The following is a 72,089-nucleotide window of genomic DNA, read 5'->3' as shown; positions in this document are numbered from 1 at the left end:
GGTCTTACGGGTTTGGAACAACATGAAGGTGAGTAATTAATCACAGAATTTTCATTTTTGGGTGAACTATCCCTTTAATAGATCAGGCTGCAGATGCAGATATGACAATACTGCAATTCTAAAGCAGTGTCGCAAAGCTTTTAGCACTCTTACAAATTCAAACATCTTTCCAAACACAGTTTAAAGACCTTCAAGGTAAAATGACTCAATTAATGTCAAAATAATCCTAGTTGTTAGTATTCAGCTGGTGCATTATTAAAGTTTCCGGATGGACTGTGCATGTGGGTGTAGCTCTAATATTAACATCCTGCCTCATGGGCAAGGGCAATATTTCTGTAATTACAGTAGAGTTGCAGCAAATGTCTTATCCGAAGTTAGTGGCTGTTCTAGAGCATATTGTTCAGTGCTCGAGGTTACAGAGGGAGGGGGGGGGGGATGCAAAGATGTGACCTTGGAATGGAACTCTATGAGATCTATATTTACCCATGCATTGCACAGCTAATGCAACTAAATTAGCTCATCTCATAGCAAATACATAAAAGGGTGTTAATTACTGCTGAAATTAGATTGGTTTGGAATGGGGTGGGGGGTTGTGGTTTCTTATTGGAAATGAAGGATGTTGGGTTTCCTTATTAGTGATCATGGTGGCAGTGGAAGTCATGCGTTACCCTCCGAAGGATTTTAATTTTCACATTCATCCTGTCTGGATAAGTGACAGAGCTGTTGGGAGTCTGTGTGTGTGTGTGTGTGTGTGTGTGTGTGTGTGTGTGTGTGTGTGTGTGTGTGTGTGTGTGTGTGTGTGTGTGTGCATTGAAAGGGGGATAGGTGTGCTTTGAGCAGTGTGATATAAAAAAACAATCACTTCATTATTCTGTTATTATCTTACGCCATGGAAATGTATGCATGTGTATGTGTGAGTGAAGAGATACTGTAATGGTGTCTGCTTCCAAAGCCTAGTCTGACATTTCGATATCCGAAGCAGAGAGGGAAGCTGATAACTAGGCATTATGATGCGTGTGTTAGGCTTGAGCTGAAATCCTCCTGTAACACCAACGTATGAGAGACACAGGCGCTATGACAACAAGCCTGATAGAGCAGTCGCTAAACCTTTTTGTCTTTTTATAGTGAATTTTATTGCATTGAATACAAATCACAGTAGGCCCTGAGTACAGCTGAGACAAGAATAAAAATCTAACATGAGCAAAAGGTAACTCTGCAATGTGTGTAATCAAAATGAAAGTCATTTTAAAGATTTATATATTAACACACACTACTTTACTTTTAATCTAAAGCTAAATGTCACCTACAGCAGCATCAAGAGTGTTTTTGAACATGTGGTAAAGGTGTAGCTATAACCTTCAAAATTTATCTGACCTAAACTTTAGCATGGATTTAAAGAGTAAGGTTAAACACTAAAGACATTCACAATTCGGAAGCATAAATCTGCAAAATAGCCAAGAACATTTTGTACAGAGAGAACCTACTCGACAAACCAGTGTAGTACACTGGGGGGAAATGGGAAAAAAAGACTTAAAAAAATGGCACCATCTAAATTAACTGGATTTATTTAAGTCAAAAATACCATTTAATATTACTAAAACAACCCAAAATACATTTTATACCACCAAAGCTACTGCTTTGGCTGTGTGTTTTGGGTTGTTGTCGTGCTGAAAAGTCCACTGGTGCCCAAGGCCAAGTTTCTCTGCCGACTGCCTGATGTTGTTGTTGAGAATTCTGATGTATTGCTCCTTTTTCATGGTGCCGTTTACTGTGATTAGGTTCCCTGGTCCACTGGCTGAAAAACACCCCCAAAACATTAGGTTCCCACCACCATGTTTGACAGTGGGGATGGTGTTCTTAGGGTTGAAAACATTTTGATATGGTCTTATAGCCCTTTCCTGACTTGTGAGCAGCCACAATGCGCAGCTGCAGATCCTCACTGAGCTCCTTTGTTTTAGCCATGACTGTTCACAAACCAACAGCAGAGCTTCTGTTTTTCACCTGTTAAGTTAATTAAAACAGCTGTTCCCAATGAATCAGGGTAATTAGGATGCTTTAGAACAGTTTGGACTATTTGGAATGGTATAGAACTTTGGATTTTCCCATAAACTGACAGTTTGCAAAGGGTATGAATAATTTTGGACATGCTACTTTTTGTTCAAATGTAAATAAGAGCTGAGAAATATTTTTTTTCCATAATTATGCCTCTTGTAACATCGTCTTATTATCTTTTGGGAGAAGCCTGTGTCATTTCTGGTCAAAAAAAAAAAAAAACTTGCTGGTTGAAAAAAAAGTAACTTTGAGTCAGAATTTGCCAGGGGTATGAATAATTTCAAGCGTGACTGTACATTTATATATACTGAGGTGTAGTGTAAGTTCCGGTGAGAATATGCTAGTCTTGACAAGAAGCAGAATTTGCCAGGGGTATGAATAATTTCAAGCGTGACTGTACATTTATATATACTGAGGTGTAGTGTAAGTTCCGGTGAGAATATGCTAGTCTCGACAAGAAGCAGGTTTTGTTTACAGCAAAGGAAAACCAGTTTCCTTTTGGCTAATATCAAAGTCCACCAAAGTGCACTTCCATCTTTGTCACTTCTCACCGGAGCTTATGTTACGCATATGTCCGATGCTGGAACTCATATGACAAATAGCAGATTATATTTTAAATATGGTTCTTTGATGTGTATGGTTACCCAGATTGATAGATGCACTAAATTCTGCATTATAAAATTATACAAATTATAAACTATTATAAAGCTCAGAAGGGCCAGGATTTTTTTTATATATAACTCATCTGAAAGAAGAAAGCTATATACACCTAGGATGGCTGGAGGGTGAGTAAATCATGGTTTAATTTTCATTTTTGGGTGAACTGTCCCTTTAAAACTTGTTAATGACATCAAGCAGGTGGTGGAGTGATAACTTTTGCAAATTAGTTAGTATGAGATTAAAATAATGTAAGATTGTTGCTGTAAGTAACTAGCATAGCATCTGAGTACTGCTCAACTGTCTCTATTTTCAGTTATTTTTGCAGCTATCCTTGCATCACCCCGGGATTCACCTGTGGGATCAAAAAGGTGAATTTCACCTTTTTTAGTACTGTGAGATCAAACCACCATGTTTCATAATGAAACCCTGAGACTATTACAAAATATTCTAAAATAAACAAGCCACAGTCTCTTGTGTGTTTAGCGTCCCCTTTTAACATTCTGTGAGTCAAAGGGGGCAAGATGGTGTTTGGATTAAGGTTGCTCTTACAACAGTGAAGAAAAAAACACACTGCTTTGAGAGAGAGAAAGTGCTGACATGTAGGGGATGAAGTATTTATATTCAGTGATTTGGCAGTCTTTTTAACACATGTGGCAGTTACAACAATCAGTTTCAAAAGGCAGAAACAGTTTGTTTTCTTTCTTTCTTGACTCTGTTGCTACATATTCACATTACCCTGTCCATAAAACAGTTTAAAATAGTAAAATAGTCAAAATAGTGACAGTAATGAAACTGAAAATCAGAAATGAAAACATCCATACCACTGAAAAACATCATGAGTTTAACGTGAAAGATGCCCTTGTACTGTAAAATAGCATGACATTCTCTCTTTGTATCTGTATTAGAAGTTTCTTCATATCAGTGTGTTTAAGAGGTTTCAGTCTTGTTATATTTTCTGTAACTGGTTAAGGATGTCTTGAAATCATTATCCATCCATTGTGTGTGTGTGTGTGTGTGTGTGTGTGTGTGTGTGTGTGTGTGTGTGTGTGTGTGTGTGTGTGTGTGTGTGTGTGTGTGTGTGTGTGTGTGTGTGTGTGTGTGTGTGTGTGTGTGTGTAAAGAGGTTTAATGGATCTGGGAAATCATTTTGTTCTCACAGAAGAAAATCTAAAGAAAAGAAAAAATGCCTTTGTCCTGTCTTCCTTTCCATTACCACAGTTATGACATCATTTTTTTTCTTTCAGACTCAATTGATGACAGGTCAAAATGAGCAAGAAGACTAGTGTTTTCAGACTAAAGGAATTATTCACTCAAAAAGACGATTGTCACCATTTGCTCTCCCTCATGTTTCAAACCAGTAAACGTGGATGAACATTTTGACAAATAGTTACTATACAACGACATCAATGAGAAGACTAAAAGCACCATATATAATCAAACAAGTGGTCCATAACAACATGATCTCATGAGTACCCTGCTGAAAAAAACAGCTAAAACCAGCCTAGGCTGGTTGGCTGGTTTCAGCTGGTCAGCCAGGCTGGTTTTAGCTGGTCATAGCAGGTCAGCAAGCTGGTTTTAGAGGGGTTTTTGCCACTTTTCCAGCCTGGCCAGGCTGGTCTTCGCTGGTCAGGCTGGGAGACCACCAGCTAAAACCAGCCTGGCCAGGCTAGGAGACCAGCTAAAACCAGCTACTTCCAGCTTAAACAAGCTAAGACCAGCCAACCAGCCTAGGCTGGTTTTAGCTGGGGTTTTTTTTAGCAGGGTATTTGTATGTATTATAACATAAAGTGTGGTTCTACCACATGGACTGTACATTTACCTACCTGATCTCATGACGAAAACGGTAAACAGCGTGGTAAAACAGCAAGCCCTTGTTATCGTTTTTTTGTGATCAGTTATGATTACAGCTCCATGTTTTCTTTCAGGATGTAACAAGCTTGCTCTGTAGCTCAGCTGGCATGGAATTGGATTTAGGATGTGGAATCCTTGTGTCCTTGTGGAATCCCGTGAAAAACATGACTCAAGATGAAAGAGCTGAAAGATGAGAGATTGAAAAACAAGCTAAAATGGCATTCTTGCGATTGTGTTTTTACATCACATTCACATTTGTTCTTACTATCAGGTAGGTTTTTTATTTGTAGTGCAGATGGTACGTTATTTTAAAACATCACAGGACATTAGAGTTTTAGCACCACTCAAAGGGCATTAAAAAGTCAGAACTGCGGTGACACATACAAAATTAACGTCACCGTATGTACGTTCAAAACCGAACACTCTTTTAGCCCCACTCAGTAGACATTTCACATTGAGTATGTTACGAAACATACATGGCCAAAGTGCGTATTTAGCATCTTGCGAAAAAGTTTACTCAGGTATGTTTTCGTCATGATATCAGGTTGACATTTACTTATACTTGCATAGACATGGAAACATGCAATATTTACATATTTAAATAATCTAATACAGTAATGAACAATGTTTCAGCTTCTTTCAAAATGTGCAAAAAATGTCTTTTTTGTACTGTTTTGTCTGTAATTTTATTATCTGCATGGTAACTGTACATTACCCATTTCATATTGCTTTGTTAAAGCGGAGTCACAAGTTTATGACCCTGATAGTTTGAAGGTCTTTGAGTCACTCCATCCAAAGCTGTAGGAAAATATATCATTTTCTCTTATATAGTTCCTTGCCCTGTTCCAAATGTAGCATTTGATCAATGGGTTCTGTCAATAAGTGTTCTGTTACACCATGCAGTATTACAGCATTACTGTTCAGGTCAAACTATGAAGGTAGTCTCTCCAGCACAGGAATTTTTAGCCGTCCACAAGGATGTTAATCTCTTATTCTCAGGTTCCCTTTATGATATGTTCTTGTCACTGAAATGGATCAAGGCACTACAGGAAATTCTGAAAATAATGTTTTCATCAAATAAAACTTTTCTTCTCAGTATCGTTTAGTTTAATCTTCCTCTATCATCAAAGAGAAAGCAGAGGAAAAAGTCACTGATATTTTGATATAATTCTGTGGTGCCAAATCTGAAGATGTGAGGTGTTTAATTTTGCTTTATGTAGTTAAAGCCTACATAGGCCATTCATCAGAAGGGCAGGGCATTGACCCCCTTTCTTTGAAGCAACATCACTTCCTGCTTCCTTTTTTTTTTAAGTGATGTGGCTCTTATCAATCATTTAGAGATGAAGAGAGCAGCAGGTATGCCGCAGGCCAAAGACACTCCAAGGATTTGACCTTCTCTTCCTTGGGATGTTCCTGGCCTTTCCGCAGTGTTCTTAATGGAATGCTGCAGGGTTCTTTTCAATAGTATGGAGAGGAAGACAGCTATGATGCTGCGTTTGTGTGTCAGAGAGAGAGAGAAAGTGTGAGAGAATCACAGTTAGAGAGAGGAAATAAGAAAGAACTGGAGGTGTGGGACCACTGCTGTGACAGAACCTGTAGAACATCTGTGCTAATTTCACCTTTGGTGTGAAGAAGTGTAGCTTCCGGCTTCCTGAGAAAAGAATATTCTGTATGCAGATCACAGAGGCAATATTCCAGTGCTAGGTTTCCCAAAGCACTAGGTAGGACATTAGTCATAAGTAGCACTTAATCTCTACAGCACGTTTCCTAAAAGCACAGTATTCTAAGTAGCATGTAAAATGACTGTAATTAACTAGAGCCTTGGGTCACTTGTAACGCCATTAAATGTAACTTAAATTGATATTTCTTGGAGCTTTCACATTTACTGTCATTATTTACTCCCCCTCACATTGTTTAAAACCTGTACAACTTAATTTCTTCTGTGAAGAATATAACAATTTATTTTGATGGTCCCTTTTGAACATTTTGTTGACAATAAGTAATGTTGCACCTATGTTAGAGTGTTAGTAGACTGTTTGCTTAATATCTGCTAACTCTTTATTATGATGGTCCACCAACAGACATTCTACTGACTATAAGTAACTTTGCAAGTACGTCAACATAATTTAACCCTACCAGTCTACTAATACTCTACTAGTGAGTGTTAGTAGATAGATATGCAGATGCAATGTTACTTATAGTCAACAGAATGTGTTAACCATCAAAATAAAGTGAAACCGAATATCCTAGTTACTTTTTTCTGTATAAATTAAGTGAAAACTGAGGCTGTCAAGCTGTGAAATGAAAAAGTACCATTAAAAAGTATTATAAAATCAGTCCATACAACTATATTCTAAGTTGTCTGAAGTCATATGATAGTTTTATGTAAGGGACAGACTGAAATTTAAATATTTAAGTTTAATTGAATTGCATCAGTTAATGTAGTTCAGAAAACCCATTCTAAACCATACTAACTCATCTATTCGAAACAGTTAACAGCCCACTGGAGTGAAAATTTCAGTCTGTTCACCACACAAAGCTAACATATGGATTTGGAGATTAAATGTGAAGTTTGTCAAGACTTAATCTCTATTGTGGTTTCAATTCTGAAACCTCTGCTGCATGTGTATAAACAGCACTATACTAAAATTAAGACTCAAACCCGTCTCATTATAATATGACCCTAAGTTGAACTTTGAGTGATCATTATTGAAACTGGATGGATGGGTGATCAAGCAACCATTTTTACCACTTGGACCAGTTGAGATAGATCGACCATATTCAAGTTGTTACTTTTACATTCCATAGAGGAAATGTTATATTGATTTGGAATGATATAGGAGTGAGTAAATAAATACTGAATTATCAACTTGAGCCAATGAGCATGACTTCACATGAGAGAATACAAAATAAAACATGCTTGATGTTTTAGCAAAACTTTGATCACTTTGATCGCTACTCCAAGACTCATCAATTTCAACATTTTAGGTGAATGACTATCATGCCATGCAGACAAAATTAAAGCAACACTACACATACATTTGAGAGCTGTGTGTGTGTCTTTTCTTGCTGAAGGGCATTTCCAATGCATCACTGAACCACTGAATTACATCATTTGTAAGTCAAAAGAACACTGACAGCAAACAATGCTGGCAGTGGTGAAGAATGATTAAGATCAAAATACTTGGCTTGGTTAAAATTTAATAGGATGTAACTGCACCCAACATTCTCCACAAGAATATTAAATGCTGAAATTAACATTCCCCTTCCATTTAGTTTCAGAATACATGTCCTTTTGAAAGACTGCTTTAGAATTTCTTAATGATTTGTCTCAGTATATGTTTATATGTGTATGTGTGTGTATTTAAATATTTGTAGAGAACCAAAAATAATCAAGATCACTGGATTAGCTTCACCCATATTAATCTAAAACAATTAATTTTCATGAGTACAAAAGTGAACACTATGAATAAATTAAAATTCAAAATTTATAGTTCTAATTTGAAAGCAAGCTAATGTATATCCAGTGAGCTAATAATAGTAAGAATCCAATTCAGTTCTCATCAATAAAGGGAGGGTGCATAATGTCTGGGTTACGACTGTAACCTTGGTTCCCTGAGAAAGGAACGAGACATTGCGTCATATTTATGACGCTGTGGCAAGCTGCTGTGTGATTGCATCTGAAGCATGTGTTGAATCACTCGAATCTCATTAGTGCAACATCTCAAAAGGCATGACAAAAGGTGTGCATAACTACATAACATGCTAACTTATTAGGAATTTTAGGCACGTAATATTTTTTTGGGTGAAGAATTGCTTTGACTCCACTGGAGCAAAGTCATGGCGGATAGAGGCAACAGACAGAAAGGTAATAGAGAGAAGAAAAGGCCGTCTTGATAATGAGGAACTTCACTGATACTAATTCCATAGGCACAAAAAGTGACAAAGACCAGTTATCTCATAACATTGTAATTCAGTTACATCTGATCAAATGCACATTAATATTCTTCAGCTTGGGCTAAACACATCATTTTTGTTTGGTTGGAAGTTGGAACAGCAGCTACGCTAATTATTTCTCTATTTGTTTCTCTGTCTCTGCCACGGGATTTCCATCCCGTGGTAACTAGGATTTACACAAGATTCAGTCTGGATTCAGAAGAAGAGATGATGCCAACCCCTCAGAGGACCGCAGATGATGCCAGCCTTGAAACAACATACAGCACTACATAATTTTCCTACAAGTTTGATCACAGCACATAATCATTGCAATTAGTGTTCATCATCTGTTTGATTACACAGTTACTGATTTTAACATTTATATCATATGTACATCGACTTGACATACAGTATTCACCACTAATAAGCTACTAAATATATTGTAGTAGCCTAAACTTTTGTACAGCTGCTTTGCAACGATTCGTATTGTGAAAAGCGCTATCTAAATAAACTTGAATTGAATTGAAACTTGAATTATCTAGCACAACGGCCAAATCCCAACTCACATGAATAGCAGGCCTTAGCCTTAATGCACCATGAAGGAAGCTAGGTACCAAATGATGTCTCCCTGAAGATCCATCATCCAAAGATGCATGGTAAGCAGCAATGGTGGCCACCTAAACCTTTGATCCTACAGCAACTCCAGCACTGAAACAACCAAGCAGCTGACTGGGTCCAGCTGCACCAAAGAGTGAAGACTCTCTACTTTAATGCATACAGGTTCCTCAAGCAGGAAGCTCTAGAGTTTGTTGAGAGACTAGAATTCATGAGTTAGTGTGCTGGCGATTGGGGGAAGTGTATACAGGCATAGCCTTAGGGACGTCTGCATGGAGCTGGATGTAGAAGGGAGAACCAGAGTTGACAGTGGGTCATCTCTTGAGATGTGAAGTCCACTTCTGCCTTGCCCCCCTGGTGATTTATATATGAGACTACCGACATGTTGTCTAATAGGACAAAAACATGATGGCCTCTGAGGTCTGCACGGAAGTGCCTCAGCTCTAGAAATACAGCCATCATCATGTACCAAGAAAGTCGATGACCTCTCCACAGACTCCAAGTTGAGTGGACGTTTAGGACTGTACCCCAACCTGTGAGGGAAGTGTCTATTTTTAGCATCTTGCAACAACAAGAGGCCCCCGTACAGGTCAGTAGGACAAGAACCAAGACTTCTTCCACATTATTGATGATGCAAAATGGGCTGCCACTTAGGTAAGACTCTTTGGTTTTGAGCTACCACTGTTAAGGTCTCATGTGCAACAGCCTAAAGAAATCACACTGGACGCAGATGCCATGAGCCCAACAAATTCTAGAATTCAGTGATGGTTTGGCCTAGCCTGATTTTGCCTATGGCTGACAGAATTGACTGTATATGTGCAGAAGTCTTATATCGCCCGTAGAAAATTTGTTCTCTATAGTGAAGAAAGCACACTCTGCTTTCAGTTCAGCCTCAACCCCAAGCACTGAACACACGGATGTCCTGGAGTGGCAAATGAGCTTTTGTGAACATGTAAGGTAACAAGACAAGGCCGAAAGGAAAAACCTCATATTGGTGAGCTTTACCCCTGTAGCCAGCTTTAGGAACTTCCTGTGCTGCGAATGGATAGATGTGTGGACATACACATCCTTTAGATCTATTGTGACAAACCTGTCCTCAGACCTGATTTGAGTCACATTAAGCTTTAGCATTAACCTGTACATCCTCAGAGTACAGTTCAGATGGCACACATCTAAAATTTTATGTAACCCCCCCCCCCCCCATCATTTTTTGGAACAACTGTAAAAACTGAAGTCTCTTTTAAGAAGGGAAACACGCTTTAAGGCCTCTTTGGTCAAGAGAGAATGAACTCCCTGGAGGACAAGAACTAAATTCGGATTTGTGTCTGCTTTTTACAATCTTCAGGACCAATGTTGACAAATTTGGCAGAAGTTTCTACACTGCCAAAAAGTCTACCAAGGGAAAGGTCACATCCTCAGTATTATGCCTAATGCTCTGAAGCAGATGATGACCAATGAACAACTGCAGGTGATTATCCCAGTGCTTAAAAAAAAGAACCTGGGAAGACTGATTTTCTTAGGGCACGACAAAGCTAGCACACTTTGAGCTAGTGTTGACCACTCTGGCTTCAGGACCTCTTCCCAAAGCCTTCATAGAAAGAATGACAGTCCTCAGATCTGTCTTCTCCTAAGAAGCCTTTGGGTGAGAGTGCACTCTCAACCTACAGTCTTGTTAAGAGGGAGGCTTAAGAAGCAGCACTGTTCTTTTGGTTTTGGCAGTGCAAGGAGCTTGTGAAAGGCTTGGGCTGATCCCTGGCAGCAGCTCCTGGAACCTGGACCCAGCGAGGGATGAACCTCTGGAATGCTGACACTTGCCTGCTAGCCTTCTGAAACCTTTCAATGACTGAATTGACTGTGTCACTGAAGAGGCCAGGCAGGAGAAAGTAGGGTGTCCATAAGGAAGGCCTTGTCCCTATCCTTAGGTTCAGCCAAAGGTATCTCTCCGTGGTGACCAATCCTGGAGTAGCTGATGGTGCAGGTTGTCTCTTTGGTGGCCTGAAGAGACAAATCTGTGGCCTGATACAAAACTCTACAAATTGTAAGAAGTAATAGGGATTAATACATAATAATTTAGCTCAAAGGGAATCGAATATGATTCAGGGAATTTGAACAGAATCGCTGTTTTACGGCTGTTTCAGAGTCGACCCGCGATTCTTTCACAAGCCGTTTAACAGGAACTCTGCAATGGATATTACTATCCAGAATATAGTGAAAACATTATATATTAGCACAGTAGCAAAATCAGCAGTTTAAGGCAATAACTTGTAAGCACGAAACACAAGATACTTATCTTTTCTAATAAAAAATATGATTTTAATGGATAAACCTAACACATACAAACTAATCTAACACAAACACGCATTCACACAGGTTGCAGAAAGAGAAAGTGAGGAAAGAATGAGTTTAAAGGAATGAAAATATGAAGTCCCAAGTTAGCAATATGTGCAATTGCTTAGACCTGAACAACCATCAATCACTTAATTAACCCTCGTATTGAGTCTCTCAAAGAGGTTATTAAACTTTATATCAAAATGCACCAGTTCAGTAAGATTCTGGAGGTTACTTGCGCGTTGCCTTTGGGAATTCCTTTGGTTGCGTCGCTTCAGAAAGGGGCTTTCCCGAGGTTGCTGATTGGTTGGTTCTGTGGTCCTTTGTGTATGCTTGGGCGTTGGCTGGATATGAGAGCGTAGCGCTGTTAAAGTTCAGGTCCGCGAAGACGTTTGGGTCAGTCGCGGCTTGCACAAACTTAACTAGAAACGAAACTCTCAACGGAAAGAAATAAAAGTATTAAAGTAAAAGACAGCAGTGGAATGATCTCCTCATGTTTCCTTTAGAGGAGCGTCTGGCACACAGGCCAGGCAGCGTCAAGACGCGGCGGCGCGAAGCACGTGAAGAGCGTTGTAAGGAGTAAGAAGAGTTGCAAGAGAGAGAGAGATTTTATGGTGTCCTGGGTATTTAAACTCAGCTTTTGGACACATCCCCAAATGGTGTCTTGACCAATTAGAACAATGTCCGAAGTCCGGTGGACTGCTGGTTCCTCCTACCAACCATAAATCACAATGTTATCTTATCAGTCCCTTGGGTCCCAACTTTCCAGCTCTTGGCAAAGTTAAATTTGGACATGATTTCGATAACATTACTAAAATACATTTTACAAAGAATTGACTTATAGAAACATTTCAAGAATCTTATTTCAAACTCGGGCATATCAAACACCAATATAAACCATTAAACTATTCAATAGTTATCAAAAGGGACATACACAATGAGTGATTAAAACATAATAGACAAATGTGTGGGTTACATATATGATAGGAAGTTATACATAGAAATGAGGAGTTGCTCCTTAGTTCTTTAGCACATTTTAGGCGCATATGTACATCAATAGACAGTTTTCTGTGCCCTTCGGTGGACGTAAGGGTGTGTTCTGTGAGGGTCTGTTCTCTGGCTGGGAGTCAAAAGGTTAGGGAAGGAATTTCCGTTGTGTCCTGTGTGTGGGGGAAAACCAACCATATCGCTAATGACTTTAATCATGTGATGTTCAAGATGTGCATCTCTTTGACAATTAATCTTGGTTACTTGCTCCAAATTTGACAATCTCCTTCCTTGGAAAGTGTCCTTTTGTGTTAATGTTGCAAGTTCTTGGTTAGTTAGGTCTGCTTCAGGCTGGCGTTCTGGCGCCAGGCTATCAAACGTCAGATTTATGACGGGCCTCTTGTGGAATGTACGTCTGTAGAAGTGTTCTAACTTCTAATCGACTCTCTTAAATTGTCTGATTCGCGCTGAAATCCTACAAAATGCACTGGGCCCCACACCCTCCCCTTCATCCAGGTTCCTAAGCAGGTCAGCCTGGCATGCCTGCAGAATACCCATCGTGCCAGCCTGACCTGGGGACAATGTTATTCTCCAAGACTTGGTGGGCAATTTTGGAGCCTTAAAGGTGCCATATAATGCATTAATACAATATTTTAAATTGTTCTCTGATATCTACATTGAAGGTATATGGCTTAGGTAAGGGCAAAACATTTTCAGAAACTGTTTTACAAGTCCATTTTCAACCCTAGGATGTGTCCCTAGAATTAAATGTTATTACCTTATTTGGAAGGTTTATGAATAATAATGATAAGCTCTGCTTTGATTTCTTTCACAGAGCGGCTCATTTCAGTATAGCTCACACTAACACAGGGAGGAAAATATACATTTAATCACGGAGCCAAGCTGCTATTAATATGCGGGGCATTGAAACTGCCACTTTGAATACACTATCACTTTTTACTTTCACTTTTGAGATTTGCGATTGCACATGCTCTGTATATACTTCAGCAGCAGTACTTACCACACATTTTACAAGTTTATATTTACAGTAGGATCTGCAAATCTGCATAACATTTATTTCCGTGATCTGCCATTTTCGCTATTGTCCTCTCTTTTTACAATAGCCTACCTGCAGAACTTCTGATAATTCGGCTATGCAAATGTTGGGGGCTATAATTAACTATAATTGATCCCGACTGTAATGTCATAGTCCGTGTTATGTAAGGATTGGCCTCTTTTTAAGTGGTCTTTTGCAAAAACTAGATTTATATAAGAAGGAGGAAACAATGGTTTTTTGAGACTCATGGTATGTCATGTCCATGTACAGAACTGTTATTATTCAACTATGCCAAGGTAAATACAGTTTTCTATTCTATGGCACCTTTAAGGGACAATACCGACTTAACGGAGAGATGGCTGGCTAGCATCTCTTCAACTCTGGGCATTGCCCCATACCTGTGCTCATTCAGTCCCATGATCAAACAGTAGACACACTCCTATTTTATTTGCTTTTCTTTTAGAACATTTGATGATCATTAGCTTTATATATGCAACGCTGGCTTATGAATGCATAAGATCAAAAAGCTGGATATAAACTACTGTAAATAGATAGTAACAATTATATAATTTCTATCAATGGGTTGGACTTGCAAATATTTTTGTCACATTGTTTTAACTGCTTGAGGTACTAATAATGTTAGCATCCTCTTAGTGTGACTGCAAACATACTCCTGTTCTTTCACTACTAATAAAGCATCTAGTCAACAAATTAATTATTTTATAATGATGTGAAAATAATGTAGAGCAGTATACCGTTTACGTAACATTGTGTTGTGTATGTCATAGATTTGTATAGATGTGTCCTACTCCATGTATTGATGTGTATTTGTGAAACCAATTTACACTCCTAAAAAGGTATTTACAGAATTTTTCAAAACACTTGAACTGAGGCTGATGCTGTAAGCACTTCAGTGAAGAATGCCAAGGCAAAACTGAAGAGGAGCTTTGCAGTGATCCATACCACGCAACAATGACATTTTGTAAATTAGCAACTATATATATTTTTTATCAAAGACAGTGTGCCGTACATATTTGCAGACTTTTCCCTAAGACCACACGGAGAGACAAAAAGCCCACAGCTCAAGTGTAGTGCTCAAATTATCTGGAATGCAGGAGTATTGTCAAGTCTGACACTAGTGATAAGACCACAACCATCAAAGCATTGCAAGTGAATGACTGGGCAAGGTTACGGGACATATATTTGTTTACTGTTTATCTGAACAGAGAGGTGTGTGAAATTGCCCAAGTGAACTGTACAGCTTGTGTGTGAGTAAGTGGTGAGTGTCTTCTTCAGTACTTGTAGAACAAAGTGGGAACGACTAATCAGCTCATAACTGAGCCTTTAGCCACATGAGGCCCTCAACAATAAATGATTGAAAGGGACATAGAGCAGGAGAAAGATTTAAGTCCTTCAAACTGAAAGAAAATGACCAGACATTTGGCTCCAGAATTGAGTTTCATTCTTAAAGTAGAGGGTTCATTTTTCATTATGACCAGGTTTTTAAACAAAAGGATGATAATCCCCCAGCTCATCTAGGACATCAAAGTAAGTATTCTTGAACACCTGAACAGAAAATATGCTGACAAATCTACACAGGAGCTGCTTGATATGGGTTCTCTTTCTGATCCTCACTTTAAAAATACATAGTTAAAGCAGAGAGAGTGGATTACGTGAAGAGATGGAGAGTCTAATGGCATCACATCAACACCAAACTGTCCCTCGATCAGACAGAGTCTTCAGAAATGGAGCTTTCTATCTACAGACTGTTGAAATGGAGAAGACCAACCCTCTGCGATGCTGGATGTATTTTCTTTTCAGAACAAACGTGAACATGCTGCAGATCAGCAATAAAACCATAGAGATTTCACCAGCTTCAATTTCTTGCTTGTAATTTGTAGTTGTTTTGACTGAAATGTATTTAAATACATTTTACATTCATTTTCTTTGAGAAATGTTGATTCAAACATGAGTATTAAAAAACATGACTGATAAAAGCAGACAGGAAATGGAATGAATTGCCAAACAAACTGACAATTTTACCAAGGTTTAAGCACTGTACCCACAAACAGGCATTCCTTCGTGCACACACATACACACACATATCTTGCAAAAAGTGCTTCTAAACCCACCACAGAAATAGGACTGGATCATGTTTGTAAGGTTCTTTATTTTTGTACAAACAGCTGCAGGGGGAATGAGAAGAGAAGCTCCATCCCACAAAGTTCAATGGACTACCTGCACAACTTTAACATTCTACTTATTACAGCTCAGGGATTTTGGGTAACAACATTCAGCACACTGTGCAGATTATTCCTGATTCTACGTTTATATATAATGCAACATGTTGTGATTATAATATAAATGTATTTTAATAATATTAATATTTTAATATCTTATTCTTGGTCCTATGAAGTGATTAAAAATTTCCATCTAACATGTTATGTATCGTAAAATACCTTAATTTGATCATTTTTTTACATTAAAGTTGAGCTAAAACATAAAAATGACCTCTGAAAGTTGCAGTTGGTGGTCAGTTTGTGTGTAAATGTAGGTGCTAGACCAACTTTTTCCACTTTTGATATAATTCCTAGCTGGAAATTAGTTTTATAGTTATGGACTATTTACTTAGTTATCCCCAAAGCTTTCTCTTTGTTGCATCAAACCATTATGCTGCCTCAGAAGTCGGTCTGAAATTACTTTCAGGGGGTACCTTCTTGCACAAACGCTGCCTGTAGAGTCATTCCCTGATAAGGCAGTGAGGCATCAAGACAGCTGCCTAAGGTTTTGGAGCCTTTATCACTGGTTCATTGAATCATTGGCTCACTCTATTCATTCAAAAACGTGAACACATTCAGTAATTAAACACTGTGCATTGCTCTGCTGTGGCTTTGCGGAACTGAGCAAAAAGAGACAATATTTTGTCTAAAACGTAACACAATATAAATTCTTATTTACTGAACGCTAGTGTAAATCCAATATTACATTTGCAACCATGCAGAAATTTGAGAATGAAACAGCACTCTTGCTTTTGTTGTAGTCTTAGACTGTATTATATGGTATACAGAGCTTTGTGAAAGTATTCATACCACTTTATTTTTTTTTTTAAGTTTTGTTATGTTGCTGCCTTGTGTAAACTGTTTTGAATAACTTTTTCCCCCCACATCAATCTACACTCCATGCACCATAATGGCAAAGTAAAAACAGAATTGTCACAACTTCATAATTTTTTTAAAAATAAAAGAAAAAACTGAAATAAGTACATTGCATAAGTATTCATACCCTTAACTCAGTACTTAGCTGAAGCACCTTTACAGCCTCAAGTCTTTTTAGGTATAATGCAACAAGATTTGCACATCAACATTTGGCAGTTACCTGCCATTCTTCACCTCTTCACCTCTCAAGCTCTGTCAGTTTGGATAGGGTCTGGCATTTTTAGGTTTCTCCAGAAATGTTTGATTGGGTTCAAGCCCAGGCTCTGGTTGGGCCACTCAAGGACATTCACAGTCTGAGGTTCTTAATGCTCTGGACTGGGTTTTCATTAAGGCTATCTCAATATTTTGGTGCATTGAGCTTTTCTTCTACTTTGACAAGTCCCTCAGTCCCTGCCACTGAAAAACAGACCCACAGAATGAGGCTGCTACCAGCACACTTTACTTTTGGGACGGTACTCTGCAGGTGATGAGCAGTGCCTGGTTTCCTTTAAACATGACGCTTGGAACAGGTTCATTAGCAATGGAATCGTTTAAGTTTTTGATTTTTAATAAATTTGCAAAGATGTTAGAAACCATTTTTTTTTTTTTTTTTTTTTTTGCTTTGCCATTATGGTGTATGGAGTGTAGATTGATGTGGGCAGATTTAAAACAGTTTAACATACGGCAGCAATATAACAAAATGTGAAAAAAATATGGGGTGTGAATATATTCACAAGGCACTGTAAGACAAAAAACATTTTTGCTCTTCTTGAATTTTAGGGGCAGAATTTTCTGAGTCAGATTACTATTTAAAAGTGGCATTGTATTGTACTATTTCTCGTCCCTACAGCAATATTACAGAATATTTCTTCTGCCATTTTAAATGATGTTTTAGGAACTAATGTTGTAAATATGCATACAGACATAGCAAACCCTGTTATGTCACATCAAAATACGTCATAAAGCCAATGAACAATTAACAGTTGAGATAATTTCAAACCTTTGGTTGATTCTAGTGTCTCACATGCCTCACAAGCTAAAGACAATAATTGACCAGCTCAGGTACAACAGCCTAAGGTCTTTTTAAGTCTTTCTGCTGAGGTCGATGCGTAGGCTAAGTAAACCTGTGCAGTGACCTGTGTAGCAGCCTCTGTGATTCCTTGTCCTCTGAAAACAGGGACATTTAGCTCCTCAATACACTTCAAGTCAAGTCTTATATGGCTAAGGCCAGTTGCCCTCCTAAAGCTATTAACCTGTTTGAAGTGGGTCTTGTCCAAGCCAGGCTGCCAAAATAACATCTCTTTCTTTCATTCTCTCACCCTCCTTCTCCATGTAGGCTGTTCAGTTTGCTGTCAATTAAGTGCTTAACTCCAATTGACCAGTGAGCATTCAACTCTGTCCCATGAGGACAGGCTAGGTTCCCCAGTGTGAAACATTAGCATGGCATGCAATCCCTAAAGACGAGTCAATGCTAGGTGGATCTTCTCCGATACCACAGGGAAGAAGAAAGTTAATTTTCTACTGTCAGCACAGGAGAGTTTTACAGCCTAAAATAGAGCTAGGCCAGACTTAAACAGCTATTGGAAAGAGTCCAATGCCGTGTGGAGGACGTGAGGCTCAGACTGACGGAGGGATTAGAGGGGAAAAAAAGTGCACAAGAAAGTGGAAAAGAAGCAGGTTATCCGTGAGTTTTATATATAGTTTGCCAGAATAAACAGATCCAGAGTCTCACAGAAACTGATATAAATAGCACTATTGATACCATGTGTGCGCCAACTGTCAATTACAGCTCAAAGTAAATATTGTTAAAAGGGTCAATGGCAATCAAGCATGATAAAAAAAAGAAAGAACTTAAATGTGTATAGTACATGTGCCATGTTTGCTGAAATGTAGTGTTTCTATTTATGACATATTACAATGTGAACTAACTCTGTTTTACCATAAAAATATCAAATTACATGATTTCCCGGGTTAAGTTACTTTTTTTCGTCTGTTAATTGCACCAAATGACGAAAATAAGTTATTCAAATTGTAAGAAGTAGTGAAGCAGTTTTGTTAACAGATTTCCTTTCTACCTTTCTTCTTTTCTTTCTTTCTTTTTCAGCAGAACACTAGAGATCTACTGAAAAAAAATCAAAATAGGTGAGCACGGACTTGCACTTTGTCACCGACATGCTGTAAAAGAAGGAAGAAGGAAATGAAGGGAGAGGAAAGAGAAGGAAATAGAAATAGATTAATGCATACTCCTGATTGCACCATATTTGGCACTAGTGAGCACACTAATTTGTTTTCGGTGGTTCGTGAGCATTGGCCCAACATCAGGGTGATGAAGTGGAGCCAAGCAATTAATCTCTGTTATGCCGGACGGGCTCTGATAAGGACTGATGGGTTCACCGTTTACGAACATCAAACTTTATGGAGTGGAGACGAAATCAAGAATCGGAGTTCACTGGAGCAAAAAGAGAGATATTAGGCACAATTTCACTCTAGATCTCTATAAGGCTACCATCATCAAGAAAAACTAGCTGCATAAATCTTTTTGTCTGATATATACTCTCATTGGGTCAGTTTTACTAACCTTGCAAGTTTTTGCAAGGTTAGTAAACACATTTGTGAGTAAATCGTGTGCAAATGGTTTCACAGAAAAATAAGTGATTCATCAGTAAGTCAAACTTATGTAATGCTTGTAATACAAACACAAATATGCAAAAATTTGTCTCTTGGTGGCCTTGGAAACAATTAAACAGTTTTGCTTAAGTAAAATACTTTCCGAAGTTGAGACAGGTGGATTTTATGAGCCTGCTACTAATAAGCTGTGACGTATTAAAGACGATGCATGGAATTGTGAAGCACTCGGAGAAGGACAGTGAAGTAAACAAACCCAGATGAGACACAAGCTATTTCTTCTTCAGCACTGTGTTTTTAGCTCAGGTAAGCATTGTTAGACAATGCTAATAGTCTGCTCTAACCTCTTAAGCTCAACTGTATAGCTAGTCATTTTTATTTTTCTCTGTTGAAGGTTATGAAGTTTGGAAGTGTTCCATCATTCTGATTATGATTCAATTATAATACCTCTGATCACCAACATAATTGATAAACAGATTTTGCAGGGCCAAATGCAGACTATGAGAATTATAAACATTTCTATACATGAATGGACAGACCTATTCAATTCAAACATCTCAATTCTGCATAAAGGAGAACCATTCTCCACTCTGTCATTATTTATACACAGGTCCTGTCGCACTTGTTCTGAGATGTTTACTTATTCTTAACCCCTAGTAGGTTTGATAACACACTAAAGTGATGCTGAAAGCTTATGATAATGATTGATATATGCGGAAAGATGCCAATTAAATTTATGGTAACACTTGGATGGAAGATAATGACATTTGGATATTTATCTTCAACATTTGCGCAGTAACACATCTATACGGAGCCCATAATGCTGGGCACACACTGCACAATTTTCAGAATCTGTCTGGGGTACCATCCAGTTGCTGTTGTGTGCACACTACACGATGGAACGGCAACAGGGGATCCCATATTACAATATACAATATATCTCATATATATGTGGCCGGCTGGACGTCCTTTTAATATGTTAAATAAAAAGACACAGTCAAACCATCTAACAAAAAGAGGATTCTTTTATTCCTGACTGGGCCTCAAAGGAGACTCAGCATTAATGTTTTGTTCAGGAAAAGGTTTGTCGGACTACAAATAAAATAGCAAGTAATAATAAATAAAAATGTTCTTCAGAAAATGAATGTCCAATCAAAAACGAAACCACAAGCCCCACATGACTTGAACTGGTGCAAACAATGTCATCAACCCTTTTAAGGCTGTACAAAACAACGGCAGTGGCCTGTATGTGGCTGGTAAAACAAACAAAAACAAAAAGAAAACACAGTATGATTATACATGAAAAATGTGTATATCATGCCACCTAAACACACCACCCATGTTACACACAGTCCACACTGTTTGCCACAGTCCACGGCAAACAGACTAAAGATAACAGTATACACTTTACACAGTATATACGTGAACGCACTTTGGGAGAATAAACAAAACTCACTGTGATTTGAGACTTTGGATTCACAAATGTGTTGATCTTGGCATGTGCGATATCACGTATCCTCAATCTCCCCTCTTAACAGCATAAAACACAACAATTACTGCATGTTCTTTCTATACATATAATAAAGTGCATTAGTTTACATTATAACAGGCTTCAAAACATGTTTCGAAATAACTTACGCTCAATCTCCGTTCGATAAGGCTCAAATCCCCTCCCCCACCAGAGATCTCTCGCATGCAGCAGCAAAACACTTAGATACAAAACGAATTAATTCGTCCACTCTGTTCATTCATGCACTAGACACCACCACAGGTCCACGAGTCGATAAACAGCTCATTTTCTCCTCCCTTGTACCTGCTGCTTCTACTAGCGCTCTCTCTGTTTTCCTGTTTTCCTGTTGCATATACTTAAACTCTTAAAGGGGACAGCACAAGTAACTGCATCACAGAGAAATCTTAAAGGGGAAAATCACCAGGATAATTAAATATTGGGCTACTCCTGCCCCGGTTACACTCTCCCCTGCCTACAGTCAGCGTCCTCGATGACTGCACACACCCTTTAATCATCTACTACTCCTTGTAGATTACGAGATGTGTGCAAGACTATATCCGCTAACACCTGGCCAAGAACATCAGGACTGAAGGACACAGCATTACAAGTGGATGTAGGCAGTCTATTAGGGTTACTATGAACTCCAGCTGTTACCCTTTGGGTCCGGCGGGGCATAGGCGGGGGTGCAGCACTCTTTGCCCTAGGCTTCCGGGGAACAGGAATCGGCCTAGCCTCAACCACACCCAAAGGTGAATCGGTTCCTTCCGTATCAGGCAGAGAGAGCTCTCCAACCACACTTGCCTCTGTATCCACTTGATGATCATTGTTTCTCTCCTGTGCTTCTTCCACTCCAGTCCCCACACAATTGTCTGTCCCCACATCTGGCTGCTGTGTTTCGCCAAGCACTGGGTTCTCCACAGGCCATCTTGTTTCCTCCACAAGCACACATTCTACATCTAACGAAGGCAACTCATCCACCAATACAGAGGTTGGTAGATCTTCTACAAGTTTCACTTTTCTTTGTGGCATTGGGACTGGTCTCGGGCAGGGCCTAATTTCAGATCTATGTACTCTCCTTGCAGGGCCGCCTCTCACTGGCTCCGCAGTGTAGGTCGTACCGTGCACCTCCACCACCTCATAGGCTGTGGGTGCCCAGGCGTCCTGTATCTTGTTCCGTCCTGGGGGACGATACCACAAGTACACCTGCTGGCCAACTGCCACCTCTGGATAGTATATCCCACTCTCGCACTTGGCAACTCGGTCTGCTGCCTTCCTTTCAGCATACTCACGTGCCCTAGTGTGAGCGTCCAGAAGCCGGTCCTTATAGACAGACAACCAGGCCGGCACCTTCTCTAGCACTGGCTCCTGGCCCAACAAGGCATCCACGGGTAAGTGTGGCTGCATACCAAACAGCATGTAGTAAGGGGAGTAACCAGTGGAGGAATGAGGTGTCACATTATAGGCATACACCAGCTCAGGCAAGTACTCTGGCCATTTCCATTTCTTGTCAGGTGGTAAGGAACGCATGAGGTCATGCAGAGTTCTGTTGAATCTCTCGCACTGTGCATTTCCCTGGGGGTGATGTGGCGTAGTGCGGGACTTTCTTACCCCATGCAGTTTACAGAGCTCTGCAATAACGGCACTCTCAAAGTTCCTCCCCTGGTCTGAATGAAGATGCTGAGGCACACCATACTTAAGGAACCACTCCTTCAGAAGGATCTGTGCAGTAGTGTCTGCCTTCTGATTACGGGTGGGGAATGCTTGGCTGAACTTTGTGAATACATCGGTCACAACCAGGACATTCTCCCACCCAACTGACGCAGGTTCCAGTGTAGTGAAATCCATCGCGACCACTTCAAGTGGATGAGAGGCCAAGAATGGGGTCCAAGGTGCCTGAAATTTAGGTTGTGGCATTTTGGCTAGTACACACCGCTGGCACTTCTTCACCCACTTATCCACAGCATCATATATCCTGACCCAATAACAACGCTGCTTGAGCAAGCCCAGCTTCCTCTCTACGCCCTGATGCCCCATCTGGTCATGGACACTTCGCAACACCATTTCGACCAGACATGCAGGGAGCAACAACTGTCGGCATTCCCCGTTGAACACATCATCGACCGTTCTGTACATCAGTCCTTCTTTCTCTTGGATCCTGTCCCACTGCTTAAGCAACAACAACACCGGTCTGGACAAGTACTTCCTCTCACGATTTGTGGGTTTCCCCTTTTTGTCCCAGAAACTCTTCAGCACACTGATGGTCGGGTCTGCCTCTTGAAATTGATGAAGCTCCTCCTTTGTGTATCCAGGTAATGTTGGGGTATTCTCCAGATGTTCCTCTCCAGCCTCTCTGTTCTCTATGGCTGCCTGTAACTGTCTTATTTCACCCTCTTCAGGATTCGCCACTAGCCTTGCCGGGTCAACTTCCACTGCAGTCCCTGTACGAAGCCCACTGCAAATAGCCACACAGCCATTATATTCTAAATCCTCAGTTTCCACCTCATCCCCTCCAGTCCTGGTCTTCTAGAGAGAGTGTCAGCTGCGGTGTTACACCTCCCAGGACGATACTGTACTTCAAACTCGAATACTGCCAGCTGTGCAGCCCACCTCTGTTCAATAGCACCCACCTTGGCCGTGTTAAGGTGGCAGAGGGGATTGTTATCTGTTAGAACAGTAAACTTGGATCCCAGCAGGTAACTTCTGAACTTCTCCACCACAGCCTATTTGAGTGCCAGCAGCTCCAGCTTCATACTGCTGTAGTTTCTGTCATTCCGCTCTGCGCCTCTCAACTTCCGGCTTGCGTATGCTATTACAGTGTTACTCTCCCCTTGCTGCTGGTATAGCACAGCACCTAATCTCAGGTTACTGGCATCAGTCTCCAGCACAAAAGGTATGGTGAAGTCTGCATAGCCCAGTGTCGGAGCACAGGTAAACTTCTCCTTGAGGTGCTCAAAGGCTTGCTGGCACTCCGTTGTCCAGGAGTCCTTGAACAACTTGTTGGCTTGAGCTACACTCCCTTGGTGGACACAAGTGTTTACAACATCATGAAGTGGACCAGCCACCTTAGAGAAGCCCTCAATGTATCTCAGATAGTAGCTACAACATCCTAAAAAGGATCGCAGCTCCTTTAAAGTGTTAGGCACTGGCCACTGTTTCACTGCACTCACTTTATCGAGGTCTGTGGACACCCCTTGAGCAGATACCACATGCCCTAAGAACCTCACCTCGGACTGCAGGAAGTGACATTTTTCCACCTTAACCTTAAGTCCGGCCTCCCTCAACCTCTGTAACACAGTCTCAAGCCTCACTAAGTGTTCCTCGAATGTACTTGAGTGTACAAGCAAATCGTCCAAATAGACAAGCACCATTTGAAAGACCAGGTTACTCATTATGGCCTGCATGAGACGTTGAAACATCGCCAGCGCATTACATAAGCCAAACGGCATGCGCCGGTACTCATACAGGCCAAATGGTGTAATAAAAGCTGTTTTGTGGGGGTCCTTCTCATGAACTGCCACCTGGTGGTAGCCACTCGTGAGATCAATAAACTAGAACATCTTGGCCCTACTCAAAGCATCTAGACTATCATCTATCCGTGGCAATGGGAATGCATCACGCCTAGTTTTACAGTTCAGCTTCTGGTAGTCCACACATAGACGAAGAGTCCCGTCAGTCTCCCAGACTAACACCACCGGAGATGCATAAGAGCTGGAGCTTTCTTGGATGACATGCTTTTTGAGCAGTTCAGAGATATGATCCCTCACTTCCCGGAATTGGTTTGGGGGTATACGTCGGTATGACTGTGAGACAGGAAGGTCATCATTTATGGGAATCTTGTGCTTTACTAGTTCAGTATAACCAAGGTCTTCATCAGTGATGGCAAACACGTCCAAATATCCCCTCAGAAGTGCCTTTAGCTCTGTCTGCTGTGCAGGGGTACCACCAATCTGCACCTTCTCCAAAGGACACTGCAAGTCACTGTTAACCCCTGTCATTGACCTCTGATTAACTGTAACCTCCTCATGATCTGCAGAGATTTGATGGAATAGAACTTCACAGGGGCTACTCTCAACACGACGACCCTGGGCAAGTACCCCCAGTTTCACCTTGGGTGGCAACCACACACCTTCTGGAGACAAGTTTACTACCTGCACAGGGAATACCCGCCTACTGGGTGACACTAAGGTAGGAACCAAGACCACGCCCCCTGGCAGTGAGGTTTTAACAGCTAGTTCCTTACATGTTCTGGCCTGAATTGTAGCCATGGAGGCTGCTGGTACGTATGACTTACGTGTACCTGCTACCCGGACCACAGAGGTCATCCCTATTGAGTCAGCTTCTTCAACTCTGTTAAAGGCGGCTCTCCAGTCAGCATCCAACGTCCCCTCCAAGGCATTGTCAAACTCAGCTAGAATTAATTGCTTACAACGCTGGGCTATGTTCATCCCAAGTATGCCTGGGGGCACTGTGTCAGTCTCCCCATCATCAGGGTCACGTATTACCAAGAACCCACACCCAGGTATAGTCAACCTCATTACCTGGATATCAAGTTCAACATACTCAAGGTAGGGAAGGGGCAACCTGTTGGCAGCAGTAATCTTTAACCACTTGCTCGTACAATGCATGTATTTGTCTTCCCCATGAAGATATTCTTTAAAGAAGCTCTCTGTCAAAGTACTGACATTACTGCCAGTGTCTAATTTTAAAATAAAAAGTACAAAAGCTGTCATTGGGGTGTTAGCCTTTCAATAGTACTAAATTGTACCATTTAACTAAAATGTTAAATGCTACAATTGATTTAGTTACTAATGTGTACCTTTAAGCTACTAATATGCACCCTTTAGGGATAAATAATATGTACAATCGTTTACCTTTCAAAAAGGTACCACCTTACAGATTTTGTACCTTTTTTTCTGAAACTGTGTTCAATTCATCTATGGACACCTCTCTATACCAGTCGCTCATTTTAAACTCTGTCACCAGAGACAAAAGTATCTAGTATATACTGAAAAAACAGTTCCATCACCTGAGGAATTGTTATCCCTGCCGTGTTCTTCTTTGCAAAATTCTTCCAAACTGTTCGTGGTTCAACTGATGGTTCACCAAAATCCATATCCAGCGCTTCACATACTGATGTTGCAAACCACTGGTGGTTCCTCTAAGCCTCACTTTAGCACCTGATGTGACAATGTTTTTTTCTGGCAAAATTTATCATTACAAGTTTGTCCTCCTAAACCACTGGTGGTTTAATTGTCTGTTCCTCCAAGCCCTACTCCATCACATAATAAATTATTTTTCTGGTGACATTCCTCTTCTCAAGTTCATTCTCCCAAACTACTGGTGGTTCCAGCATCTGCTCTAAAAGAGCACCATTTTGTCAAAATATTTTAACTCATAGCAACACTCATCGACTAGCTTTATAGCACGGTAGGCTACACAATGCTTATACCCTTATCTCAAGGAAATGAGGTTACTTTAGTAACATATATTCCACAGTCTCTCTCGCTGCATTTGCACCGCTTGTGGGGAATGCATCCAATAGTGCTGTGAAGCCACCTGGGTATAGGGTCTATATAACAAGACCTTCTCCACTTACACAGGGGATTAGGTCAATTAGGTGGACAAAATCCATGCCTGAAGGGCAGAGATGTCCAACTTATAAAACCTTGTGAGGGAAGACGATAAAAACCAGCCAGCAGCTGCACAGATAACAACAATAGAAACTCTGTTGGATCAAGTCCAAAAGGAAGACATTCCTCTGGTGGAGTGTGCCCTAACTCTAATAGGACACTATAAATCCACTAAGGCATAAGCCAGGCCTATAATGTCAAGTATCCAGTGGGATAGTCTCTGCTTCATAACTGGCCTCCCTTTAGAGCGGCCTCCAAATCATAAAAAAAGGCTGTTCTGAATGGCAGAAGTGGCTAGAGTACATATACACTAAGAGCCTGAGCCAGGCATAGTAAATTAGGACTCATCCTCTGGGTTAAGAAGAGTTCACACGAATGAAGCAGTTCAAAGGAATGGCTTCATAGGGCCCTTAGGCCTGTGGATAAGTCCCATGTCAGCACAGTGTGAGGACGAAGTGGATTCAGTCTCCAAGCTTCCCCTCAGAAACAAACAGCAAGATCATTTTTGCCTCATTTTGAACTCAATGGCCAGCAACAAAATCATGATTTACCATGATGCCTGCCTTATATACTTGGAAGGGGTACACCCTTTATCCAATAGCTCTTGCAGAAAGGTTAGCATGGATGGCATGTCACAAGAGAACGGGTACTTGTTCCATGCTGCACACCAGTCAGAAAAGGCCGACCACTTAAGGGTGTAGAGGCATCATGTAGACAGGGCTCTGGCCTCCAAAATATTTACCCTAGCGGAGAGCTGCAAAGACTTCCATTGAGTGGCCAAACATAAAGGCTCTACAGCTCAGGCTGAGGATGCCAGATCATGCTTCTCGCTTGAGAGAGGAGGTCCTTCATCAATGGAATTGTCAAAGGGGCTGCTGGTAGTAGTTGGATTAACTTGGGAACCATGACTGGCTTTCCAAGGGGCCACAGCTCTGATGTAGTGGTGGGATACCTTGAGGTGAAGACGTCCCAGGCACCAAGTGTGTGACAGTACATGGGCAGAATTGGAGGGGCCGCATGTGAAGCAGGCCCAGAGGAATCACAGAGGAGGCAGTCAACATAAGGCTGAGCATTGTCTGAAATTTTTGAGGGGGCAAGAAGACCCCAATTCGAAATACTAAATTCACTGAATAGTCAGTGAGCGTTCCAGTGCGGAATCCATAATTGTCCCCAAGTAGACAGCCTGCTGGCTGGGAGACAAAAAGCTTTTGGCTAAATTGATTTTAGTGCAAGATGCTCCAGGTAGCTGAGCAGCAGCAACCTGTGTGTGAGACGTTCCTACCTGCCATCTTTCTTAAAGTGAGAGGGTCTGTGAGTGAATTGGAGTGAGTAGCCTCATTCTGTGGTCTGCAGAAGCCAGCTTGATATGACCAGCATGGCTTCCCAAGCCTGGAGCCAAGCATGAAAAAGTGGTTTTCGAGGCAGGGAGCTGACATTCATGGTATTGTGAAGAGGATAAATGCTTTTTTGAGTATGTGGGTCTGCTGTCACAGCAGTTATTTGCTCGGGCAGATGCTCAGTGGAAAGGACAAACCCAGCATGAACAAAGCTTCTGTCGTCCGGAACTAAACGGTGAACTGGAGAGTGAGCATAAGACTTCTTTGAGGACAGTCCAACCCTCTGGGGACCTGGCCCTCTACTCTTTCTCTCTTCATTGAGATCAGGACGGCTTCTGCTAGCCAGCTCTGATTTTGGTGGAGGCTGAGCTGGAGACAGTGCAAACTTCGAAGACTGCTGGGAAGACTGAGCCTTCTGGTGACCTGAACCAACCATTAAGTTGGAGTGATTAGGCAGGAATTGGGGCACTTCTGTGCTGCACTGAAGAGCTCTATAAAATCATCTGCGGCAGGGCCAAATAACCCCTTGGGAATAACTAGAAAGGAAACTTTGTCTGCATCCTTTATCTCCATCAAGTCTGGCAAAGGTGACGTCTCTGGTGGAAAGTTTATTGTCGGCCCGGTAATTACCATTTGTCCAAGCAGCTGTAAGTGGGCTTTTCTGGAGCCATGCATTCCAAGCCAAGATCCTCCACAGCCTGAGGATGCAAATCAGTTTGCTATCTAAGCCGGTTCACATTGACTCAATGAGGGGAAGGGTGCCAGGATCCTCTGCATTTGAAGCTGTCAGTGATATAGAGTCATCAGTGATAGCTTCCTTTGATGATCCGCTAAAAGAGATTAAACTGCTCACTGCAGTTGAGGGGCGTTGATGCTCATGTGTAAAGCACACCAGCAGAGTAAAGCACACAGGACCTGTGCTGGCGGGAGATCACTCAAGCCTGGTTGCTCACCCCCATGACTCCACTGTTTCTTTCTCTCAACCACCTTCAGTGAAAAAGGCGATCCACGAGCGAAGCAATGTGAGACCTATGCTTCCACAGTGAGAGCAGTCTGTTTAGAGAGTGCAGCCCCAGCATAGGTGCGGCGCAGGCAAGTGATGCACTTACTGTGCCCGTCTAAAACATGCAAGAGTGCCCTGCATGGGCCAGACTTGCAGCACGCCGTTTTCAACAACACCGTAGAAATTTGCTCTTTGTGATTGCCAGAGAGCCTTCCATGCAAGTAGTAGGCTTGGAGCTTCTTGCTTTTCCAAGAAGTTCAGCATGGACTGAAGGAGAAAATTCTGACAAAATGGCATTTAGATTTGACTTATATAACAGTCAGCTCTGTCCGTTTTGGCAGGCTTAAGCACCACTTGTTCATGCAGCTACACAAATGTAAACAAATCAGGCTTCAACAGTAGTTTAAGCATTTCAAATGCAATGGGACAGACCGTTCAATAGGAAACTAGTGGTTCTAAGTGTTGTCTTAGGTCAAGCAGAGCTCACAGGAAGCTGTTGCCTGTGAGATGTCCTTCTTGATCCAATACATCTCTTGTCACACTCTTGTTTTTCGTATTTTGTACCCTACAGGTGCCTGTTATTGTAGAGCTTTCTCCTATTGTATTAAATCCTGTTAATTAGTCGTATGAACAGCATAACAAATTAGAACTCTTTGCTATTTTTAAAGCTTTTATTTCTCCATGTTTCTTCAAGAGACATTTTAACACTTTAACACATTTTTAATTGCATGCACTGTTCAAGATCTTTAGCCTACCCAGTAAAAAAAAAAAAAAAAAAAAAAAACTGATAAGGTATGATGGGCCACCCATAGTCTCAGCCTCAGACGTCACGCCCACGGAACGTTGGCTAAACGTCTGATGCATATGGTACACTTAACTGGAAACACTTCAGGAATGTCGAAGTCGTGATCTGATTAGTTGAATTTGATCGGATTTCCGGAACACGCGAGTGTCGCGTTTATTTTCGGTCCGCCGGGAAACAAAGCGCAGACTGATTTACTCGAGTTTTGCTAAAAGGTGCTTATGCAGACGCCGTTGTTGTTATGCACATTTGCGACGTTCGCGTACAAATTACTGACTTACTGCTTGTTCTCCCTCTTCTTCGTCACCTGATGTGACAATGTTTTTTTCTGGCAAAATTTATCATTACAAGTTTGTCCTCCTAAACCACTGGTGGTTTAATTGTCTGTTCCTCCAAGCCCTACTCCATCACATAATAAATTATTTTTCTGGTGACATTCCTCTTCTCAAGTTCATTCTCCCAAACTACTGGTGGTTCCAGCATCTGCTCTAAAAGAGCACCATTTTGTCAAAATATTTTAACTCATAGCAACACTCATCGACTAGCTTTATAGCACGGTAGGCTACACAATGCTTATACCCTTATCTCAAGGAAATGAGGTTACTTTAGTAACATATATTCCACAGTCTCTCTCGCTGCATTTGCACCGCTTGTGGGGAATGCATCCAATAGTGCTGTGAAGCCACCTGGGTATAGGGTCTATATAACAAGACCTTCTCCACTTACACAGGGGATTAGGTCAATTAGGTGGACAAAATCCATGCCTGAAGGGCAGAGATGTCCAACTTATAAAACCTTGTGAGGGAAGACGATAAAAACCAGCCAGCAGCTGCACAGATAACAACAATAGAAACTCTGTTGGATCAAGTCCAAAAGGAAGACATTCCTCTGGTGGAGTGTGCCCTAACTCTAATAGGACACTATAAATCCACTAAGGCATAAGCCAGGCCTATAATGTCAAGTATCCAGTGGGATAGTCTCTGCTTCATAACTGGCCTCCCTTTAGAGCGGCCTCCAAATCATAAAAAAGGCTGTTCTGAATGGCAGAAGTGGCTAGAGTACATATACACTAAGAGCCTGAGCCAGGCATAGTAAATTAGGACTCATCCTCTGGGTTAAGAAGAGTTCACACGAATGAAGCAGTTCAAAGGAATGGCTTCATAGGGCCCTAAGGCCTGTGGATAAGTCCCATGTCAGCACAGTGTGAGGACGAAGTGGATTCAGTCTCCAAGCTTCCCCTCAGAAACAAACAGCAAGATCATTTTTGCCTCATTTTGAACTCAATGGCCAGCAACAAAATCATGATTTACCATGATGCCTGCCTTATATACTTGGAAGGGGTACACCCTTTATCCAATAGCTCTTGCAGAAAGGTTAGCATGGATGGCATGTCACAAGAGAACGGGTACTTGTTCCATGCTGCACACCAGTCAGAAAAGGCCGACCACTTAAGGGTGTAGAGGCATCATGTAGACAGGGCTCTGGCCTCCAAAATATTTACCCTAGCGGAGAGCTGCAAAGACTTCCATTGAGTGGCCAAACATAAAGGCTCTACAGCTCAGGCTGAGGATGCCAGATCATGCTTCTCGCTTGAGAGAGGAGGTCCTTCATCAATGGAATTGTCAAAGGGGCTGCTGGTAGTAGTTGGATTAACTTGGGAACCATGACTGGCTTTCCAAGGGGCCACAGCTCTGATGTAGTGGTGGGATACCTTGAGGTGAAGACGTCCCAGGCACCAAGTGTGTGACAGTACATGGGCAGAATTGGAGGGGCCGCATGTGAAGCAGGCCCAGAGGAATCACAGAGGAGGCAGTCAACATAAGGCTGAGCATTGTCTGAAATTTTTGAGGGGGCAAGAAGACCCCAATTCGAAATACTAAATTCACTGAATAGTCAGTGAGCGTTCCAGTGCGGAATCCATAATTGTCCCCAAGTAGACAGCCTGCTGGCTGGGAGACAAAAAGCTTTTGGCTAAATTGATTTTAGTGCAAGATGCTCCAGGTAGCTGAGCAGCAGCAACCTGTGTGTGAGACGTTCCTACCTGCCATCTTTCTTAAAGTGAGAGGGTCTGTGAGTGAATTGGAGTGAGTAGCCTCATTCTGTGGTCTGCAGAAGCCAGCTTGATATGACCAGCATGGCTTCCCAAGCCTGGAGCCAAGCATGAAAAAGTGGTTTTCGAGGCAGGGAGCTGACATTCATGGTATTGTGAAGAGGATAAATGCTTTTTTGAGTATGTGGGTCTGCTGTCACAGCAGTTATTTGCTCAGGCAGATGCTCAGTGGAAAGGACAAACCCAGCATGAACAAAGCTTCTGTCGTCCGGAACTAAACGGTGAACTGGAGAGTGAGCATAAGACTTCTTTGAGGACAGTCCAACCCTCTGGGGACCTGGCCCTCTACTCTTTCTCTCTTCATTGAGATCAGGACGGCTTCTGCTAGCCAGCTCTGATTTTGGTGGAGGCTGAGCTGGAGACAGTGCAAACTTCGAAGACTGCTGGGAAGACTGAGCCTTCTGGTGACCTGAACCAACCATTAAGTTGGAGTGATTAGGCAGGAATTGGGGCACTTCTGTGCTGCACTGAAGAGCTCTATAAAATCATCTGCGGCAGGGCCAAATAACCCCTTGGGAATAACTAGAAAGGAAACTTTGTCTGCATCCTTTATCTCCATCAAGTCTGGCAAAGGTGACGTCTCTGGTGGAAAGTTTATTGTCGGCCCGGTAATTACCATTTGTCCAAGCAGCTGTAAGTGGGCTTTTCTGGAGCCATGCATTCCAAGCCAAGATCCTCCACAGCCTGAGGATGCAAATCAGTTTGCTATCTAAGCCGGTTCACATTGACTCAATGAGGGGAAGGGTGCCAGGATCCTCTGCATTTGAAGCTGTCAGTGATATAGAGTCATCAGTGATAGCTTCCTTTGATGATCCGCTAAAAGAGATTAAACTGCTCACTGCAGTTGAGGGGCGTTGATGCTCATGTGTAAAGCACACCAGCAGAGTAAAGCACACAGGACCTGTGCTGGCGGGAGATCACTCAAGCCTGGTTGCTCACCCCCATGACTCCACTGTTTCTTTCTCTCAACCACCTTCAGTGAAAAAGGCGATCCACGAGCGAAGCAATGTGAGACCTATGCTTCCACAGTGAGAGCAGTCTGTTTAGAGAGTGCAGCCCCAGCATAGGTGCGGCGCAGGCAAGTGATGCACTTACTGTGCCCGTCTAAAACATGCAAGAGTGCCCTGCATGGGCCAGACTTGCAGCACGCCGTTTTCAACAACACCGTAGAAATTTGCTCTTTGTGATTGCCAGAGAGCCTTCCATGCAAGTAGTAGGCTTGGAGCTTCTTGCTTTTCCAAGAAGTTCAGCATGGACTGAAGGAGAAAATTCTGACAAAATGGCATTTAGATTTGACTTATATAACAGTCAGCTCTGTCCGTTTTGGCAGGCTTAAGCACCACTTGTTCATGCAGCTACACAAATGTAAACAAATCAGGCTTCAACAGTAGTTTAAGCATTTCAAATGCAATGGGACAGACCGTTCAATAGGAAACTAGTGGTTCTAAGTGTTGTCTTAGGTCAAGCAGAGCTCACAGGAAGCTGTTGCCTGTGAGATGTCCTTCTTGATCCAATACATCTCTTGTCACACTCTTGTTTTTCGTATTTTGTACCCTACAGGTGCCTGTTATTGTAGAGCTTTCTCCTATTGTATTAAATCCTGTTAATTAGTCGTATGAACAGCATAACAAATTAGAACTCTTTGCTATTTTTAAAGCTTTTATTTCTCCATGTTTCTTCAAGAGACATTTTAACACTTTAACACATTTTTAATTGCATGCACTGTTCAAGATCTTTAGCCTACCCAGTAAAAAAAAAAAAAAAAAAAAAAAAAACTGATAAGGTATGATGGGCCACCCATAGTCTCAGCCTCAGACGTCACACCCACGGAACGTTGGCTAAACGTCTGATGCATATGGTACACTTAACTGGAAACACTTCAGGAATGTCGAAGTCGTGATCTGATTAGTTGAATTTGATCGGATTTCCGGAACACGCGAGTGTCGCGTTTATTTTCGGTCCGCCGGGAAACAAAGCGCAGACTGATTTACTCGAGTTTTGCTAAAAGGTGCTTATGCAGACGCCGTTGTTGTTATGCACATTTGCGACGTTCGCGTACAAATTACTGACTTACTGCTTGTTCTCCCTCTTCTTCGTTAACTTTCAATGCTGGTTATTTCAGTGACTGACTTGTTGCATGCCCGTCTGTTGTTGTGGGGGCATTTCTACGCCCCGAAACGTGACGCTGAACGAAACGAACTGTGATTGGTTGTTTTACATGTCGGTCAAACGGCCTTATGGGCGGGCCTTGGCCAATGAAAGCTGCCATGAATACCAGACCTTCAGCCGTCAGTCTGAAGGTCTGGCTACGCGAGACTAGGCCACCCATAATATCAGTGTGCCTTTACATATTTGGAATTACAATGTCCCTGTTTCAATCTTAACCCTTTCAGTGGTGAGTTTAAAATATTCTAGTGGACCCCCGAGAGTGAGTTTTTTTTAAGCGACCGTTATTTTAGAACGTTCGTCCTTATTGTTTCCATGGCGACGCGTCATGCTTGTCACGTGACACAACACAGCCACAATAACACTGTATGACAGATAGATCGCTTTAATTTAGTTTTTCCTTTTTTATCCAGAATACTCACACACTTGCTTACCATGCCATGAACTATCTAATATTCTGATTCACAAATATGTGTGAATTAGTATGATTCGTCGTTTAAAACCCTATGTAAATGATCTGGATCGTGATTTGAAACGTGAGATGGGCGCGGCCATGTTTGTTCGCGCTGCAGTTCAGAGAGTCCTGTCAGCCGCATTTACATCACATACATTCATCCGTTTCTCCCGAAATACATGCAAGTAAGTGGCTGGTGAACTAGAAGAGGAATAGAGTGAACCTTTTAGTTACTTTGCCTATGTGTATGTGATAGAAATAAAACACATCGGCAAATTATATTTGAATAGATGGTTATTTGCTGCTTCCATAGACCTATGTTTGTATTTTACAAACTCTTAATGTCTCGTTTTACTAGTACTTATGTGTATTTAAATGTCTGAAACCTAAAATAAGCGTTATGTGGTTAAAAACACTGCATAGTTGTGATTGTATGACAAGTGCAGAGCTCCGCCATCTCTGGCTCAGCGCCAGCCATCGCGCCAAAGCGCAGTTTGAATTTGTCAGCTGCGTGACGTCACCGAACGTTCTAAATCCCATATGTGGGACCGTACTCCCAGGGGCACAGAAATTAGAATCCCATATGTGGGACCGTACTGCTCAAAGGGTTAAGCACTGATTCTGCTTTGACTCCATTTAAAACTATTTTCATATGTAAAATACACAGTTAATTGCAGTGTGTTTTAAATACAAGTGCCTACTGAATCACTGCCTGATACGCAGCAAAACAACTTGTGTGATATTACTTAATTATAATAACATGCTATTAGAAAGTATTTTTAGTGTTTTACAATCTATTAAAGATTTTCTATCTGCAGAGAAGATCTTACATTTTATTACTGTATGATTTTATCTCAAATAATGGAGTTGCTAATCTTTTTTAACAGATGATTGTCTATAAGTATACAGGGCCTGTGTGTGTGTGTGTGTGTGTGTGTGTGTGTGTGTGTGTGTGTGTGTGTGTGTGTGTGTGTACCTGGTATTCATCACGTTGTGGGGACCAAATGTCCCCACAAGGATAGGAATACCAGTAGATTTTGACCTTGTGGGGACATTTCTCAGGTCCCCATGAGGAAACAAGCTTATAAATCATGCACAATGAGTTTTTTTGATGAAGTAAAAGTATGCACAATCTCCTGTGAGGGCTAGGTTTAGGTGTAGGGTAGGTGTAGGGCGATAGAAAGTACGGTTTGCACAGTTTAAAAACCATTACACCAATGGAATGTCCCCATAAAGCATTTAAACCCAACATGTGTGTGTGTGTGTGTGTGTGTGTGTGTGTGTGTGTGTGTGTGTGTGTGTGTGTGTGTGTGTGTGTGTGTGTGTGTGTGTGTGTGTGTGTGTGTGTGTGTGTGTGCACATTTCCGAAAAAAGCCACTTCAATTTATTTTCTATTCTTGACACTCTTCATCATTGGCTCTCTCATTCTGTATTTTAATCTCTCTTGTCTCTCATAATGATTACAACCAGAATAGCTATGATAATTGTTTAATAGGCCCAGTCTGCATGACTTCAAAGTGGAAATTTTTGCATAATTTTCCCCCATAAGTTCAAAGCTTTATTATCATGCTTAACAAATGGCCTTGACTGTGGAGGCTGGCTTAAATATATTGTAAATGAGAGAGAAGGGGTCCCATATGGTTATATTATTATACATTAATTCATTTGTTGTTGGGCATTGCATTTTCATCCATATGCAGATATGGCATATAATATGTTGGGCACAGAATGCAAAGGTTGCTTTGATAATTTAGTAATGAAGTCCTCATATGTTCCACATTAGACTGGTTGATAACTCAATACAAATATTCTGCATTTATTCTGCAGTTACTCGCACACACAGTTTACAGCTCGTTCAGAGAAACCATTGCCATTGTTTGGAGGTAATGCAGGTAGGGCCTGCGGACACTTGACCAATGTCTCACCTAAAGACCTGAAATCTCCTAAGAGGGCCTGTCAGAGAACTAGTGAGTCTACAAGGTTACAGTGGCAAAATAGGGTACTTGCCTCCAAGCACAATAGCTCCACAATTCATCATTCATATTTCTGACATATAACCATTACAAAAAACAAAATAGTTAATCAAAACTGAAAATGTCTAATAAACATAAACAGTGCACATTGTTGCCCAGGAAAATAACTATTTAACAGTATTTTACAGTAAATATATATATATATATATGCCCCACTAAATTCATTTGCATTATTGTCACAGACTAATTAGCCTCTTCAGCTTCCATTCACTGCTCTAACACCTCGGCCCTCTAATCTCTCATACCTGCTGTGTATCATCCACTAATCAAGGACACTATAACAAGCATTTCTTCCAAGATCTCTTTGTGTAGTCTTAACCAAGACTATGTACTGTAGGTTGCATTACACTGTCTGTAGTGGTCCTTTGCATTCATCTGGTTCTTGTCACGGTGCATGGATCGGCCGTGTTCTCAGGTCTCGTGATTTGGTGTCTTTCATGTGGTTACGTCATGCTCATTCGATTCAGCTGCTAATCAGTCCCCGCACCAGGTGTCACGCATTACCGTCAGCTACATATACTCACCTCATTCTCTTCTTCCCTGTCTGATAGTTGATCCGGATGTTGGACTGTGTCGTTGGTTTTGTCTTGGTCTTGTTTCATTGTGGATTGTGTATTTCGTCGTTGATCGTCACTGGATTTGTATTTCATCACGGGAGATTCACGCCACGTCATCACCAGCCATCGAGCCCCTGCGCCACCCAGCCGAGAGACATCATCACCACGGAGTTTTGTGTTCACCTCATCTGTCTTTAATAAATATTCGTGTTTCACCTGCAATTGCTTCCTGCTCTCATTTTTCCCGTCACAGAACTATCAGACCACATCATGGAAGCAGCAGGCTCCACCCCACTCACGGCTGAGGAAGCTTTACGTTCCTGCATCTCTCGGCTGGAGACCCAGGAGAAGAGCTCGGTGGATACAGGAACAGCGATCCGAGCTCTCGTGGCGCAGGTGTCCGAGCTGACCCAGCGGATGCAACACTGGCAACTCCCCACTGCGCCAACCCCACCACCCATGCCGCCCACTCCACTCGCCCATCCTGAACCATCTGGGGCTGCTCAGTCACCCGAGCCCCGCCTTCCCCCACCAGAGCTTTACAGCGGTGAGCCGAACTTCTGCCGGGCTTTCCTCACTAGATGCTCCATGCATTTTTCCTTACAATCACACACTTTTCCTAGTGAGGAAAGCAAGGTGGCATTCGCGCTCACCCTGTTAACGGGGAGGGCGGCACTTTGGGGCACGGCGGTATGGGAAAACCAAGATCCGTGTTGTGCCTCTTTCTCGGCGCTCTCCGCCAAGATGAAGCGGGTGTTCGACCGCGCGGCCACTGGGAGGGAGGCCGCGCGGATATTGACGGATCTCGGACAGGGAGAGAGATCCGTCTCGGACTTTTCGATTGAATTTCGCACCCTGGCGGCGGAGTGCCGATGGAACGAGGAGGCGCAGTGGGACATGTTCCTGCATGGGCTGGCTGATCGCGTCCAACGCGAGATCTACACCCTGGAACTACCCGCAGATCTCAACGGCCTCATCGATTTGGCACTGCGGGTAGACGCTCGACTCTCCCGAGCCGAGCGGCAGTGGTTACCCGCTCGGCTTCTCCCTGGGGAGGGACCTCCGTCTCGAGCCAGTGGCGGTGACACGGTCAGCCCGGTTGAGGATCACGAGCCCATGCAGGTGGGTCGAGCTCGGCTGACTCGGGAGGAGAGGGAGAGGCGGAGATCTCAAGGCCTTTGCCTGTACTGCGGGGCTGCGGGGCATTTCGCCTTTAGCTGCCCAGTAAAAGGGCCAGCCCGGCAGTAAAAATGGGGCTACTGTCGGGTGGGATCTCCGCTACCAAGTCCTTGTCCAGATCTACCTCCACGCTCCTCCCGGTTAGGCTTAGATGGCAACATCTGGACCTTCACTGCACTGCACTGCTGGATTCGGGGGCTGAAGGTAACTTTATGGATTTTTCGTTTGCTCATCAGAATCATGTTCCCCTCCTCCCCCTCACTAATTCTATAGCAGTCCACGCACTCAATGGCCAGACCTTTCCCACCATCACCACCATCACGGAACCCATCACTCTCATGGTGTCAGGTAACCACCGTGAGAGTATCTCCTTCTACATCTTGGACTCACCCCACGCACCCGTTGTATTAGGACATCCATGGCTCATCAAACACAACCCCCGGATTGATTGGCAGCTGAAATCGGAGTGGAGCATTAAGTGTCATGAGTCTTGTCTTGTGTCTGCTTGTCCGTCTGTCTCTGATTCTGTGTTTCAGGAGAAGGCAGCGGATCTGTGTAACGTGCCTGCGGAGTACCTCGATCTGAAGGAAGTGTTCAGTAAGTCTCGGGCTGCTTCTCTCCCTCCTCACCATCCCTATGACTGTGCTATAGACTTACTGCCAGGTACGTCTCCGCCTAAGGGCAAGTTATACTCACTTTCGATTCCTGAGAGAGAGGCTATGGAGAAATACATTTCTGATTCTCTAGCAGCCGGGTTCATTCGACCCTCCTCTTCTCCAGCGGGGGCGGGGTTCTTTTTTGTGGGGAAGAAAGATGGATCTCTGCGACCTTGTATTGATTACCGGGGGCTGAATAATATCACAGTAAAAAATACCTACCCTTTGCCGTTGATATCTTCAGCTTTCGAGAGGTTGCAGGGAGCGTCTATCTTCACTAAACTGGACTTAAGAAACGCTTATCATTTGGTTCGCATCAGGAGGGGGGATGAATGGAAGACCGCCTTTAATACCCCCAGGGGGCACTTTGAGTACTTGGTCATGCCCTTCGGTTTGTCCAACTCCCCAGGTGTCTTCCAGGCACTCGTTAATGACGTGTTGAGAGACATGGTTGATCAGTTCATATATGTCTACCTGGACGACATATAGATTTTTTCTTCTTCTCTCCAGGAACATGTTCAACACGTCAGACGAGTGCTTCAGAGGCTGCTAGAGAATGGGCTTTTTGTCAAGGCGGAGAAATGCGATTTTCATGCACAGTCTGTTCCTTTTCTAGGGTACATCGTGTCGGCCGAGGGTATGCGCATGGATCCCGAGAAGATCAAGGCTGTGGTAGATTGGCCAAGCCCAGATTCCCGTAAGGCCCTACAGAGGTTTCTGGGTTTCGCCAATTTTTACCGGCGTTTTATTCGCAATTACAGCCAACTAGCCGCACCTCTAACTGCCTTGACCTCTCCCAGAACGGTGTTCAGGTGGTCAGACGCAGCGGAAGCTGCGTTTGCCAACCTTAAGTGCCGCTTCGTTTCGGCTCCCATTCTTGTTACCCCTGATCCATCACGTCAGTTCGTGGTAGAGGTCGACGCATCAGAGGTGGGCGTAGGTGCGGTGCTTTCCCAGCGCTCACCCTCGGACAACAAGATGCATCCCTGCGCGTTTTTCTCTCATCATATGTCGCCAGCTGAATCAAATTACGATATTGGTAACAGAGAGCTGTTGGTAGTCAAGCTAGCATTGGAAGAATGGCGCCATTGGTTGGAGGGATCGGGGGTACCCTTCATCGTTTGGACCGACCATAAGAACCTAGAATACATTAGAACTGTTAAAAGACTGAACTCTAGGCAGGCTCGGTGGGCACTTTTTTTCGGACGTTTTGACTTTACTCTTTCGTACCGCCCGGGTTCCAAAAATGTCAAGCCTGATTCTTTATCTCGTATTTTTGACCGCTCCGATCGCCCGTCCACTCCCGAGAGTATTTTTTCTGAGACACTTATTGTTTCTACTCTCAGTTGGGAGGTCGAATCGAAGGTTAAAACAGCCTTACATGGAGTAACGCCTCCGGCCGGTTGTCCACCTAACTGTTTATTTGTGCCAGAAAGTCTTCGGTCCGAAGTTATCCGATGGGGTCATTGTTCCAATGTAGCATGTCATCCAGGGGTAAGTCGCACCTTACATTTGGTCAAGCAAAGATTTTGGTGGCCATTCATGGCTCGTGATGTTCGCAGTTTTGTTTTGGCTTGCTCAGTTTGCGCCACTGGTAAGACTTCTTACAGACCTCCAGATGGGCTCCTACAACCGCTGCCAATCCCTTCGAGACCCTGGTCCCACATTGCGCTAGATTTTGTTACCGCCCTCCCACCCTCCCAGGGTAACACGGTAGTTTTGACCGTGGTGGACCGGTTCTCGAAGGCGGTTCATTTCATCCCCTTGCCCAAATTACCTTCAGCCAAGGAGACAGCGGTGGCGGTCGTTGACCACGTCTTTCGGTTACATGGCCTCCCGACAGACGTGGTCTCTGACCCCAGTTCGTGTCCAAATTTTGGCGAGAGTTTTGTAAACTTCTGGGGGTCACTGTTAGTCTCTCTTCGGGGTTCCATCCTCAAAGCAATGGGCAAACTGAGAGAGCCAACCAGGATTTGGAAAGAACGTTACGATGTATGGTCGCTAGAAATCCTTCCTCCTGGAGTCAGAAGCTGTCGATGGTGGAGTACGCACATAATTCCTTACCAGTATCAGCCACGGGCCTATCCCCATTTGAATGTAGTGTAGGGTACCAGCCACCAATTTTTCCCAGTCTGGAATCCGAAGTCGCGGTCTCCTCCGCTCACGCCTTCTTCCAGAGGTGCCGTCGCACATGGTCCAGAGCCCGTGAGACTCTGGTCCAGGTGGGAGCGCGCACCAAGGCCAAAGCCGATCGCCACCGGTCTAGGCCTCCCGTATACGTCGTCGGTTCTAAAGTGTGGCTTTCTACCAAGAACATTCCTCTCCGATCCGTTTCGAATAAACTTGCTCCCAAATTTATTGGCCCGTTTTCTGTCACCAAAATCATTAGTCCGGTGGCAGTCCGCCTCAACCTCCCTCCAGCGTACAGGAGAATTCATCCCGTGTTCCATGTGTCTAAAATTAAACCCGTATTTTTTGCTCGCATTAAACCGCCTGGCCCGGTTCCCCCACCGCCGCGGCTCGTAGACGGGGAACCCACCTATTCGGTTAACCGTATTCTGGACTCTAGGCGGAGGGGACACGGATTCCAGTACTTGGTGGACTGGGAAGGTTACGGTCCGGAGGAGAGAAGTTGGGTACCTGCTAGAGACATTCTGGATCACTCCCTTACTGATGATTTCAATCAACAGGTACAGGAGGCTGGGAACGTCAGGGGACGTTCCTAGGAGAGGGGGTACTGTCACGGTGCATGGATCGGCCGTGTTCTCAGGTCTCGTGATTTGGTGTCTTTCATGTGGTTACGTCATGCTCATTCGATTCAGCTGCTAATCAGTCCCCGCACCAGGTGTCACGCATTACCGTCAGCTACATATACTCACCTCATTCTCTTCTTCCCTGTCTGATAGTTGATCCGGATGTTGGACTGTGTCGTTGGTTTTGTCTTGGTCTTGTTTCATTGTGGATTGTGTATTTCGTCGTTGATCGTCACTGGATTTGTATTTCATCACGGGAGATTCACGCCACGTCATCACCAGCCATCGAGCCCCTGCGCCACCCAGCCGAGAGACATCATCACCACAGAGTTTTGTGTTCACCTCATCTGTCTTTAATAAATATTCGTGTTTCACCTGCAATTGCTTCCTGCTCTCATTTTTCCCGTCACAGTTCTTTGCCGAGTGCTCTCATGTCTTGACTTTGTTGTTGATTCATATGTTCTTGTTTGCATTTTCTATATGTCTCAATGCATTTTCTGTTTCTGTGCTGAACCTCGACTCAAGCCCCAGCATTTAGGTTCATATAACCTGCTTGTGTTTGATGACTCTTTGATACCATATACAGTGCCTTGCGAAAGTATTCATACCCCATATATCCACTTCATATCCACATTTTGTTATGTTGTTATGAAATGAATTCTTGTGCAATGTACTTGTTTCATTGTTTTATATTTAATACATTTGCAAAGTTGTCTCAAATCTATTTTGTGCTTTGTTGTTATGGTGTATTAGATTGATTAGGGAAAAAAAAGTAATTTAAAGCAGTTTAACATAAGGCTAAAACATAACAAAAAAAAATGAAGGGGTATAAATACTTCCGCAAGGCACTGTATACAGTATGATAAGGTGGCTTACAGTTTATTCTGGCAAAAGTTATGAGCATTTTCTACAGTGAGGAAAAACAAATATTTGATCCCCTGCTGATTTTGTACATTTGCCCACTGACAAAGAAATTATCAGTCTATAATTTTAATGGTAGGTTTATTTTAACAGTGAGAGACAGAATAACAACAACAAAATCCAGAAAAACGCACTTAAAAAAAAGATATAAATTGATTTTAATGAGTAAAATAAGTATTTGATTCCCTATCAATCAGCAAGATTTCTGGCTCCCAGGTGTCTTTTATACAGGTCACAAAATGAGATTAGGAGCACTCCCTTTAAGAGTGTTCATACCTGTATAAAAGACACCTGCCCACAAAAGCAATCAATCAAGATTCCAAACTCTCCACCATGGCCAAGTCCAAAGAGCTGTCCAAAGATGTCAGGGACAAGATTGTAGATCTTCACAAGGCTGGAATGGGCTACAAGACCATCGCCAAGCAGCTAGGTGAGAAGGTGACAACAGTTGGTGCGATTATTCGCAAATGGAAGAAACACAAAATAACTATTAATCTCCCTCGGTCTCCCTCGGTCTGGGGCTCCATGCACCTTGTGGAGTTTCAATGATCATGAGAACGGTGAGGAATCAGCCCACAACTACACAGGGGGATCTTGTCAATGATCTCAAGGCAGCTGGAACCATAGTCACCAACAAAACAACTGATAACACACTACACCATGAAGGACTGAAATCCTGCAGCATCCGCACGGTCCCGCTGCTTAAGAAAGCACATGTACAGGCTCGTCTGAAGTTTGCCAATGAACATCTGAATGATTCAGAGGAGAACTGGGTGAAAGTGTTGTGGTCAGATGAGACCGAAATCAAGCTCTTTGGCATCAACTCAACTCGGCATCAATGCTGCCTATGACCCCAAGAACACTGTCAAACATGGAGGTGGTGGAAACATTATGCTTTGGGAGTGTTTTTCTGCTAATGGGGCCGGGATAACTACACCGCATCAAAGGGACGATGGACGAGTTGCCAAATGTCAGCTTTGAAACCTTGATAACTTTAAGAGGATCTGCAAAGAGGAGTTGGACAAAATCCTTCCTGAGGTGTGTGCAAACCTGGTGGCCAACTAAGAAACGTCTGACCTCTGTGATTTGCCAACATGGGTTTTGCTAAGTCATTTGTGAAATACTTATTTCACTCATTAAAATGCAAATCAATTTATAACTTTTTTGAAATGTGTTTTCCGGATTTTTTTGTTGTTGTTATTTTGTCTCTCACTGTTTAAATAAACCTACCATTAAAATTATAGACTGATCATTTCTTAGTCCTTGGGCAAACATACAAATAATCAAATATTTATGGATCTATTGTTTTTCTTCACTGTATAGTATTATATGTTTTTTGTCTTTTAGCAGTCTGTGCCTATAGTTCTGGATTATTTCATTTCTAGGTGGAATGGAAGAACAAGCATGAGAATAAAAAAATAAAGCCAACAGACTGAACGATTGAAGTTGCAAGCAAATGCTCAGGTTTTAAAAAAAACTATTTCTGTTTCTCTTTTTTAGAGTATTTCAAAAGAATGCAGTAGGGAAACAGTTACAGGCTGGCCAACACAGCTGCTTCAGCACACCATATAGACACAGATGAGCTGGCTGATAACATGTTGGCAATACAAAAAGAAAACCCAGGCTCATGAAAATACATGCCCCCATATACCTTTCTGCAACACCATATGATTATGTACCTTACTGTACATTTATTGGTAGTTTTAAAGTGAAATATCCAGAGAGTGGCACCAAAACAGACATTCATACGTGCCCGTGGCATGTTTTTATTACGTTGGTACTGACACGTATTGCTGTGTTTTTATTGCGCTGTTTGAGGTACATATTGCGGCTGTTCAGAATTCAAATATCCGGGGAGTGTCGCTAAAGGTTAATGCTCTATCATGTTGGAAATATCCTCTACACCAAACTAAACCCAACCCTAAACCTAGACAATCAGTTTAGTTTTGATTTACTGCCTCTAGTGTTCATATCAGCTGGAAGCTGCAGTGATTCATACATATAGGTACTTTTTTAAGTTTTGCAGAAATGTATATAAAGGCTCGTATTTTCTAATGAGCTTATGCTGCAAAAAGATGTTTTGATCCTGGTCAATACAGTACTCCAGACGAGTTCCAGATACATAATACAGTATCTACTGTTCAGATTTTTGTTACCTGTATATCACTATACACATTGCGAACGACCGCTAGGGCCACCATGGAAGCTCCACTTACTGCAAAATGAATGCACGACTAGGGCTGAAACATGACAGGACTTCACTGTTAACAATTGTTCTTTCCAATATTTAACCAGCGTTGGGTTGAAAAAGATTACCCAGTAAGGGTTGTTTTTATCCCAGCATTTTTTTTAGAGTGTACTGTGTTGGAAGGCCAGTGTCCAAGTCATTGATTCGCTCATATTCAGGGTCAGGAGGTAGAAGCGCACCAAAGTTGTCAACAATAATATTACAAGCCACTCCATGTAGCAACAAAGCTCTGTGGAGTTGTACAATATTGTAACACCTGATGAGTCCGAACAATGCCATCAAGCTTTCAACACACCAACAGCCATTCTATTAGGGATCATATGCAGCAATGCGGCAATCACTATGCCTCCACTCCTGCTCACTGAAGGTTGCTGATTGATGTGAGCAGCCGGATTCTGAGTGGGTATCCCACTGTCACATAAGAGCTGAATGAATAAAAGATTATACCCGGTAAGCCAAATAGGCTGTAGGTGAAATCACATCACACTTTACCGCAGGCGAAGTGGTAGCCCCCATCACACACAGCATGAGCCTGCAGTCTGTTTCGCCCACTTACTTGCATTACCTTGTGATTACATTGGTCAAAGGCATTTATGCATCACAGATTAATTGCATACTGACGGAATTAAATGATTTCTGTTGAAGTGAATTCATTCTCTGTTGGTGCCTTTATTACGTGAGTGCGGTTGATTGCAGCAATTACATGTGAAAATCCTGTTATCATTGCTAATCAGAGCTTCTTTTTTTCTTCCTAAAAATAAACAATTAATGCAGCATTAATGTTTTTCATTTCCTGAGGCTACACCAATTTCTCTTCCATCACTTCCTGTGGCTAACGTTATTGGAACACTGTGTGCTACAGGAACAATACTTTCAGTATGTTGTCTCAATTGTCACATAAATTTTGCTACTAGTATTTTGCATAAAAATTGAAAAAAACAAAAAAAAAACAAAGAGGTAATAGAAGTAATAGAAGACAGAAATATTTACATTGAGTTATTTCACACAATTGTGACATCTATTATTATGGGTTTATGTGATGATTGTTGTAGATATACAGTACTTTGCAAAAGTCTTGAACCATTAGTATTTTCACCAAAAGAAAATGGTTTAAGCCACTTATCTTTTGCTGGTGTGTGGTGTGTCTGTAGGAAATATCAGTTCACATTTCTTAACATTCCTTTTCCCATTAATTGTAATAATCCAGTGAGATTTTTGTATGCACAAGGAGTCTGATGACAACAGAGTAAAACAGAAACAGAAAAACAGTCTCAGACTAAATCCAAAAGAACTGTGGCAGTGTCTCCAAGACACTTGAAGAAACCTACCTACAAAGCTACAGTACTGTGAAAAGTTTTAGGCACTTGTGTAAAAATGCTGTAAAGCGAGGAAACTTTCAAAACAGATTTTAACAATTATCTTCTATTAAAGAGAGTCACCCAAAAATGAAAATTCTGTCATTAACTACCTGTTAACCTGTAAGAGCTTTGTTCATCTTCACAACACAGAAATTTTTTGATCAAAGGAAGTAAGGACACTGTGAAAATAATCCATGTGACATCAATAGTTCAAACTTAATGTTATGAAGCTACGGGAATCACTTTTGTGTGTGAAGAAAAGAAAAATAACAACTTTATTTAACAATTACTTCTCTTCCATGTCAGTCTTTGACGTGCATTCGCGACAGTAAAGTAAAAAAGTATTCTCGTACTGTTATACGATTAAGGTTTAACCACAGATGTCACATGGAATATTTTATCAATGTCCTTACTTCCTTTCTGGGCCTTGATCGTGTCAGTTGCGTTGCTGTCTATGCAGGGTCAGAAAGCTCTTGGATTTCATCAAAAGCATCTCGATTTGTGTTCTAAAAATTACTTCTGAAAGTCTTACAGGTTTGTTACAATATAAGGGTGATGAAATTATTGACAGAATTTTCATTTTTGGGTGAACTAACTCTTTAATTAATCAAATCAACATTTGGTGTGAGCACCCTTTGCATTTAAAACAGCTTTTGGTACAACTAGCATAGTTGTTCAGATAGATTTAAAGGTGGGTTTCTTCAAGTGTCTTGGAAATGTTGCCACAGTACTTTTGGATTTAGTTTGTCTCAGTTTTTTTTTTTCCTCAGTGTTTTTCATGTAATCCCAGATGGACTCGATGATGGTGAGATCAGATCTCTGTGATGTTGTCAGACTCCTTGTGCAAAAAACAGAAATAACTGGCTTAAAACCATTTTCTGTTGGTCAAAATACTAATGGCCTTAGACCTTTGTACACCATTGTATCTACACTTACTCACACAGACTTACTACCTAATACTTTCTGTAATTGTTGTTAATAAAATAAAAATAAAAACTTTGCTAACACTACAGTACAGTAACATTAGTAATGTTATTAACTGAGTTAGTTAACACAAACTAATTCATAGTTTTCACGTGATGTCACACCCTTACAGAAACTCCCACCTCGATGGCAAAACAGGGCTTTTCCTCCACTGACTGCCATTTTTTTTTTTACGAAATTCATATTAAGACATTAGTCGGTCAAATTCAGTGAACACCTTATTGATGATACATACGTTGCAGATGAACCCAGAATATAAACGCAATGCACAAAGTTTCACGTTAAGTGTTTTCCCATAGAAAACCATTAGAAAGAAAGCACCTTATAGCATAAGATTTAGCACATGAACGTCTTGGATCACAAGGGGGTGAGTAAATTATCTGGAAATTAATGTTCTGGAAGTGGAACTTCTCCTTTAAGATACTTTCAGTGTTTTTCACATTAAATGTTTTAAAATGTCCTACAGATGAAACATCTGGAAAATCTAGTGACTGAAAATTATGAATAATGAAAAAGTTCTAAGGCATTTACAGTAGTCTTAGTTAATGTTAAATTCAATATTTACTAATACATTATTAAAATCAAATGTATCTATTAGTATTATGTAATGGACCTTAGCTAATGTGATAAATAGTAATGTTCATGTAATGTTAATGTTAACTAAGGGAATCTCATTTGGAAAAGTGTTACCAGAACATGTAATTTGATCATTTGCGATTCAGGCCTTTTTAAAATATTATATTTTTCGAAAATAATTATTATATTTAGAATATATCTGCTTCATCTAGACTGTACATTTGGAGTACATTTTATTCAACTTGTTTGCAAATTGTAATGCTAAGTTATAATTTACAGAAACCTGTGTAGATTGTTTTTAAAAAGCACTTGCTCTGTGTCCTTTTCTAATTTTTACATTGGAGTGATTACAATACAAACACCAGTGAGTTCCACAAGGTCATGTGCAGACTATATACATGTCTGGTTTAAACTAGTGAACTTAACTTGTTCTTTTAAGGTTTCCAGTACAGATGTTAGACTTGTGTGCACCATAACTGATTACCATCAGATTTCTCCACTTCTCTCTCTCTCAGCCTTCTCATCTCTTTCATCTCTCTCCTCTACGTTTAACTGATCACTGCAGAGAAAACCAAAAGGACATAAATGGTAAGCCAGTAGTTTGTACAATCAGAGCAGAGCCACATCGCCCCCATCTGGCCATAAGAGTAAACGTTTCGTCACCTCACAATGGCTCCCTCATGGCCAGAGGGATTTCTATGTTTAGCTGCAATACAGTGGTGGTTATGAGAGGCCTAATTATGCGTGGCCACCCCCTTACACGGCTGCCCCTCTCATACAGCCAGAATGAGCACATACTGTCAGAAACAGCTGTGAGGGGCGAGAGACTTGAGAGATAGAGAAAGGGAGTGAAAGCCGAGAGCAAGAAAGCCCAAGACATCATGTGATAGCATTACAGGCGAGAAGGAGAGAAAGTAATAACAGAGAAGACTGTCGGAGACAGAGACAAAAATACACCATAAAGAGAAAAAGAGTTCAGTAGAGTTCCCTGGTGTGAGGGACAGATAAAAAAAAGGTTTATGCTGGTTTGGTACTGGTCCAGCTGGTCATCAGCTACAAAAAACTAGCTGGAATGTCCTGGTGGTTTTGTTTTAGTAAGATATAGTGTCCTCCAAAAGTTTAAAAAATGTTCTAGGTGAAGTAGAGTTTTGGACAACATAAGCATGAATTATTTTGCATTAAAGTCTTTGAATCCATCCAGCCAGAACACCTAAGAAACTGCACAGCAGCACCCTAGAAACCAACTAGAACACCATCAAACTTAAAACCTTCAAACTTTAAACTCAAAACTTCTTCCAACTTCAAGTTCTTAACACTACTTCAAACTTTCTGGTCAGGTTTTCTCAAGCCATGCTTACCCTCAGGGCATTCAAGATGTAGGTGACTTTGTTTCTTCAGTAGAACACAAACATAGATTTTTAACTCAAACCGTTGCAGTCTGTTAGTTATGTAATGGCAGTGAATGGGCACCAAACCATTGAAAGTAAAAAAAAAAAACATGCACAGACAAATCCAAATTAAACCCTGCGGCTCGTGACGATACATTGATGTCTTAAGACACGAAACAATCGTTTTTTTTTTTTGTTTGTTTTTTTTTTGTGAGATACTGAACAGTATTTATATAATTTTTTACCTTTGATACACAGCAATGTCCAGCTGTCTTGAGCGTGTGCCGGAAGCGACCTGTCGCGTGTATACGACACTCATTGTTTACACAGTGCACAGAGATTGTGGGTATAGCGGCTATTGAAAATTGTGATTAGGGGAGAGCGGGGCACAACCTAACACTTTTTGAATTTCGCGGTTTATGTAAATCCACGTGGGGTTCAGAGTACAATTTTTTATCCACGTTATTTTCACACTTGTCTAGTACAAATATATCGCTTTGTTTCATATTTACAGTGTATACGTTTTTCGTTATTTGCCTCAAAAGAAAGGAAGTGAAACGTGACAACATGCCCCGTAGGTGGGGTACATTGTAACATCTGAGGGGCACGTTGTAACACGACCATATGACAGCTTAAAATGTTATCTGATCGAATGAAATAAATATACACAACAAACTAAAATATTTTGTCAGTAAAATACATGTGTTAACTTTTTCAAATGAAGTAATGACGTTTAAAAAAAAAAAAAAAATAATCGAATTTTGGAGTTTGAAAATGAACACATCGCAACAATGCTTTGAACGGCTTTGATCGCAACACACAGCTGTACAGTAGTTCAAAACAATGTGGACAGATAGATGAAACACATTTAGACATTCAGAAGAACACTCCACTCCTCCACACACAGCTCTCATAGAACACGACACACATAAACCAGCCAAAATGCTTTACATTACTTGAAATAATAACTTCTGAACATTAAACATTGATTGTCAGCCTTTATTCACCTGTTTCTTGAGGTCTCTTATCAAAATCCTTAGAAGTAAATCGTGTAAACTGCACCGCTAATGTCACAGAATAGCATAGTTTAATAACAGCGGGGAATATTGTAACACAGTGTTACATCTTTCCCCAGCTGCGCGACTGGAATATAAAACAGGTTAGTGTCTTCTGCTGGTTTGCGAAGCATTAATAAACCATCTAAACTGATAAATAACAAATTGGAGATTAAAATAATAGCAGATTTGTCTAATTTTAAATGAATATTAAAAACTGAAATGAAAAGTTTACTTCAGCCAGAAATGTACTTTTACTATGGTAAAATAAATATTCAGCGATATCTTCAAAAGGCTTTTGAATTCTGGCGCTCTTTTTTTCTCTGCATAGTGTTGCAATGGCAACTAGTAAACACCGTAAATTTGGTTATGCTAGCATGTGTGGAAATATTTAAACCACGCGTGTTACAATTAACCCCGCGTTAGGTTGTGCCCCGCTCTCCCCTACTTGCGCTTATCCTGATTGTTCAAACCAATTTAAAGCTAAAAGATTTAAACTTAGTAAAATTGTGGAGGGCATGCAGCGATCATTTTTCCCCTTCCAGTGTTTGCGTATACTACGCCAGAGCGCGTACACAGGTAACACACCGAAGGTTGATCACACGCTCAGGACAGTTTGACATTGCTGGGTATCAGAGGTAAATAATGATATAAATACTGTTCTCTCAAAAACTGATCGTTTTATGTCTTAGGACATCAACATACCGCAGGATGTAATTTAGATTTGTCTGTGCATGTTTTTTTGTTTTTTTACTTTCAAAGGTTTGGTGCCCATTCACTGCCATTATATGACTAACAGACTGCAACGGTTTGAGTTAAGAATCTTTGTTTGCGATCTACTGAAGAAACAAAGTCACCTACATCTTGGATGCCCTGTGGGTAAGCAGGTAAACATTAATTTTTTATTTTTGGGTGAACTATCGCTTTAACTACATGTACTTACTATATAGTTAGACTTAGTGTGAGGGTTTGGTTTAGGGTTAGTTGAATGTAATTATGCATACTCTATTGTTATTAGCTACTATAGTAAGTACATGCAACATGTGTAGCAAAAACACTGTACAATAAAGTGTTACAGTTTTTGTTTTTTAAAAATAGGTTAGCAGCTAAACTAGCTAAACACCTGCTTGGCCAGACTACCGGCTTTGCTACTGTTCGGACGCTTTTGCTTACTGCTCCGCGCTTTGCTCCCTGCTTTTGAACTTTTCTCCGATTTTTCAAATATTTAACTTCAGCAGATGAGCACAGTGCTCATACAACACATTTTTGATACAAATATCACGAAAAAAGGAGACTTTTTGCCTCCCACTGCCAGCAGTTTACATTCCGGAGACGGGAAAACACAGCTGCCTACTTTCAACAGACAAGAAAGAAAATGCCTCTTCTGGAATCTACTTGCTGCACAAACTGCCACAGACTTCTACAAAGGATTGTGATTTTAGAAACAAAGTTACTTGCTGGACTTCCAAAACAGGCGGAACACACAGAAGATCATCATCACGGACCCCCTCAGCATACAGCCGGTGAGTCCTGTGAATCTAGTCAATATCGACAGTTTAGAAATGTAGAGGAACAAGCCAAAACTGATCGACACACAAATCGATGGCAAAAACAGGGAGCGAGACCCAAAGGCACTCGAGACATCAGACTATCAAGAGTATCTCGTATTGCTGCGGTATCATCCTCTACCCCAGATATGGCCACGACAAGGCTTGCAAAAACTGTTGTTTTACCACCCCCTATACAGCTAGAAAACAGATTTGATGCATTAATGAATGTGGGTGAGGAATCCATTATCAGAAATATCAGTAGCAGAACTACAACTACATGCTGCTGTCCTCAAGCAACCGTCTCTGATGTGAACAAAGAACTTCCGAACATTCTAATGAAGCACAAGACTGCAAATCGAATCATCATCCATGTGGGAAAGAACGATATTCGGAAAGAGCAGTCAGAACTCCTAAAGAAGGATTTCGGTGAACTCATTGAAACACTTCAAAGACTTGAAATTCAGTCGTTCATCAGTGGACCACTCCCAGCAAGGGGAACTAACATGTTTTCACGGTTGCTCGGACTGAATACCTGGCTACAAAGAACCTGCAGTCTAAAAGGAGTCAACTTCATTGACAACTTCAATCTTTTCTGGGGCCATAGACAACTGTTCAAACTGGACGGCCTTCACCCAAACAAACTTGGTGCGAGAGTGCTTAAGGACAATATCTATTTTTCACTCCGGCATCCCTCAGTAGAATGTGTGAGTCTACCCAACATGAATGGCACACACACACTTGGACAAAGTGACGACAGGACATCTTATCAGCTTCAGAGTCATCATGTGGCGAACACAACCAACAAGGACACTGACAACGCCACGCAGCCACAACAAGCACTGCTTATGGACACTTTCCTGGCTGAGCCCTGCGCACAGAGCTTATCACAGACAGACTCAACACCGAAGGACGACTTTCTGGTAAACAGTCAGAGAAGCCAGGACAACAACATTTTCCAGCCACCGGAAACTCCAGAACCAGAGCTCCATTCACCAGACACATTATCCCTCTCTCCAGCATCTCCACTTCTAAGCTTCTCACAGAAAATGGAGGAACTGGTATATGCTGGAACCAGACTCTCCCACTCTTTTGCTGCAAGCCCCCAGTTATCAACTAAAAAACGGCAGGCGCCACAACCACCAAAACCTGTGGGCCCAGCTCACCCTCCTCCTCCTGTGAGAGCTCTCCGGCCGCTGCCACAACGCCAGGGCTCAAACCCTCCTGCGTCTGCTGTGAGTGAACCAAAAACAACTGATAACAGCCCTCAGTGATATGTGACGGGTCCCCGCTACGGTAACAGCAACAATCAGGAATGTTTACAAAACAAGCGGGAACCCAGTGTGCCTGTAGCTTTCCCTATTTCTGTTTTAATATGTGATAGAAAGTCTAAGGCCCTTTCAAATCGTACAGTTGACCCATCTAATCTGAGGCTTATTAGGCATCAAACTAAGATTGCTCTAGAGACAAAAAGTGATGCGATCAAGCTAGCATTTTTAAATGTTCGCTCACTAAAAAATAAATCACTTCTGATCAATGATTTTATAACCACAAACAACCTGGATTTTATGTTTTTAAATGAAACATGGTTAGAAGACAGCTCTTATCAAACAGTCCTCAATGAAGTAGCCCCTCCTAGATTTATTTTCATGAATGTCTGCAGAGCTGTTAAGAGAGGCGGCGGCGTAGCTGCCCTATTTAAAGATGTCTATGAATGCAAACAAGTGTCATTTGGTCAGTACTTGTCTTTTGAATATCTAGGGATTCTGCTGAAAGGTGCTCGCATTCTGTTTATCATTATTTACAGGCCCCCAAAATACTCTCCAGCCTTTGTTGAAGAGTTCACAGAACTGCTATCAATGATTTGTTCAGAGTTTGACTGTTTTGCTATTGCAGGGGATTTTAATGTTCACATAGACAATGCAGAAAGCAAAACTACAAAAGAAATGATAACAGTTTTGAACACGTTTGACCTGATTCAGCATGTGCATGGGCCTACACACAATCGTGGACACACTCTTGATTTACTCATCAGTAAGGGTCTAAACATTTCATCCACTGTTATCAAGGATGTAGCACTATCTGATCACTTCTGTATTTTCTTTGATATATTGATCTCTGCTACCACTGAATCTAGATCTGTCTCTGTCAGGAAGAGATGCATTAACGATAACACTAGTGTGCTATTTATGAAGGCTATATCTTCAATGCCAAGCATTTCTGCAGACTCTGTTGATTTTCTCCTGGACTCCTTTAACTCAAAAGTTAAGAATGTCATTGATGACATTGCACCTATAAAAAACAGAAAGATAATTGGACAGAAATCACCGTGGAGAAAATCAACAGCAGTACAGATAATAAAAAGACAATGCAGAAAAGCTGAGCGGATGTGGCGGAAGACAAAACTTGAAATTCACTATAGCATCTATAAAGACAGCCTTCATGCTTTCAATGTTGAACTAGGTAAAGCTAGACAAACATTCTTCTCAAACCTTATAAACAGCAACTTAAACAACACTCGCACTCTTTTTGCTACCGTTGAGAGACTAACAAACCCCCCTAGTCAGATCCCTAGTGAACTGCTCTCTGACAGCAAGTGCGATGAGTTTGCTTCCTTCTTTTCTGAGAAGATAAATAATATCAGAAAGACAATTAGCACACCCTCAAGTTATGCAGAGGTCAGACAGATTCGACCGCAATTTCAAAAAGAAGTCATTATGTCTACTTTTGAAGAAATCGATAGCAACATTTTGGAAGAAACAGTAAAGCACCTCAAATCGTCAACCTGCCACCTCGACACACTTCCCACATCTTTTTTCAAAAGTGTGCTTAGCTGTTTAGAAGCAGATCTTTTAAAAGTGGTGAACACCTCACTTCTTTCTGGGACTTTTCCAAACTCCCTGAAAACTGCAGCCGTTAAGCCCCTTCTGAAAAAGAAAAATCTTGATAACACCATATTGAGCAACTATAGACCAATATCAAATCTTCCTTTTATAGGAAAGATTATTGAAAAGGTTGTTTTCAATCAGCTGAATCACTACATAAACTCAAATGGATACCTGGACCATTTCCAATCTGGCTTCAGACAACATCATAGCACAGAGACAGCGCTCATAAAGATAATAAATGATATTCGCCTAAATTCAGATTCTGGCAAAATATCAGTGCTGGTATTACTAGATCTCAGTGCTGCGTTCGACACTGTCGATCATAACATTCTTTTAGATAGACTGGAAAACTGGGTCGGGCTTTCTGGGATGGTTCTCAAATGGTTCAGGTCATACTTAGAAGGGAGAGGCTATTATGTGAGTATAGGAGAACATAAGTCTAAGTGGACGTCCATGACATGCGGAGTCCCACAAGGCTCAATTCTGGCGCCGCTGTTGTTCAGCCTGTATATGCTCCCACTAAGTCAAATAATGAGAAAGAACAAAATTGCATATCACAGCTATGCAGATGATACCCAGATTTACCTAGCCTTATCGCCAAATGACTACAGCCCCATTGACTCTCTCTGCCAATGCATTGATGAAATTAACAGTTGGATGTGCCAAAACTTTTTACAGTTAAACAAGGAGAAAACGGAAGTCATTGCATTTGGAAACAAAGATGAAGTTCATAAGGTAAATGCGTACCTTGACACTAGGGGTCAAAAAACAAAAAATCAAGTCAAGAATCTGGGTGTGATTCTGGAGTCAGACCTCAGTTTCAGTAGTCATGTCAAAGCAGTAACTAAATCAGCATACTATCATCTTAAAAACATTGCAAGAATTAGATGTTTTGTTTCCCGTCAAGATTTGGAGAAACTTGTTCATGCCTTTATCACCAGCAGGGTAGACTATTGTAATGGTCTCCTCACCGGCCTTCCCAAGAAGACCATTAGACAGCTGCAGCTCATACAGAACGCTGCTGCCAGGATTCTGACTAGAACCAAAAAATCAGAGCATATTACACCAGTCCTTAGGTCCTTACACTGGCTTCCAGTTATGTTTAGGATAGATTTTAAAGTACTTTTACTTGTTTATAAAGCACTCAATGGCCTAGGACCTACATACATTGCAGATATGCTCACTGAATATAAACCTAACAGACAACTCAGATCTCTAGGATCGAGTCAGTTAGTAATATCAAGGGTTCACACAAAACAAGGGGAATCCGCTTTTAGCTATTATGCCGCCCGCAGTTGGAACCAGCTTCCAGAAGAGATCAGATGTGCTAATACATTAGCCACATTTAAATGCAGACTCAAAACTCACCTGTTCAGTTGTGCATTTATTGAATGAGCACTGTGCTACGTCCGAACAGTTTGCATTATTTTATGCATAATCATTTTACTGTATTAATTAATTTGAAATCATTTTCTTTTCTTTTTTAAATCATCTTAAATGTTCTTAATTTTGTTTTTATTGTTGTGATTATTATTTTAAAATTTTATGCTATTGTGATTTTAATTCCTTTTTATGTACAGCACTTTGAATTACCATTGTGTATGAAATGTGCTATATAAATAAACTTGCCTTGCCTTGCCTTGCCTTGCCTTGCCTTGCCTTGCCTTGCCTTGCCTTGCCTAGGCATCCAGCTAAAGACCAGAAAACCAACTTAGGACGCTGTTCTGATGCCGGTTCCTGTGTCAGCAGCACCACGTGTATGCAATGTGTTACTCTCGTGAAAGTGTGTCAAAGACTAACATGAAGAGAAGAAACTGTTCAATAAGGTATTCTAACAAAGTCCTTACTACCTTTCTGGGCCTTAAACATGGTAGTTGTGTTGCTGTCCAAGCAGGGTCAGAAAGGTCTCGGATTTTATCAAAAATATCTTAATTTGGGTTCTGCAGGTAAACAAAGGTCTTACAGGTTTGGAACAACATGAGGGTGAGTAATAAATGACAGAATTTTTAATTCTTGGGTAAACCTTCCATTTAAGTCCTAAGTTGGTTTGCTAGTCTTTAGCTGGACACCTAGTCTGGCCACATTTATGCACAGTGTTTTTGTTACACATGTTACGTGTACTTATTATAGTAATAACAATAAGTAACACATAATAACATTTAACCAACCTTAAACCAAGCCCTCACTCTAACCCTATAACCATATAGTAAGTACATGCAGTTAATCAATATTACTTAGTACTTCAATGTATAATTACACTGCAACATGGACACTGTTTGTCCAACGCTTTCTCATGATCAATCCGTACGATTTTGTACAATTCATCTACACCCCAGTGATGGGTAGGTTTAGGGATGGAGTTAGGGGTATGTCATTTGTACGAAATCATTCTAATTGTGGAACTCCTGAAATATTTAAGATTGAGCAAAAATCACAACAATTCATACAAATAAGGTTGTATGAATTAGCCACCTCAGAAAATATGTACGAATTGTCATGAGATCAGGTTGGTTTATCAAACTAATAAACCGAACTTTGATGTTGGCTTGAGAAAACCTAACCAGAAAGTTTTAGGTGGTTTTAAAAACTTGAAGTGTGAAGTTTGAAGGTTTGAAGTTTGATGTTGTTCTGGGTGGTTTCTAGGGTGCTGCTGTGCAGTTTCTTAAGTTTTCTGGCTGGATGGATGCAAAGACTTTGCAAAATAATTCATGATTATGTTGTCCAAAACTCTACTTCACCTAGAACATTTTCAAACCTATCGAGGGACACTATATCTTCCTAATACAAAACCATTGGGATGTTCTTGGTCAACCAGCTAGGATTTTGTTTCTGATGACCAGCACCAAACCAGCATAAACCTCCCTCACACCAGGGCAAACTCTACTGAATTCTCCTTCTGATGTAGAACGTTTATATCTCTTAGCTCATCATCTGTATATTCTGGTTCAAATAAGTAACGCTGGGCACGCTGCGTCATCCTCTCTGTCGAAATCTTTAATCTAATTTACAAAAACTGTTTTGAGTACAGCATGCATCTTGCTCTGCTTGTAAACAAGGTGCAGCACACCCAGGTTCTATGTAAGAATGGCGGGGCATTGAAGACTGACACAGAAGAGATTCAAATTGTTATTTTTGCATACAAAAATGTATTCTTATAGCTTCATAAAACTACAGTTAAAGCACTAATGTCATTACTACCTTTCTGGGCCTTGAACGTGTCAGTTGATTTGCTGTATATGCAGGGTCAGAAAGCTCTCGGATTTCATCAAAAATATCTTAATTTGTGTTCCAAAGATGAACAATGGTCTTACAGGTTTGGAACAACATGATTGATTAACATAATTAATGACAGGATTTTCATTTTTGGGTAAACTATTCCTTTAAGTAAGGTTTTTTATCATGGTATAACTGGCATAAACTCTAGTTGCCAGTCAGTCACTAAATCTAAAAAGGTGTGCTGTCTGACCCAGTAATGCTCAAAAAAGAAACCTGTGTCATTTTATTCCCAGTAATCTTTACACAGCTGCCAAATGAACATGTCTGACTGTGACATTTCTGTATTGCCATTATTATGAATTCAAAAAGGAAAACATTATTGCAGGTTTCAGTGATAATAGCAAGTTACTTTAACATATTTACAACAGGATTTATGCTTTGTCCAAACCCCAAGTTGATCGGCTGTTTTTTTTTTTTCAGCAGTAGATAAATGGAAATAGAGGGGTTGTTCTGACATAAAAGAGTGAGATATTCTCTCTTATAGTAGACTTGTTGGTTCATTGACAATTCAAGGTAACAAAAAGGTTCAACAACAAACACAGAAACTAGACTCGCTTTTTTTAAATGTCAGCAACTGACGGCTGAAGAAGAAAAAACAGTTCAATGCACCTCAATCTGTCCTCTTAGAAGAAAGCTCAGAGGCTCCATCAATAGCAATGTGTGAGAGCGGATTTCTTACATCTTTTTTTGTGCTATACAGAAGCGTTAGCATGGTCAGTGAGACATTTATCAAGTTGTTATTGTCTTTATTGTGACAGTAGGAGCATGGGTTGGGAAGATTGCAATGCCGAATCTCACCAGCTCCTCATATCTCTTCCTCAACTCACCTTCAGTCTTTGACAGATTCCTGGTGTGAGTGCTTGTGGATTAGTGGTCTTCTCGGAAAGCTTGGATATTTCTATCTGCTTGCTGGCATCAGATGTTTTTTTTTTTTGGTTTTTTTTTTTTTTTTGGCCCTGGATCAGTTTACCAGTGAGGGGAAAAAAAACTGAGGGATGGCATGAGCAAAATAATCACATCATTACACCAAAGCAGCCTCTCTGAAGAGCAATCGATGGTGTCATTTTGTGCTTTTAGAAAACGCAACGCAACGGATAGGGAAAACTTATAGCTGGAGAGATCTAAGCACTGATGGTGCTCTCTCCTAAATGGAGTGCTCATTACTTTAAAGGGAACCAAGGTTGTTTTCCCACCAAAAAACGTGGCTCTTGAGAAAGCTTTTACCAAACAGTTGAGGTAAATGTACTTTTCGCAGTATTCACTTTCATAATATTGATTGATATCATCATAGATGAACAAAAAATCCAACAAGGTATATGGCCTTTCTTCTTGTTCCTGGAAACAAAGCTGGTTAGCTGGTTATTTGACTGCACAATAATCAATAATTTCATATTATGGGATCTCTCACAATTTTGTCTCATGCTCATAAAACACAAGGCATTTTGGTTCAGTAATCACAAATTGTTCTGCATCTGTGCACACAAGGATCAGGTCTCACACATGTACACATTTTATTCCTGTTATGAGTTTTAATAATTGAATTAACCCATATATTTAGGCAATTATGCATGGTCAGCTGATGAATTATACAACTAATACCACTTAACAAAGGGAAAGGTATGTTAAGGCGTGAAACTTGGTCTTGCAAGCCGGATATTTGATTATCAACAAATTCAGATTGTATTTTGTTCTGACCACTTTAAAATTGATCAAATTTGACTTTTGATAAGCAGTTTTACAACCAGTTTTGCATAAATGAGCCGTTTAATATATAACATACATTTCAGAACACAAGACAAAACACTTTCACATCTGAAGAATGTAAGGCATGATGTAAGACATATGCAACATTCACTCTTATTATCTACATACATTCACATAATGTCTTTGGTTATATTTTTATGATGATGACATGATGGAGATTTTTTGTATTATTTTGGTTATATATTTTTAAAATATTGTCCTTATTCTATGCAGTCATGATTTAAGTTGTTGCTTATCTAAAGTTTTCAGCTACATGTTGTCAGTCTTTCCTTCATTCTCTGTAGTTAACAGTTGGTCTCCCAGTTGCTGTGTAAGTGAACTTGTTTGTTATGTTCACTGGTGAAATAATGGATTTCTCTTATTTTAAAAGATTTTATGGTTGGTTAGGGTTGGGGTTAGCTGAAATGAAATGCTAAGTAATCTCTCCGTTTCACTTAAGTTTTGCTTTCTGTTCACAATAGTTAATATATGACCATGATTAAAACAATAACGGAAACACAGAACCATGTGGCATTTCCTTTAAGCCTGTGGCTTCACAGTTGTTAGATTAATCTTCATTTTGTACTGTGAAGTTTAATCTGTTAGTTTAATCTTTGTATATTGTGGCTGTGAATAAGTCATGAAACGAAAATAGCCATATACAGTAATTGTCTCATGTTTAGGAAGCTGAAAACTCATGAAAACGCCTTGAATGTGGAAGTACAGTTGCTGTCTATGCAGGGTCAGAAAGCTCTCAGATTTCATCAGAATTGTCTTAATTTGTGGTCTCACAGGTTTGAAATGACATGAGGGTGAGTAGTTAATGACAGAATTTTTATTTTTTTGGGAAAATAATCCTTTTAAGATTTGATTTAGAAAATACAGCCCACACATTTTCACCTACTATTTCATCTGGAATGCAGCATAAGCAGTGTGTCTGCTTCCTTTCATGATGTAATGTGGTCAGGCTAACATTTACAATCATTTCTCATCAATTATTCTCTATGATGTTTTCTGAAGTAATTCAGACACATAAATTTAGCTCTCTCTCTCTCACCCCTTTTACAACTTTTACAAAAGCACTTGAGCCTAATGATTATTATTCAATTACTCCCAGCGCATTTTCTAGCACAGACACACAAACATATTTTAACATCGTAACATGCTTTTATGAAAAAGCTGCTTCTAGGCACATACAAAATATGAGAAAAATTAGTAAATTGACATTTTGATCACATCCGTTTTAATGTTTAACTGAAGCATTCACTCCTCCCCACCTTCTTGGTAATCCGGAACATTCGTCCTTTCCCTTCCCGAGGACACGGATGTCAGGTTCATCAGTGTGTGTTGCCTGATTGCTACTGCTTAATTAGAGTAATTACAGCTAAATGAATGAAAGGAGAGGTAATGTTTCTTTTCTCTTTTTTTTCTTGTTAGCATTAGAAACACACTATATGACTCAATGAACCTGGACAATGTCGTTAAGTATGTGTGTGTGGTTTCTCCTGAATGTTAACGAAAAGGTGATACAGTAGACAGTGAGATGACAGTGGTGTCCAAAATTATTAGAACACTAGTATTTTCACTAGCTAAAAAATGGTTTTAAGAAACAGAACAAACTGAGTTTTGGTTTTAAGACGTTCCAGGCAACCTGTTACCCGTTTTTTTCCAAACTTCTACCCGTGAAAGTGCACTGGAACGGCAGTCAAACCCGTGACTTCCCACCCGTGAACTGGCCCACGTAACATAACTGACGTAACATAGCCCGCGAAACAACAATGGCAGCCCCTACGGATGCGGTGTTTATGCAAGTGGTACACGGTGAAAAATAGACTTTAAGACAATATAACGTTGCAATCAACTTCATAATAATATAATAATAATAAATGCACCCAGGCAGTTTGGCAAGACTTTCCCGGAATGGTACAAAGTCCTGAGTCGTGGTTTGAAGTCGTGATTTATGGGCTCATAAACCTAACTGGAACGCAGCCTATGAAACAGAACAAACTGAGAGAGATTAAATACAGAAGAAATGTGGCAACGTCTCCAAGATGCTTCAAGAAATAATGTATAAATAGATTTATTACCTTACTTACCCAGTTGATTGATTGCATTGATAATTGCAAACATTTTTTTTTATTACAAGTTTTCTCAAATTTCAGGTTAAAATATGCAAATGAAGCATTATTTAATAAAATATGTGCGAATTTGCATTCATTTCTTGTACAAAAATTCTTGTTTAATTTTTTTGACATATTAGAGTCAAATGTTTTTACAGAGGGAATTTGGGGTAACTCATTTCGTCACTCCATAATTCAGAAAATACTTATTTAAAACAATATATTTTGGCAGTTTTTGGGGGAATAAAATGTTGTATAAAATCAAGCAAATTATATGAACCTCTGTAAAAAAAACTTACAGATATAGAATATAGACAGGAATGAAAATGTAAAGTTTGGTTTGTGTAGGTACTGAAGTGGAGATCATAGAAGAGAAAACGGCCTTTTAAAATATGTATTGTCATTGAAATCTATCGACACAAATGCTGTAGATAAAGTGCTATAAAAGAAACACTTAACAGGGTCGTTTGGATGTTTTAGTTCCACTAGTCTGAAAAAAACACTTTATGAAAAACCAAAAAGCCCAAAATCTCAAACTTGACAGGTGCATGAAAAAACAATGTTTTTGCCTGCAGTGTCTCCCCTTGAAGCATCTGGATTTAGTCTGTCTCAGTTTGTTCATGTCATTCCAGACTGGATGATGATGAGATCAAATCTCTGTGTGGAGCACTGGCTGTTGTCAGACTCACTGAAAAATCTTACTGGATTATTATAATTAATAGCTAAATGAATGTTTGGAAATGTACACTGAAACTTCCTACTGACACACTACAGCAAAAGATAGAAATAACTGACTTAAAGCCATTTTTTCTGCTGAAAATAAGAGTGTTCTAACAATTTTGGCCACCACTGCAATATTTGGAATGAAATAAATGTTTTATTAGTGTTAAATGAAATAATAATTATCTAAAATGCAGTATGATATGGTATTCAGACTCTTCTACAGCAATAGGCTACATCTCTCATGTTCCACTTGTCCAGTTCCAGTAACAGATATCTCTGTGAAAGCTTTTTTTCTCCTCCTTCACCACAAAATCTCTGTTGAATTCCATGTTGTCCAATCTAATTTGCCGCTCATGTTTGTTACACTTACGGCACGTATCGCTCTAACATCATCTATCGCTCATTGCCTGACCTCACTGGAGTGCCCCTGAGTTCTTCGATGTTCTTTCATGATGTTGCAGGAAAGCTGTCGCTTATCTGTGGGGCTGAAAAGTTATGGAGCATAAAGTCCTCTGTTTGAAATTGATAAAGCCTGGAGGATTGTGTTTCCCATCAGGGCACAAAGCTTATCGGCACAAGCAGCCTGGAGTGATGGCCTGCTATGCTGTGCTCTGAGGACCAAGACCAACCCAGGAAGCCAGTCAAGGGGACATTCTCTCCAGAGACTGTTGATGTGGCTGAACTAGAGGCTTTTCTTTATTAAATTTAAGAATCCTGCTGTGGTTTAGGAAGTTTCCAAAAGAGTTTACTTCCTAAGGGGCAAAACATGTTGAACTGTTGCTTCTGTAGAGTTAGCACTGATATTAAAAGGGGTTTTAAGATTCAGTTTGAGGTAGAGGACTGACCATTCTGACCCGCTGGATCTCAATCACAATGCAGCCCTCTATGGTGCATTTTGCTTGTACTGCGTTGGAATACATTTGCTTTCAGAACTGCCTTAATTCTTTGTGGCAGAGATTCAACAAGCTGCTGGAAACATTCCAGTGATTTCTGTCCATATTGACATGATAGCACCACTCAGTTGCATCAGATTTGTCGGATGCACTTCCATGATATGAATCTCCCATTCCACCACATTGCAAAGGTGCTCTACTGGATTGAGATCTGGTGACTGTGGAGGACATTTAAGTATAGTGAATTCATTGGCATGTTCAAGAAACCAGTTTGAGATGATATGAGCTTTGTGAAATAGTGTGTTATTCTGATGGAAGCCATCACAGAAAGGGATGGACATGGTCAGCAACAATATTCAGGTAAGCTGTGGCATTTAAAACATGCCTTATTGGTACTAAGGAACCTAAAGTTGGCCAATAAAATATCTGTTACACGAACAGCAGCAGCTTGAATCATTGAAATTCTAAACCTACCATCCAAATATTGCAGCAGAAATTGGGACGCATCAGACCAGGGAAACTTTTTCCCCAACTTCTATTGTCAATTTTGGTGAGCCCATGCAAATTTCAGCCTTAGTTCTCTGTTCTTAGCTGACAGAAGTGACACCCGCTGTGGCCTTCTGCCACGGTAGCCCATCTGCCTAAAGGTTTGATGTGCTTTCAGAGATCTTCTTCTGCATACCACGGTTGTAACTTGTAGTTATTTGAGTTACTGTTGCCTTTCTATCAGTTTGAACCAGTCTGGGTATTTTCCTCTGACCTTTAGGATAAACAAGGCTTATATTACTCACAAACTAGTGCTCTCGATATTTTATTTTTTTACAAACCATTGTATGTAAACCCTAAAAATGGTTATGCATGAAAATCCCAGTAGAGCAGCAGTTTCATTAACGTTTTTTCTTTTGATGTTATTTGTATAAAATTGAGACTCTCATAATAATATACGAAAAGTTCTTAGCACAACAGTCTCGGAACGTCATTCTTTTTTTTTTTTTTTTTGGTATAAAATTGAGGTTCTTGTAATGTTAAAAGAAAACGTTCTTAGAACAAGAGTCTCAGAACGTTCTTTTGATGTTATTATAAATATAAATTGAGGTTCTCGTAATTGTAAGAGAAAATGTTAGAACAAACTCAGAAACTTTTTTGATGTTATTTGTATAAAATTGAGGTTCTCGTAATGGTAAGAGAAAATGTTAGAACAACAAACTCAGAAACTTTTTTGATGTCATTTATACACGATTGAGGTTCTCGTAATGTTAAGAGAAAACGTTCTTAGAACAACAGTCTCAGAATGTTTTTTTTTATGGTATTTGTACACGATAGAGGTTCTCGTAATGTTAAGAGAAAACATTCTTAGAACATCAGTCTCAGAACGTTTTTTTTAATGTTATCTGTACCATTAAGGTTCTCATAATGGTAAGAGAAAACGTTCTTAGAACAGCAGTCTCTGAACATTTTTAATGTTATTTGTATGATTGAGTTTCTCGTAATGATAAGAGTCTCTGAATGTTCTGTTGATGTTATTTATATAAAACTGAGGTTCTCGTAATGGTAATAGACAACGTTCTTAGAACTAAATTCCCAAAACATCCTATTGATGAAATTTGTATCACTGAATGTCAGTGACAAGTTTATCCACAAACGTTGATCTATCCACACACGCACACGCACGCACGCACGCACACACACACACACACACACACACACACACACACACACACACACACACACACACACACACACACGTTGGGTTTACATGTTTTATGGGGACATTCCATAGGCGTAATGGTTTTCATACTGTACAAACCGTACTTTCTATAGCCCTAAACCTACCCTACACCTAAACCTAGCCCTCACAGGAGATTGTGCACACTTTTACTTCCTCAAAAAAACTCATTGTGCATGATTTATAAGCCTGTTTCCTCATGGGGACCTGAGAAATGTCCCCACAAGGTCAAAATCTACTGGTATTCCTATCCTTGTGGGGACATTTGGTCCCCACAACGTGATGAATACCAGGTGCACACACACACACACACACACACACACACAAACACACACACACATGTTGGGTTAAGAGCAACTTCACATCTTCACTTAACTTCACGTGCATGTTTTTTGGGACTGTGGGAGAAAACTGGAGTAAACCCACAGGCAACAGTGCTGCTAACATAGCCATGTGATTTGTATTTTCTGACAGCATATATGCATTTAAATAGCATTCTCACAGTTAATAGAAAAAGTTTTTATAAATATCTGGTTCTCATAAAAATATGACAACGGTGGGATGTTCCTTTAATGTTCACATAAGCGAGAAAAAAATGTTCCTCAAACATTAAAAAAAAAAACTGGACGTTACGGACGTTTACATAAAATTAAAAATAATGTTGTCATAAAGGGTATAAAAGATCAAGAAAAATGTTTGTCCAAAGTTTGTAAAAAACATTCTCATAACATAGAATATAGGTGTTAGAGAGAACATTAAAATATGTGACCCTGGACCACAAAACCAGTCATAAGGTTAAATTTTACAAAACTGAGATATATACATCATATGAAAGCTCAATAAATAAACTTTCTATTGATGTATGGTTTGTTAGGATAGGACAACATTTGGATACATCTATTTGAAAATATGAAATCTAAGGGTGCAAAAAATCAAAATACTGAGAAAATCACCTTTAAAGTTGTCCAAATTAAGTTCTAGCAATGCATATTACTAATCAAAAATTACATTAGGAATTTTACAAAATATCTTCATGGAACATGATCTTTACTTAATTTCCTAATGATTTTGACCCATACAATGTATTTTTGGCTATTGGTACAAATATACCCCAGCGACTTAAGACTGGTTTTGTGGTCCAGGGTCACATATAAGGTTCTCATAAAATTATGACAATGGTCAATTGGAATGTTCCTGTAACATTCACATAACTAAGAAAAAATGCTCCTCAAACATTAAAAAAACTGGACGTTTTGAACGTTTACAAAACATTAAGAAGTAACATTGTCATAACAGGTATAAAAGATCAAAGGGAATGTTTGTCCAACATTTGTATAATCAGTAAAATACATTCTCAAAACATAAAATATGGGTGTTTCAAACATTCAAATATAAGCTACAATGGTAGATTAGAATGTTTCTCAAACATTAAAAAACTGGATGGTTTAACCATTTACAAAACATTCAGAAATAAGGTTTTCATAAAATATTGGGAATGTTAGCAAAACGTTCTTGGAAATTTTTCTTTAGCTGGGTAGCCCTCGCACTAACATTTACGCCACATTCATTCACTTAAATCGCCTTTACTCTTGATTCTAATGCTTGGTTTGAACTTCAGCATATCATCTTGATGTATACATGCCTAAAGAATGTATTGATAATACCGACATTATGTTATTGTGATAAAAAGAACAGACCAATATGCATTATTGACTGTTCCTCAAAAAAAAAAAAAAAATGCATGAGAGATTTTGTTACAGAGTTACAGAGAAAAAGATCTTCACAGTAAAAGAAAAACCTGAGGTTTTTTTTTTTTTTTTTTTCTCACTCTGACAGTCTGTCTATTTGACCAGCCAAACACTTTACTTGACATTCTATTTCACCATTAGTGTCCATCACAACTGCAGTGTATCTGCAAGGAGGGAAAAAAGGTTTATGTGTGTGTCATGTGAACGAGACTGCGTAAGCAGAAGGCCCATAGGGCAAACTGCTGTAATGTTTTGGAAATTGAGTTTCTCCTGGCAGTGAGACAGTCAAACCAGGACTGAATCCAGTTGTCCCATTCTTATCAGTAGTGTAATGCAAAGAGCAGAGGTGCCTTCCCACACACAGGGAGTTTGAATTAGAGAAAACGAAATAGGGAGGGAGGGAAGGACACACACAGTGAGAAAGGGAGGCTTTCATATAGAGGTGTTCAATGGGAGGCAAAATAAAATGGCAACTTTTATACAGTACCGATAATAAAATGGTCACTGCAATCTCCGCCAATCTTACGTCTATAGCATGCTTCTAACAACGGTCTCTATCTCTGATTGCCTCCACTCCATCAACAACAGAGTGACACAATCTGTACACTCATAAATCCTGCTCACTATCAGTGATGAAAGGGGGGTTATTTCTAATCATGCCTGCGAGAGATGTCTTTAATTTCTCTCCCTCTCTCTCCGGGTGGTGCTCCCTCTTTCTCTCTGGTTGGTCTCTTGGTATTCCCATCGCTGGCTGACAGAGCGAGCGCCTATAAAACATGCAGAATGCCATCTGTGACTTTTCCCTTTGGGCATGACTTCTAATCAACAGCAGTCACAGAGCTTTGTTCATTTCTTTTGTTCTGTTGATGCACACAGCATCACAACATCCAAGCCCTTCAGTTCAGTTCACCGCTGATAATTGGATTGCATGAACAGTTTTGTGCACGGCGATGTTTTTGCAGATTTATAAATATCTTATTCTCTGATTCACAATATGCAGTATGCCATGTTTGTGTCTAGTGAAGTGCGTCGAGTTTTTACCGGTGTGAATTTTAATTTTTTCTGCAAGCTGTGTCAGTTTAGAGAGCACATTTTTGGATAACAACTAAAATGTGTATGTTCAGATCAAATAAAAGAATGCATTTCTTCAGTGATGTTTAAATTACGTGGAGAGAACCAGCTGTTAGCATTAGCCATTTTGTTTATCTCAAAGGCAGTTGGTAGGCTGGCACATCTTTGCTTATAAATATATATATATATATATATATATATATATATATATATATATATATATATATATATATGTATTAGTGGTGGGCCGTTATCGGCGTTAACGTGCTGCGTTAACGTGAGACTCTTATCGGGCGATAAAAAAAATATCGCCGTTAATCTATTCTCAAAGTTGGGTTGGGAGCTGGGTCTATACTACGCAAGCTATGATGACTTTCACCTTGATATTTTAGCGTGGATGTATACCTAGCCGAATTGCACTGTAGGGGGCGAGAACGAGTCTTTGAGCCTGTGTGTATGCCCACTGTGAAATTACCACATCAAACGAGACATGCTAACATGGATGCAGCTATGAAGCCGCCGGGTTTGCTTCAGGGCAGGGGCTTTGCTAGACCCTTTTTACTGGGGCACGTGCATTAGTTATAATTTACTTTGATAATCCCGAAATAAAGACATTAAACTATATGCAACAACTGAATTGACGCTTCTAAAAGCAACACAGTTGCAACGCACGTCGCGCAGCCTATTACGCAGAAGTACATGCAGTGTAGGAATAGTTGGTTACACAAGTTTGTATAGTTAATTGTGTTGTAAATGCAATTGTCAAGCAGTTTGTGGTGCATTTTGGAAACAGGAGATGAGCCCCTGGTCTAATGCACCACCTGGCTTGAGAAACCCGTTCTCAAAGACTTACTTTTAGTCATTATTTGGGTAGCACACATATTCTGAATGCCTTTGGCAGAATTCAAATTAGCCATTTTAATCTAGATTAATTCCAAGATTACAGTGAGATTAAAAAAAAATTAATCTATGCCCACCACTAATATACACAGTCAAAAGTTTTTGGACAGGAAGATTTTTAATGTTTTTTAATCCAAAATACAGCAAAAGCAGTAAAATTTCGAAATGCTTTTACTATTTAAAATAACTATTTGAATATATTTTAAAATGTAATTTATTCCTGTGATCAAAGCTAAATTTTCAGCAACATTACTCCAATCTTTAATGTCACATAATCCTTCAGAAATCATTCTAATATGCTGATTTGCTGTTCAAGAAACATTTCTTGTTATCAATATTTAAAATTGTTCAGATCAGCATTTATTTAATTAATGTATTTTTTTTTTTTATTTAGCAAGGAAAATTTAAATTGATCAAAAGTGATAAAGACATTTAAAATGTTACAAAAGATTTTTATTTTAGATAAATGCTGTCAGATCTGTGAGAACAGAGAGAGAGGATTCACAAGCTTGATGCAAGTAAAACAGTTTATTTGAGGAACAGAGTGAAGAGAGAGCGGTCAGAAGGCTGGAGAGTGCAGGAACAGCTGACTGGTGACGCAGGATCAGTGGACAACCCAGGCGGAGATCCGGAGCAGAAACGTCAAGGTCCAGACGAGCGAATTCCAGCAAAGGAAGACCAGGAGGGAAACAGGAACGATCCGAACTGGAAACAACACCAAACGATCTGACAATGGGGACAGGACAGAGCTGATCTTAAATAGAGGTGGTAATGAGCCGCAGCTGAATCCGATCAGCTCGAGCCAAACACGCACGCACGCACGCGTAGATTGTAATCATCAATAAGGGAGTGATCCAGGATGTCCCTAGCCAGAACCCAACTTCTCTCCTCCGGACCGTAACCTTCTTTTTGACAAAAAAGAACCCTGCCCCCGCGGGTGAAGAGGAAGGACGAATGAGCCCGGCTGCCAGAGAATCAGAAATATATTTCTCCATGGCCTCCCTCTCAGGAGCAGAAAGTGAGTATAACTTGCCCTTGGGCGGAGACGTACCTGGCAGTAACTCTATAGCACAGTCATAGGGACGATGCGGAGGGAGAGAAGTGGCTCTGGACTTACTGAACACTTCCTTCAGGTTGAGGTACTCTTGGGGCACGTTTGACAGGTTCACTGACTCCTCCTGCAACAAAGAACAAGACACAGATGGACAGGCAGACATAAGACAATTAGAGAAACAGGTCTCCCCCCACGAAGAGACGGAATTCTGGCCCCAGTCCACTTTGGGGTTGTGGTGAGCCAACCACGGGTGGCCCAGCACGACCGGAATCAATGGGGAGGTGGTAAGGAGAAAGGCGATCTCCTCCCTGTGGTTGCCGGACGTAACCATAGTGATGGGTGCCGTGGTGTGGGTGATGCATGGGAGTGATTGTCCATCTAAGGCGTTGACAGATATCTTGGACTGTGTGGATGTGGGATGTGGGATGATGGGAACCTGAAGCAGAAGGGCAAAATCACAGTCCATAAAATTACCTTCTGCTCCGGAATCCAGTAAGGCCTCGCAGTTCTTGAAGTGGGTTGCCCACTGAAGTCTCACCAGGAGGAGAGTCATGGACGATGGGTTGCTATGAGAAAGACCGCCCGACAGTAACCCACGTTCTACTGTCGGGCTTTGTCTTTTAACGGACAGTTAGCTAGGAAGTGTCCCGCCGAACCACAGTACATGCAGAGCCCCTTTGATCTTCTACGATCCCTCTCCTCCCGGGAGAGCAGAGCTCTACCCACCTGCATGGGTTCTTGATCGAATGCGGGGCTGACCGTGTTGCCCGTCGAGTTGATGGAATGGACAGGAAACTCCATCGGCGAAGAGAGACGCTTCAGCTGATCGCAGCACTGGAGGCGGGAATCCACCCGAAGGGCCAGGGAAATGAGTCCATCCAAATCCACGGGAAGCTCGAGGGTGAAGATCTCTCTTTGAACACGGTCAGCCAACCCATGCAAAAACATGTCCCACTGCGCCGCCTCGTTCCATTTGCACTCAGCGGCCAGTGTGCGGAATTCAATGGAGTAGTCAGATACAGAGCGATCCCCCTGTCGTAAATCCGGCAGCACACTGGCCGCCTCGCGTCCCATGACGGCGCTGTCGAAAACCCGTCTCATTTCTTCTGATAGCGTTTGGAACGAGGCACAGCAGGGATGTCGATTCTCCCACACCGCCGTCCCCCACTGAGCGGCCCGACCAGAGAGTAGTGTTAACACCAAGGCCACTTTCGACTGCTCTGAAGCGAAGGTGATGGGCTGCAGTGAAAAATACATAGAGCACTTAGTTAAGAACGCTCTACAAAGATTAGGCTCACCCGTGTAGACTTCTGGCGTGGGTAGGCGGGGCTCGTTGTTGGTACTGCGAGCCTCCGAAGCGGGCGGGGGAGGCGGTGGTGGGGTGGGCGCAGTGGGCAATGTCAGTTGTTGAATCTGGGTGGTGAGCTCGGATACCTGCGTCACCAGCGCCTGAATGGCACGTCCTGTAGTCGACATCTGTTCCTCTTGAAAATCCATCCGAGCATTGGTGGCTATTAGGAAATTTCCCAGCGTGGGTGCATCAGCTGAATCCATAATTGGTCAGATCGTTCTGTCAGATCTGTGAGAACAGAGAGAGAGGATTCACAAGCTTGATGCAAGTAAAACAGTTTATTTGAGGAACAGAGTGAAGAGAGATCAGTCAGAAGGCTGGAGAGTGCAGGAACAGCTGACTGGTGACGCAGGATCAGTGGACAACCCAGGCGGAGATCCGGAGCAGAAACGTCAAGGTCCAGACGAGCGAATTCCAGCAAAGGAAGACCAGGAGGGAAACAGGAACGATCCGAACTGGAAACAACACCAAACGATCTGACAATGGGGACAGGACAGAGCTGATCTTAAATAGAGGTGGTAATGAGCCGCAGCTGAATCCGATCAGCTCGACACAAACAGCCACACCCACACACACACACAGACACCTGAGCCACACACACACACACAGCAAAAGAGGAGAAAGTGATCCCGTAAACCGTGACAAATGCTGTTCTTCTGAACTTTCTAGTCATCAAAGAAACCTGAAAAAAAAAATCTAAAATCTACTCAACTGTTTTTAATTCAGCTTTGAAATCACAGGAATAAATTACATTTTAAAATATATTCAAATAGAAAACATTTATTAAAAAAAAAAAAAAAGAAAAAAAGATAAATATTTTAAAATTGTACTGTTTTTACTGTACTTTGGATCAAATAAATGCAGGCCTAGTGAGCAGAAGAGACTTAAAAAATTAACATTCAAAATTAAAATGCTGAGCAATTTTTTAATTATTATATAATATACTCTTGTAAAAAAAAAAGTACACATTAGCATACTAAAGCAGAGTAGTTCTTATAGAAACTTTTTGTTTTACATTGTTCAGT

This window comes from Garra rufa, chromosome 6 (assembly GCF_049309525.1).
Source record: "Garra rufa chromosome 6, GarRuf1.0, whole genome shotgun sequence".
Taxonomy (NCBI): domain Eukaryota; kingdom Metazoa; phylum Chordata; class Actinopteri; order Cypriniformes; family Cyprinidae; genus Garra; species Garra rufa.
This window is presented reverse-complemented; position numbering follows the sequence as displayed.